General features: G+C 40.7%; 2 long non-coding RNA genes across 2 annotated transcripts; one reads left to right on the plus strand and one right to left on the minus strand.

Annotated features, from left to right (window-relative positions):
* Nucleotides 1-7,406: 7,406 nt before the first annotated feature.
* LOC119888181 lies at nucleotides 7,407-11,176 on the minus strand. Its single transcript, XR_005441860.1, has 2 exons — nucleotides 10,830-11,176; nucleotides 7,407-8,586 (listed from the first exon to the last, which is right to left on the minus strand). It is a non-coding gene; the product is annotated as an uncharacterized LOC119888181 (long non-coding RNA).
* Nucleotides 11,177-33,533: 22,357 nt separating this feature from the next.
* Nucleotides 33,534-34,773, plus strand: LOC119889189. The gene is made up of 2 exons (XR_005442026.1): nucleotides 33,534-33,857; nucleotides 34,238-34,773. It is a non-coding gene; the product is annotated as an uncharacterized LOC119889189 (long non-coding RNA).
* The last annotated feature ends 37,316 nt before the right edge of the window (nucleotides 34,774-72,089 follow it).

Below are 72,089 nucleotides of genomic sequence, written 5' to 3' on the forward strand. Positions count from 1 at the left end.
TGGAGTACATTTCCATATGAAAAGATGGGTACAGAGAAGGAGCAGGAGGAGGTACAGAGTACTGTGCCCTTCATCTGTGTTACCATGGGGATCAATTGTACTGCCCCCTCCAGGACTCTAATTGGCTGAAGAGGGTTCCATTTGGCTACTCACTGGTTCTATCCGTTACATGTTCACTGTCCTATTCACATAACAAACAGATCTTGGATGCATTGCGGAAAAAAAACTTTGAGCACTACTTCATTATTTTTGTCCTCTAATGATACACTGCACCGTATCTCCACCCATGTCTTTGAGAGCACTGCACTGTCCACACTGACAATGAACTTGTTACCAAGGATGTTATATATCAACTGAACTACAAAACTTTCCCCAAACAACTGTGCACACAGAAAGAACACACTGCAAAAAGTCAATCAAGAAATTTTATGAGGCACAGGTCAGCTGCACAAAAGGCACTGAGATAAAATGTTTGATGATAAAATCATTCCTTTCTTCCCCTCTTTTTATTGACACCCCCCACGCACAGACATTGCTTTTCAAATTATATTCACAAAAGGTTATTTCACCAAATCCGCTCACATAGCCCTTTCCGTTATCAAGATGAACTGCTGATGTGCCTCATTGCAGAAGACAAATGTGCAAAGTCAGACAGCACTCTGCCCGTCTCTAAAAGAATGCCCTCATACAGACGAATGTGCTTATCTCTGATGTATTCTCACCAAGTTCAGTGCTGACAAAGAAGAGCAACTTTAAACTGGAGTTTTGCTTGACACCTGTCAAAACATTACGAAGAAACAGTGCAAATGTTGACATCACCCTGTTGTAAAACCTTTTATCATGTTTACACCAGAGGTAAGGGAAATGGCTTTATTTAATTTTACTCTGATTTTGAGTGTTTTCTCTGTATTGTCTCTATGCAATCAACCAGTGGCTGGTGTTTGTCACTTCTCTCTGTAATATGACATTCTCCATGGTAAAAACACACACTGACACAATATCGGATCAACCCACTTTCCTACAGTGTGGATGATTCACTGATTATTAGTGGATCTAGTTACCTTTCTTCTTATATTCTTGGCACCCCTTTTCCTTCTCTTCATCTCTTATTTGATCATTTATGTGTTTTTTTTCATATAGGGATGACTGATTGATCCATACTTTGTAGGATCGTTTGTCACTTCTCAGTCCATTATCTCATCAAAGCGATTCCTTCTCATTGCATTTGAGATTGCTTCATTGTAGAAAACAGGGTCATATGACCAAGACATGTGCCGCTGTAGGACAGAACTGTTATGTGAGAAGATGTGAGAAGAACCCCATAGAAAGTCAGCAACTCATCCATGTTCAGATTGGTTTCCACTGAATACGTATTTTACATAACTAAGAATAAGTATTCAATTAGCTGACGCTTTTATCCAAAACTACTTTCAATTGCTATGTATGTGAGAGATCACACACTTCTGGAGCAGCTAGGGGTTAAGTGTCTTGCTCAGGGACACATTGGTGGATGTGTCACAGTGGAAATCTCTCACACCAAAGGCATATGTCTTTGCCGCTGCTCCATCGCTACCCCTCAATTGATATCTCAAACCAATTGGTTCTCATGAACATCTGCCTCATCCTCCAGATAGTTTACCTCTAGACTGCCATTCAATAGTCTACGTATCTGAGCTATCACTATCACAATAACTTTCAATTGCCACTTTTTCAAAGGTAGGAATGACAGTGATGCTGCTCACAGCACTTCAGGGGTCATGTATGTCTAGGAGGTCCAACACGTCTAATAGTTTCAAAATGTGTGAAAATAAACAATTGATAACTAGGATAACAACCAAAACCTGTGTTTTCAATTGAGACACTGTGTTATACTACTGGTCACAACTGTGACCGTTAAAAAATTTACACCTCTTATGAGCCAAATATATATGCAGGAGTATAATTCTAAAAATATATCAGAAGTAGAAGAAATGATGTACAAAATATGATAATTCTATCTGTTAATTAAGGTGTTTTACTTTCTTCTTTTTGTAGTAGTCTGAGGAAGGCATCTTCTCCCAGATGTGCAAGCAGGAAGTAAAATAATCTGGTCATGTGACCTTTCACACTAGTCACATGATATTGATCAATTTTAATCAAGACAATCTATTTTTGATTTAAAAGTTGAATTTCTTGCCCAAACCCAACAATACAACTTTTAGAGCTTCAGAAATAAAATAAAGAGATTAGGGATTACGCACATGGTAAAGAGAAGAACCTGCTCTTCGATCATGTCATGACAGCCTTTATCCCAATCAGGGGTTATTTTGTTTAGTAAAAACCTCGGACCAAAAACACAAACAAGATGTACAGCATTCATGTAAAATCCATCAGGTTAAAACCTCTTAACATTCCTGTAAATTTCATGCAAAATGCCTATCCAAGTTATATCCAAAGTAAATTGAATGTAGTTCTTGAACCACTTGGAGTGGGCTTTATGCCTGGTTTTGGGCTTCTCTGAAAGATAACACTCTGGAGCGTGTAACCCAAAAGTCAGAATGATTGTAAGTGCTACTGGAATTGATTAATATAAGTTTAAATACACTAAAACTAATATATTTTTCATTTCCGCTTGAAAATGCTTGCTAACAAATGCATGCAGACAACTACAGCTGGGACTTTAGGGCCACAGCTTAAAGCCTTACCTAGTCATAGTTTAAGTCTCATACCAATACCATGAAAAATGACTATTTGACACAGGTTTTGTATGTCTTAGTGTATTTTTTCTAAAACAGCACCGCCCCTTGGCGGCAGGTGGCTGCTGCTGCATCACGTCGTATCAGCTGGTGGCTCGATGCAGATGTGTTTTTTGCTGGTAGATCATGAACTTCCTACTGAAAGCTGGATATCATAATTTTCTGAATTTTATTGGCTACACGAAGTGCAAGTCATTGGCACAATTGCTTGCAATTGGCTCGGCCTACTCACGAAATAATAGGGGCTGGCCCTTCCTTACAGCGTGGACTCTCGTTGGCTGTTGAAGGCTGTGAAAGGAACATGTGAGCTACTATTGGGTCGGATTTGGTGTCACTTGAAAGGTTAGAGTTCAGCGGCTAATTTGAATATAAGCTATCGTAGTTGTTTGATTCAAAACGACGTTAACATTCAAATCAGTTAACATAGCAGCTGTGTGCACATACTGAAAGCTGCCGCCAGGACCTTACGGCCCGTGGGTGGACCTTACGGCCCGTGGGTGGGCCGTTGGAATGTTAAGAGGTTACAACCCTCCCAATTACCAATAGAACTGCACTCTGAAGCTCCATCAAGCTAAGGTTCAAACACGCATCACTGTTTTCACGGCTTCATGAGAAGGCTTGAAAAAAGTAAATCAATTTGTTGAATGGGCCTGCCATGGGTCCCATTTCCCTTCCCAATCGATGGGGATTCCCTAAAAATGAATAATGCGGGCAAAGTATTTGACAGTCGCTGCAACAGAACATCTAAAACAAAAACGAAGAGGAAAAATGAAGAAAATGTCTCCTATGCTCAGAACAATTTTGTGAGCGCACCCCAGAAAAATAACCCCCACCCCTCCTACACTGCCAGTCTCTCTCTTTTTGCGGCACGGTAGAACTTTAAAGTTGTGGATTCAGAAGCTTGACACGTACGACAGGTGCAGGTTTGAAATGTTTTCAGAAAATACACATTACACACAGAATACTTTGAATATAGTCTAGCATAAACTGATCACTCATATGCTAAAAATGATGTTCCAGACAGAGGAGTCTCCTCCGGCACTGAAGCAGTCTGATCTGCCTATCTAACTACCAGACACTGTGACCTGAATACAGCGACAGGAAAACTGTCAGCACTGTCTTCTTTTCTGGGCTCATTTGCTAGTTGGAACAGATGCATAGGCCCTAAAGGAAAAACAATGAGATAACGTGATAGGTTCAGTTAGACACAATCTGACAAATACAATTGACCTTGTGTGATGGCTCTGTTCAGAGCAGGTTTCCTGCTTAGTCAAAAAGCTGTGTCATGGTGGGCGGGGAAATTAAGCACAAAACTCCAATGGGATCCTAGGAAAACACTGCTATGTGTTCTAAGCACAACATAATGATTCAAAATTTAAAATTCAAAAGTCATGTGTAAATCTTGATAAGGATTAATTAAAAGTTAATGAATCAGCATAAGTTTAAAAAACGTGTGCTTTTTCAGCAGATAACAACAGCAAGTGACAGGTTGGGTTGATGGGTGGAGTGTTTCCTATTGTAATGCATGAAAGCCCCAGCCAGGATACAAGAAATAAGCAAAAAAAGCATCAACTGAGTAAGAATAATGAATTCCTAGCAACACATCAGAATGATACATGACTTTACATAGGAGCACAGAAAATAGTACTGATATACTTTATACTATGTAAATAAGTAAACTCCATAACAACCACTCCCATTTTGTACACAAGCCCAGAAATAATATACCCAATATTAAATGGGTACTTCTGTTATACCCCTTTGAAAACAGCCATGATACTGGTATTTTCTGAAAGCTAACTCTTTGGGATTTAGAGAGTAAAAGTGAGTCCACATTACACTGAATCAAATACATAGGCCCAGACGTTGTAAAAATGTATGTATTTTTATTCTTTTACTGTTCTATTTTGTATTTTATTTAAAATAAGCAGTGTTTTACGAAAATAGAATTAAGCTGATTGAGTAGGGATTCAACTGCGTGCCATCCCAAATAACCCCAGTATTTATAGTTAAAGAGGTGGTATTGTGCTCATTTTCAGGTTCAAAATCTTATTTAGGGTTTGTACCAGAACAGGTTTACATGGTTTAATTTTCAAAAAACACCATGTTTTTGTCATACTGCACATTGCTGCAGCTTCTCTTTTCACCCTGTGTTGAAGGCTTTGTTTTAGCTATGAAGTGATACATCTTGTCTCTAAATGATCTTTGTTGGGAGTTGCACATGCGCAGTTCCTAGTTAAGGACTACTAGCCAATCAGAAGCAGAGAAGGGCGGGTCAGTGAGAAGCCGGTAAACAGGGCTTCGGTTCAGCTGTATATGTTCTCATTACCAGCTTAACAACATGGACTGGAGCAAGAGTTTTAGAGTGGTGAGTTATTAATCTGTCACAAAAGTATCTTTCATCCATAAAGTTTTAACTGAGCTCTCTCTACACACAGTAATAACTTTATGTCCATTGGCTGCCTGGAGTGTCGCTAGTGTTTGGAAGGTGTGTGCTGCAGCTCAGTGTTTTTCCACCGGTGTTTTTGAGGGCGTGTCGGACTAGCCACTTGGCGAGCGTTATATGACGTTCGTTTTGCTTTCATCCGTGTGTCACAGGGATGAAAGGGAAACGGCTGGACTACAAACGAGCTGTTCTCAGGCAGTTCAGAGCAGAGTTTTCTGTGGGAGATGGGAACTCCCTTTGGGCTGGACTTTGGGTTTTTTCACTTTGTAAACCTACAAAAAAGATTAAAAAGACACAAAAAAAGATATATGACTCCATAACGGAGAGGGGAAAAAGCTAAAAAGCATAATACCGTCTCTTTAAAAGATATCTAAAAATGATTCCATAGACACTAGTTTACATGCACTATATGTTTTAAGTAATTCATTGTGATCTACTATATATGTTTTAATGATTCAGAGCGATTCATGAACACAACCGTGAATGATGTCACAGTGTACTGACACACCCTGGAGTACACTTCTTCATCACTGCAGCAAGGTGACAAGTTTAACCACTGGTCGGCAAACAAAAGATGTTCAGCTGGTGTTAAGTTGCTAGTTAAATGTGTAATATAGTCAGTTGGAGTGTATCTCTGTTTTAGGATGTGTTCACTCATAGCATTTCCACCACATTTTATGTGTGTGCCGCTAAATGCTTTTTTGGCAAACATTTAAATTTACCGAGAGGAAAGCTGGGTTTCATTTTCCCCACATTCCCAACATGGAGACAGTGCCAGTTGAGAAATTTGTTGTTATAATAATTAAACATGGTTAAATAACCTAACATGCCCACAACACGGCAACAGGTAAACTAAAATTAGCAGCCTGTTGTTATGGAAACAAGATGTGTGTTTCACTTTTTTTTACCCCTAACTCCAGGCAGTGCTTTTCTGTACAAAGCATGCTACATATGTATCAAAGCATTACTCATTAAGAATCCATAAAATGTATATTCTTCTCGAGTGCTGAGAGATTAGGGATCTAGTGTATATGTGGATATTGTGTAGAAGAAATGCTCAATAGAACTGAATACAACTGACAAAATTTTTGTTTTATAACAAAAACAAAATCAGTTATTTGATATGAAGAAAACACTCTTAGCTGTTATAGAAGTAGGACTCATAGTCCTCAGGTGTGTGAATCGGACACTTAACACAGTTCCATCTGTTCTATGCCTGATCCTGACCTCAAAAAACATGCATGTTAAGTGCCGAATGTTGCAAATGTGACTTGACTTGACACGGGTTTATTTTCCTACCTAGCCTCTGCAATCCTTTTTTCAGTGCTTTACTTCTACTGAGCTTCAATAAAAGGCATCTTCAAAGTGCACTTACGAAAATTCTTCTTCATAAAATCAGCTATGGGCAATAATTCACACAAATTCACTTCGAATGCTCTCAGCCAATGGAGTAATGAAAGGTATTTTGCAAACAATTGGTCCCTTTCCTCCTACTGTGCACTGAAGTGGAAAGGAGCAGTGACTGAGTGAGCTATGTGACATTGTGCTAGCATCAGCAGGCTCTCGTGGAACTGGGCTCCGTGGCACATAGGAGTTAGCCAGGATTAATGAAGATGCCAAAGTCACTCCTCGGCGCCTGGCTCTAATGGCACGACACACAACGCAAATGCAGTCGACACAAGATGCCATATGGCATCATTGCCACTGACACACCGGGAACTTTTGGGCTGACACCCTGGCACAGACAAGAGAAAATACACCCATTACACATTTACTCGCACATACTTTTGTGCACACAGGTGCAGTATTGTTAAAATCACATCTGAGTGCATTCCCAGCTAATTTAGACCAGCCCTTTAGCAGGCAATCCCCGGTGCCCAAGCATGAGTGATATACAGATCCACCCACAAAGGCCCTGGCTCTATCTATCTCCCATGTCATCGGCATTCTAAATCTCTCAGTCATGCCTGCATCCATAATGGCCCAATTACTGCCGATGGGGATCCCACTCCCTATCTGACAATTACATCTGTTAGAGTTTGAGAGCGTTAATGCCTAAAAAATATCAATTAAGGTGATTGATCAGGATGTTAATATCCTATTAAACAGCAGTCTGGGGCTGCTGAGCATTTGTGTTGATTGGGCCGAAATGAGAGAGACTCTCCAGGATGAAGTGACTGTAGTTTAGTGGGCCAGTTAGATTGCAGATCTAATGAACACAGAGATGGCCCAGAGTTGCATTTTATTGCCAGATAAACCTGGACAAGAACAACTTTGGGTAATTGCTACTGAAAGGCAGTTCATGGAGCTATAAAAAGCAAATCGGATAGACAACTTTCTAGATGGCTGAGCCAGAAATAGACAGGTATTGATGTCCTTTTACAAAGAGCAGGGGACAAAGGCTTTGAAAAAAATTACACATTAAACATTGTATTAACTACAGTATTTGTCAGAATCTGTAAGGATCCTTCACCGAAACGGACTTGAATCAACATTTATTTTTCATTAAACTCACTGGCAGTCATAGTTGAGGTACAGTATGGTGTGCTGACTCTCATTTACATATACATTTACTGAGTAAACTTTGACCCTGTCTTTTTCATTGGAGTGCTAAATTTGTTTCAACAATGTCTTATCTCGAGGTGATGGTATTTTCTTTTTCTAGGCATTTGCCATTTTAGCTCAATGTTTGACGAGCCGAAGAGACAGGTGTAGTCTGATATTTAAGTTACAAGCGGTGCAAGCGGGACATTTTATTTCTCCATTCAGCCCAATTCAGCATATGAAGAGGATATCTTCTGTTTAAGCTCTCAGAGATGATTGGACATATTTTCAATTGCAACACCGCTTCTGTCTACCCGACTGATTGTTTGAAAACATAAAGGATCTCCTTGCATTGTTAAAGCACACGGTGAAGCCTTGAATAGGGGGCAATTAAATTCTAAAGTGTAATTTCATACATTTGCAGTGTGTTACAAAATGTTTCCTCTTTTTATCGTCTTGTCGATGATCACCAGAGTGCTGCACTCATCCCTCCCTCTGTCCTCCCTCCACCCTCCTCCACAGCTTCCATTTTTGAAAGGCTTCTAGCCGTTCCATTCTTCCCCTGGCACGGCATCACACACTCATTTCATTTCTCATTTACAGACTGATAATCAGAATGTCATTACAGTGTCCACACTGGGCCGCTGGAGGGGTAATTGAGCAGCATAAAAGGCATTTGAAAGAGGGATGAATAATATAAGTGGAGAGGGGGGTGAGTGGGGAGCTGGACCCAGGCCTGCTCTCTCAGGTGTCTGGCTGCTATCGGGTGGCATCCGCCTTGGCATTATAGTTAACCATGTCTGCGTCAACCTCATTTTTCACCTCTAGCACATTAGAGGCTGAGCAGGCATCAACACTCATCTGGAAGAAAAGGAGAAAATCAATAGGAGTTTTAGAAGGTCAAAGTCAAGCTTCAACAATCACTTTACATCATGTGAGCCCCACAGATTTAGATGCTAAAATGGTGGGTGATTTTGTCCTTGATTTGGGTGTTTTATTGACTCAGGGCGAGTCCTCCCAGTTGAATCTGCACACAGAGCATGTCCACCCAGGTAGAGGTTAAGACCATGTCTCAATGGTATGGTACAAATACTTTATTTCTCATGAAGACTTTGCCTGAGCTATACTGGTTGATTAATTAAAGACTTGATGACTTTGAACAGTTGTTTTCCACGTTATGTCGTAAACAATACATTTTATCACAGCCTTTATAATACCAAAATTGAGCATGACTCCGTGAGTTGCCACACAGTTGCATCTGTATTACAATATAATCATATTTGTTTTGTTGCTTACCCCTCCCTGCTCCCATCCGCCCTGACTATAGTGTGGCAGCTTGGCATAGTGCCAGCCCCGTTTGGCCGTGGTGGTACATTTCCATCTCATTCATCACATAAAGACAGATAATCAGAAAGTCATTACAGTGGCTTGACACCAGTGCTTGCCCCAGGAAGACAGAGTAATTGAGCACCACAGAAGGGAAGAGAGCAGACTGAGCCAAGGCCACGCGGTAATGAATGTGAGATGTCGACATAAGAGGAGGGGAAGAGGATCGGGATGCACAGAGACATGGACTGTGGAGGCAGGGAGACTGACACATGTGGGCAGGTGGACAAAGAAAACACTGTGGAAAAAAAGTCAGAGAGGTAGACCGACAAACACTGGCATGACTTTCAGGTAATTGGATCAATACACACACTGTCAGGAAGAAGAAACCACAAAAAAGTTACATTTGACTGGTCTTCTGACTGGTCCCAGGATGCTTTGGTAACTCTATGTCAGTGTGCTTACGAGAAAAGCTACAATTTTGTGTTTAAATCAGTTTCTATCTAAATAATGACACAGATGTGGGGAAATCAGACTGTTTATTAGGGATCCAAGCAGTGAAGCTGCTGGAGCCCTATTGTTTTTGTTTTCTTTCTTTCTTTCTCTCTCTTTCTCTCTTTCTTTCTTTCTTCTTTTTCTCCACTAAAAGTGTTTGGGCCAGGGGCATTGCCAGACATAAAGTGTATGAAATTTGTTAGTATTTGCTTTACCAGCTTCCCTTGCTTAGCCCATTATTATTGGCACTGCCATGTTAGAAAGGGCTTTGACCGGATCATAAGCACACATACCTACCACCACCAGAGCCGGTCCTGACCTCCCTGGAACCTAAGAAAAATTCTGCTATGGTGCCCTCCTACCTGACTCATGAGCCATGTGAACAATTTGCCATTGCTGCACAGTCACACCTGACACAGCAGTACTCTCACTGCAATCCTCCCTCCTTTAACAGTCTGTCTCTGTAATAAGTCTGAATGGAAACCTATTCTAGAAAAATCCAGTGCTGGTTTGAATGGACCTCTGCTCACTCACTCAGTCCTCATAAAGTCTCTTAAGACTGGGGCCAATTTACTGTTCCATTACTGGCTGAGGCTACCTGTATTTCATCTGGGTCTGTGGGACCTGCTAAAGAGGTCTGTACTGGGTCTGTGCTCGTACTGGCTGATGATCCAGCATCTACTGACAACAAGCATAGCCCCTGTAATTTATTGATAACAATACTTGCTAGATATTAATGTTATCAGCTCAATCAGGGCCACTCCTTTAATACATTTTCAATTGTGAAATTCTATATGACTTGACTGAATATGTGATGTTTATTATTTACTGAGAGATGTGCATCTACATGCCATGTCTGCCCAGCTAATCAACATTTTAATAATCGATAGTCAATGTGAATCCACAGCTTTCCATCTTGCATTAGTACAGAGTTGCATATAAACTTGACTGAGAGACAGATAATTACTGTCTTGTTTTAAAATGATGAGTTGCTATGAGGAGTGCCGTCAAACCTGTGTCTTGTGTGGACTGGTCCCACTTATGTTGCTGCTGGAATGCGCAAATTAAATTTCTTGCACGTGCAACGCGGTTACATTTTCCGAGGTGAAGTTTATAAACACTGTCGCCGGTCGGCGGTTATCAAACGTAATAAAAAGTATTTCAGAGCAAGATGCACTTCCCAGCTGAGTTAGCAGGACAGACAGACAGATTCACTGCAGCTAACACATTAACTTACTCTGTTCTGCTGACATCAGATTTGAGAGGAGAGAACACAAGTTTACCTGACTGCTGTTCCCGAAAATTCTTGAGCCCAGAAGGATAGTCCCTCGTCATCCTCACATCAATGTTGTAGATGCTCGCTTTCACTTTTGACTTGTTTTTTTGTACGACGTATCACAACAGTAGCAACGGGCGTTTCATGTTGCGTAACTGGACGTTGCGTTTTTATTATTGCTAACTTGACCGTATGTTGCAGATGTTTAATGCTAACTTGACTGCGGATCCCTACACATCCAAAAAACGATGCCAAGGTGTCTGGACCTTGTTACTGGGGCACAGAGCATGAATACTAGAGCACGTGCCCCAGTAAAAAGTGTCTGGTGACGCCCATGGTTTGGACAGCAAAAATTGCTGCACGAAAAATTCACCAAAATTGGCAGGTGGGTTGCAAATTCCACCAACTACAAAAAAAATGGCACTCATAGACCTCATGGTGGCGCTATAACAACCAACTGTTTGTTTTTGCAATAACTACTTTGTGCAAACCTCTTTAGAGATAAAATCCAACTTCTTTCAGTATTTCAGTTTCTGGTTTAATCTGCATCTTTGTTTCATTGGTCTTCTGCTCAAAAAATGTCAAATTATGCAACTTTTCTCTAAAACCTACTTTTGTGAACTCATCCCAGTGAACTCATTTTTTCAGCACATCCACTGATATGTGACAGACGTTTGCCTCACTGCAACCTATGCTCAACTCAGAAGTCGGTCACTCTATATTTTTCCAGAATATGCTAATTCAATTAACATCTACAGTATATCGCCACTAGTCTTTTTTCAAATGCTACCAAAATCAACAAAATCTTTCTCTAGATGGCCGACATCAAGGGTTTCAAACGGTTTTTAGATCTGTCAAACGGTGAGTCTGCAGTGATATTCAGTATCTCGCCATAACTTACAGTACAGTATTCACAACATTTTCTTTTTTACTCAGTGTTGGATCAAATGCAATCAAAATAATTGACAACACACCCAAAACCAGCAGAATGATGGGTGAGTTTTTTCAGAATTTTCTCACCAACATCTTGACAGTTGTAAGCGTTTTAAGTTTAAACTGACAAAAATATCCGGGTCTGGCACATGTGATGTCACTACCTCAACTTGTGAGGAAGTGTGTAGAAAGAGCCTCTCTCCAGTAGCTCAGTCAGTAAGTCAGCTACTCTGCAGAAGTTCCAGCATTCAAATCCCCAGGTGACTGAGTCAGACTTGCTGACAATGGGGGTGTTCAGATCATACTGAGTATAAGGTCTCCGTTTTATTTGGATCCCGTGACACTTTCTTCTTATTTTTCTCTGCTACAAAGTGTTTGTGCCGCTTAAACTTTAAAACTTGGAAACACAAAATGTCGCAGGTGGGTTGAACATATCACCCAGTAGTCAGGTACATATAATGACTGTCTGTATAATGTCTCAAGGTTATACTGTAAAATTCAAGTTTGCATTTCTGTCCAAATTCTTTCACCACTTTAATCTCTCAAGTCGTCTGCACCTGTTCTTCTCTGAAAATTTAAAATGTTGCATTTTTCACAACTTGCTTGGATCCCAATCATTGCTGCTTGCGGCTACATTTTTAAAAAGCATTAATCCATTAAAAGAGTTGATATAAAAAGTTTCTGTCGGCAAACAGTGCCAAACTAGTATCACCACCGACAGAACATCTTACGCAAACATTTGTTCATCAAAAACAGCATTGTGTTTTGTAATTCATTTGATACATATTATCGAAGCCAAAACAACCTAGTAGCCAAAATCTTTTTATTTTAGAGTTTTAAAGAAACACCAAATTAAATTAAGATTATTATTAAAATTAAGAGCATCACAGCATATTAGAATCCACAATCTTTAGGCATAATAACATTCAGAACAGTCGGTGCAACATTGCTAACCCTCACATCACTCCACTATAGTGCATATAAAATTACATTTAACTTCACAGGAAAGCATTAACCACAGCACATAAGAGACCCAAAGAGCCATTATGCACAAATGACCAACACTGACCAACACTGATGGATATATATAGATACTGTAAAGCCTATCAATATAATTAGCCGAGCAATTACCACATTACACAAATGCAACATGACTTATAGTGGCATTGCATTCTAGTCCTTTTATATCATTAAAACCAAAACATGATGTGTTTTCCTGTTTTTCAAAATAGCTGGATATGTATCCCCTATTAAAATCCATTAAAGCTGCATTATAAATGGTCATATTGTCTCAGCTTTGCAAGGTACATAGAAATAAGACACTACCGAACACCTAATGGACACAGGTCTGAAAGGAAGATCTCTAATTTTTAAGCAGTGTTTTAGGGTGCCTATAAAGTTACAAAGGCTCTCAATTACAGTTCCTAGTCGTATAGCTCCTGACACCAAATCAGTAAGTGATTTACGCCTGCAACACCAGGTGACTGCAATGAATATGCTTGTAGAATGGAAAACCAGTAAAAGTGTAATCCCCAAGGACCAGGACTGAGAACAGCTGCTCTGTCAGACCCCGTTTGTTCTGTCAGACTTTAGGTGGTGGCTGGTTTATTGCTGCCTGTAGGTGCCAGGACAGCTCTTAGCTGAGGATAATCTCATTTTCTGGGTTGGTGAGTTTCCAAGATCGTTTAAAAGTTACTTGTTTTTGAAATTACCCAGCCTCCTCCTGGAGTGGGAGATTATAATACAACCTATTTCTCACAATTGTAGCTTATTTGGGCTGTAGGCAGAAAGAATTTTGACTCCACACATCAATAACTCAGCTAGAAAATGACTGTCTGTTGTCCAGAACTTTCTTTATGTGTTTTGAGGAAAGACTTCCTGATGGTAATGGAAAGAAAAACTCCAGCCCCCAAACAGGAGCTTTCAGTGATTATTTCACCCCAGTGACTGAGGCACAAAAGACCTGATACACCAACAAGGGCCCATTGAAGCTTCTGATCCAGGTTGCCATGCAGGGCAACAGGGTTATCAGCCAGATTAATGTTTTTACCTGGGGTTCTTTCTCAAATGCCTGAGTCACAAAGTATCTCCATTCCATCTAAAGCACGTCTCCAATTGGAAAACAAGGCCTGATCACACTGGGGAGTTCTGTAAGGATAGCTTGTCATTGTTTTGGGAAGGATATTTAATATTAATAGTATTATAGTAAATGTCTTTAGTTTTTGTTTCAGAGGGTCTACTAAGCCTAGTATTTTGTGGCGAGATGAAACTCCAACCCCTCCTCCCCCGAAACAGAAGCTAACCCCAGTCCAGGAAGCTGACACACATTTGGCAACGTATTGGATAAATTCAGCAATTATGCTGACATGTTTTTTTTTCTGAACTGCAACGATAAAGCATTTTGAATTCACTACTGCTCTTATTCGCTCCTCTGACTGACTGGTGTTGTACTAGCTGTGGTTGTTGTCTGCCATGCCAAAATGAGGGACAAATCATGATTTCTCAGAAACTGAAACTGATATAATACAGATGGTATGCCGGTAAGGTGGCAACACAGAGGCATGAGAAATGGAGGTCCAAATAATCGCGCTGTCAAGAGGCGATGCAGAGTTCTGCAATGCGACTATATAGTGTGCAGCATGGATTCTGCTCAGCTGCTTTGATGCACTTCTGTCACTCTAGATTTGATGTCTATGCAAAAGACACTTTGAAATCCTAATTGAGCAGCCAGTGTCCAGACCAAGGCACATCTGTAAAATTCAGATTGGAATCGCATTTCAAACCACCTCCAGATGTTGCTTGGATCCAATGTGCAAAAATCACATTTCATGTCATTCAATCTGGATACAGTCTGGATATGCCAAAAAATGGATTTGGGCTGGCAGTCCGAACAAGGCATTTTAGCTTCAATTAGGCTATAAGATACTGAGAATCAAGATTAGACCACTGGTGATTTTATAGTGACAACATTTTCTTTTTTTCTCTTTACAATTTCAGTAGATGTTGATGTTGGTAAATCATGCATAACCTCTTGTAACAATTGGTACTAACATTTAATAAAGAAATGGTCTACAATACATGGTTCTTGACTGACAGCTGTGATAACCACTAAGTAACTCATAAACATAAATGAAAGATGGAATGAGAAAGGTTGGCCTTTTGAACAAACATGACGTTTACAAACTGACTTTACACTGTGTGATTTACTGTGACAAAGTGTAGCTTAGTTTTAGCAGTGACGGTGGTGAAACATGTTTTCTGTAGCTGTACAAAGTTGCTGACACCTTCCAGTACTGCTTGCAAACCCTTACTGGACTGGACTGAAAACTGTATATATGGGCTTCTGATTAACATGTGTTGAGACTACTGAGCCTGTCTATTGGAAACCTGACTCGCATGCTGGTGATACAGGATACAGCTAGAGAGCAGAGCTAATGTTGAGATGCCCCATAAAGGTTTATGTGTATTGTGCTGAGCCAGTACTACTAAGCCTGTCTACTGGAAACTCAGATCAACGTCTGTAATGGTGATAATGGATAAAGCAGATCCAGCTTGTAGCAGGATTTCCCATTTTATTTAATGATTCGAGATACATGGGGGATCCTTGAATTCCCAGCATTACCAAGGGTCAACAAAATAAAAGACCCGTGATCGAGAACTTCAAGGGTTTGCGGAGAAACTATATGAATGCCAAAGGCAATTTCCCAAACAACCATTAAGCATGGCATATTAAGGTAATGGGTTATCCCCACTGCTGTTTTCAGAAAGTCAGACCCTCTTAAACCACAGATGTGAAGACAACTGCATTTCTTTCTATGCGGCTAACTGGGGGGGCAGATGGTATTGAAGAAATGGAAGACAATTAGTGGTGGAAGAGTCAAACTATCAGAGGACCACATAGAACAGCTGTAAGCATGTGGGGTTTCCACAGTATTATCAGGAGCCATGATAACTCAAGAGAGATATTAATGTCCATGTATTTTGACAGGTTATCCAGCTCAATCTGAAACTGCTAAAGCCTTCAATATAAAAAAAATTCTGTTTATATTACATTTTGCAGTGAGCTTGGCGGACACGTTCCACACATACGCAGTAGATCGGTTGGTGCCTGGCAGCGCTAGTCGGCCTGTCCACGACAGGTCCACGTGGTCACAAGAAACGGGAGGCACACGGATATCTGCACAGACCCTAGGCGTACCCCCTCTGATGACGATTTTTTCGTCACGCGGACCCTAGTGGACCTTTGTGTACTCGCGGACACAGAAAGTATAATCCTTGACTAAGAGAGGTCATAGAAGCTGCTGAGATCACGAAACTCATGATGAATTGAGGACTAATGTCAAGCATACTAAAACCATTAGTTTAACAAAAGAGAACAGCTGGAAAAAAGGGGCCCAGGGCAATGAGAGTGTGTCAACCATGGTCCTCAATGAAACAAAAGTACAACTGCAAAATATCTGTGAAGAGTAAGCTGTTCACAGCAGCAGATGCATGCGTCAATGAAGAGTAAGTAAGCAGTGCGATTGGAAGATGGTTCCTACGCAAAATGTACCACTGTCAGGCAAAAGAGGTGACAACATCAGATAATACAACCAGTGGCTGGAAAAGGCTGAATGACAAATAACACTGGGGTAAACTGTAAGATCTGCAGAGCAATGAAGATGTCTCCCAGACAGTTTGGGAAAAAGTTTGGCAGGATGCCATATGCAGGTAGGAAAGGCATACACTGAGCTGCAAAGCCAAGATATAAACTCTGCCCTTTCAAGTACAAAAGAAGGACACCAGAAAGGATACTTCCAACTATGCTGCATGATTCCATGATCAAGGCCATAGACAACAAAAGGGGCATTGTTGTAATGCACTGGGAACAGGAAGCAGCAGTGGTGATAATCTGGACTACTGAGGGCTATGACACCCAAAGCTCAGTGAGTGGCTCCAACCAGTTCAAAAAACACCATCCGCGATCTCTGTCTACAAAAGTGCAGCTATAGGAGCTGTTATAGTCAAATTTCCATTACACCCACATCAAAGCCTAGTTGTTATCGCACCCACTTAAGCTATATTTTTTCCTTTTCTCAGTTCATTAACACTGGTTGCGGTGTGAGTATGTGTGAGACCTTTCATAAGCAGAGGTATGTAGGTGAGCTAAAAAGTTGACAAAAAAAGTTGGTAGGGCTTCTTTATCAAAATATTTTCTCTAAATTGCTCACACACATTCCATCAAATAGAAAAGCCAGTCAATTTTCTTTCCTGCATCTTCACCTACCCGGCAGAGCACACCACTTTTCGCTTTCGCGTGGCATTTTGGCGATTTGTCAGCGGAGCCCATCTCCCCTTTGTCATGTGTTTTCAGTTCGTCTTTCAATCACAACTAAGGATTTAAGCACAGAACGGACACATACGGAAACAGGAAACAAAACAAACAAAGAAAAAGAAACAGTGCATGCATATACACAAAACAAATACAACACTAGCAGATTGGACTACAAGTGGTGATTTTCCACCAGGGGTGGCAGTTAACAGTTGGATCAGTCAAACAAAACACAGTGAAAGCAACAAAAACAACCTCAAATGACATTTCGATGGAATATAAAAGAGATATTTGCCAAATGTGTGAGTGAGTGTGTGTATGCACATACGTATGTGTTAAAATAATACAACACAAACAGAGGAGAGTCAGATCCATTACAGACACAAATAATACTCATAGATATAAGAAAAACGATCTGTGCGGTGATCAGAAGACTCTTCGAGAGTGTTAGAGAGTCTTCTAATCAACACATAGACCCTGACTGGCTCATTGCAATTCACAGCTGAGACCCAGTATTGACATAACAACAAGTTTTGAGCAACCTTCCATGCTTATTCACACATTCTGCTTGCAAGTATTTAAGAGAAGGTGTGCGTTTCTGTGTAATAATGTGGCCATATATTAAGCACTTTAAGCATATGTACAGAAATACATTCTGGTTGCCATGTATTTTTGAAGCTGATTCTTCACAACCACTGAAAATTAAAATGGTTGTGTTTTCTCCAAATGCTCCCCGTTGGTTTCATGGCGAAGAAGAGAAATGTTCGGCAGACCCCCTCCTGTTTTAGCTACAGCCCCTTCACTCTATGCACTCTTTTCTAGCATTTCCAGGGAAATCACAGAACACAGACAGCTGTCTGACTCTCACTCATGTATGGTATGTGTGAGTGTTTTTGTGTTCTGGTGTGTGCGTGTACAATTTTGTGACAATGTTTGACGCTGTCTCCTGCACTGCGTGTGAGTGTGTGTGTTTGTGAGGAAGAGTATGTGTGTCTGTCAGCATGGAACAAACAAAGTTCTATGAAGTTCAGCTCAACAAAGACTCTCTCTCAACAAACCTGTTTGACACCACTTTCAAGTTCTGCCTGTCGCTTTGCCATACTTCTACTGTTGCAAAAAATACAGCAGAATCAAGAAAGTAGGAAGCAATGGCTTTATGAACGCAATATAATAAAGCATGGTGTCTTTCTTGTTAGAGAAAAAACAGGTTGTAAAATAATGTAATAGATCATTTGTCAGCACAGTCTTAGCAAATTGTGCATTTACACAGACAACTGTAATACAAACTCTAAATATGCCTACTGTAACACCAGCACAATTAACATTTCTTTAAAAACAATTCTGTTCATGTTTATGACAGATTACAATTGGTTACTATGGTTGCGTCTGTCTCAAGATCACTTTCACTCAGGATCTAGATAGTTTCCACTTGTGTGTCATAGCAAGCCCGCTCACCCAGTGTGATTGTGCTACACAGTATATTTGTTTCTCAATACATCAGTACGTCCTGCTGCATAGTCCACAACCTGACATGTGGAAATCAAAATTTTAGAATTCTTGCTTTGGATTCATTATTGGTTCCTATTGGTTCACCTGCGTGTCAAAATAAAGACCGCAAATCATACAGTATAACGAGACTCATAGCAACTTCACAAATCTAAAGGTGTTGCACCACAATCATCCCAAAAAATGTATCAATAACCTGCCAAATTAGCCTTGATGGCTGCATTCAAACAACTGTCTGTCAAACAGTCATTAATGGACATTTGCCATTCTAAACCTTCCCTCTCTGTGCTTTGGCAAAAACAATGACCACCTGGATTCATTTTGCACAAAAGTGGCTGCAGTACCTGGGAAAATCATCTTTTGAGTAAATGGCCTGCAGCTGCCACCATTTTCCCTTTCCAATAACCTGTAGTAAGTCAAAGACAAAAAACACACTGACAGCACAGTTTATCCCTTTTTTGAAGAGCATTTTAACTTAGTTATTGGGATGAGTTCCTCTTTCACAAGAAACATCTTGTGACTTTCACCATGCCTTCAGACAGTTTATACAATGAGGCAATGACTGTTGCTTACAACACACAGTCCTGGGCTACATCGCATCAATTCCAAATCTCTTCACAACTATAATGGTAAACTAACTATTAAAACACTTTCAACACAGCTGAAAGAAGAGAACTGCAGGAGATGTTAGCAAAAGAACCTGCAGTGCATATCGGGTAGCCCAACAAATGTTCTGCGCTACTAAGTCCCTACTGAGCACTCGTGAAAATTTCAGGGTAAGAACAACCAGGATGGAACAAAAAAATGGTGTCCCTGAGTAAGACACAAGGGGTATGCAAACTCTGACATAGATAGAAACTACTACTTTGGATAAAAGCGTCAGCTGGATGACTAATTATTATTTTGTAACATGCACATGACCCCCAACGTCCAGCTTGCATCCAGGTAATGGCTACAGTAAAGTGAGTATTTTTACCCAATCAGAAGCAGTTGCTGGGCAGAAGAGAATCAGGGCCTTTTCATGTGTGTATTTTTTGCTGAGTTGTGGCAAAGGGAAGAGAGGAAGACAATAAACAGAATCAAGTGGAAAATGGGAAAACAAGTCAGGAAAGGAGCAAAAACAAATAGCACCTATATTCGAAGTGTCACATTGTCTCTGACTCACTATTACTACAAAATGGTAACCTGAAATTTACTGACTGAACAACCATTTCATTCCATCTCATTGACCATCATTTATTCTGACTTTGCCTTCCTTCTGTCACTAGTGACTGAAGGAAACTGCTCTGACATCATTTTGAGCTGACACCTCTTTTAAGATAAAATCAGCAACAGAAAAACAAGATAGATTCAGTAGCTGTTCCTAACATTTCACTGCTCATTCAGTGCTATTTTGTTCTATGTGCAACACATCCTCTGCCTGGGCTGCCAGGAGTAATATCTTGTCTAGCTTTTCCATCATCTCCTTGTCCATAATATGTAGAGGGATAGGTTTCCAACTCCCTGATAAAGTACCGCTCCAGGGATGAAGAGCATATCAGAGGTAAGTCCAGGAAGCTGGAGTTTGTGGCAAAGTAGCCTGCAGACTTCATGACCACTGAAATGCCGTATCAGGCCTACAAGGATGGCTCCATGATTCTACCCAACAGCATCTTGTCACCCTTATAGTCTGAGAGGTGGAGGGGCAGAGGAGAACGGGTGCAGACAGCCATTGCCTCACTCCGACTCACTGCCTTCATGCAGCTGAGCTATTGCTGCCGTCTCATAGTGGACAGGTCTTGGCAGTCAGGAAAGCCCAGCAGGTCCTGAATGCTGGCAGCAAGACAGTAAGCAATGAGAAATGTGAAGCAACCAAGCCTGGATAGAAAAAGTCAGAATCTTTACTGTAGTTTACTAGTTCTTATTGTGTGTTGCTGAATAAAAGTTGACAGGGTTGGTACAATCAAACTGTCTGTGGACATACAGTACATTCAATAAGTGGTCAAGTCTCTGGAGCTGTATTACAGTGTAAAGGCTGAGGGTCCTCATTACAGAAATGTCCTAAAAAGCCATACCAGATGAACAAGTCAACGTTCCCATCCTAACCTGGGTCAAGATAGGATGCAATAAGATAAGATATGATTCCTAAAATTCCTGCGACCCTGTATGCAGGATAAGTGGTTGACGATGGATGGATGGATGGATGGATGGATGATTCCTAAAATTGAGAAAGTGTTGTCTTACAACCTCTAAAAGTGTTTTTACCCCCCTAAAAGCTGTTTATGCCTGTTGCAAAAAGAGGTTATGCCTGGCCACACTTGAAAGTAAGGGAGAAGGTCTGCCATCATACAGAGAGAAAAGATGCAATAAACAAATGGGGATAATGGTGCACATGTGGACAGTTTCTCCTCAAAGGCATTCAAGGAGTTGCACTTAGTTTTACACACAAATAGTGATGGAAGTAGTTCTGTGAAGCCTTAATAAGACAGCTTGAGAGAGTAGTTGAAATCCTGTGTGCTTACTCACTGCACACCTGGCCAATTTGTGCATGAAGTGGGCATGTTTGTCAAATTTGTCAGTTTTGGAAATTGACAGAAATTATAATTTGCTGGAAATGGGTTTCAAATGCTTTTTGACCATCTGACAAGCACTTTGTTTGGAGCATACTGAGGGCTAAAAAAGCCTGTAAAAAAAAAGAAAATCGAATGTAGGCATTATTTTCCTCCTTACTGCTAATATGTTGTGTTTTCTGACAAAAGTGTAGTCCACGTCTGTTGTCCCAGGTCTTTACATTCTTCCAAACACAATTATTCCTCTTTATTTTCACCTCTGCATCAGTGTGTGAAAGTTCTAACCTGCATGTGTTCTAATATTTTATATGGACGGTTAGCCTTTAGCCTCGATACTGATATCCAGGCCTACAGTCAGTTTTATTGTTTACATTTGTATGTTACAATGTTTTCATCTGCTTTAGATCTCACAGGCAATTGCTGATACACTTGCAGTTTATGTAAGAAAAGAGAGTTAGATAAAAGAGAGAGAAATACAGGCAGAAAGAGAAAGTATGTATAAGACAAAGAGAATGAGATCAAGAGATAGAGGGAGAGAGAGAGGTGTAATGGCAATGCTGTCTCTCTCAGCTCTGGGGCCGGGTCATGTCAGTCTGATCTCATTATCCAGCACTTAGTCCTAGAACAAACAGCCAGTGGCCTCCTTCCTTCCCTCCATCGCTCCATCTCTTTCTCCCTCCATCCCTTCCTAACGACTAGCACTGCTCATGTCCTAACAACTCGCTTGGCTCACTTACTGTCTAATGACTGCCACTCCTTATAGCCTGTGCTTCAAATCCCATTTATCTCCACTATCGGAGGCTCACATTCAGACCATTGTGTTTCTAATGCCCTGGGAGCGCAGAGAGAGAGAGAGAGAGTGAGGGTGGGAAGGTTGGGTGAATAAGTGGGAGGGCTGGAGTAGGAAGTTATCGGCATAGGAAAGAACTTCCTTCTGACATAAGTCACAGTGGTAATGCAGCTTTCAGGTGTTTCCATCAATCTCAACCTCAAAATAGTCATGTGCTCGTTTCCTCCCTTTCCTTTCTCACTTCATTTTATGCCAGTTCTCATGTGGCAGGACTTTGATGCCATCCACTTTCATCCTCTTCTTTCCCTCTGTCCCCCTTCCCTCTCTGTCTTTGTCCTGAGTGTTAATGTGTTAGATGGAGGTCTTTCACCCGGCAAGCACCATTACAGTAATTTCCTCTGTAATATGAATGACGGCAATCCATTATTTATCTCAGACTTGCTCATTACTCCCCAGCCCATTGCATACCCTCCCAGACAAGGCTCTCACAGCCACTCCAGACATTACTTTATTAAGAGGGCGAGGCTGCAGTGGGCTGACATGAACAATGCTGTAATCAGGTGTGGTGCATGCAATGGTTAAGATCATCATCAGAGAAGAGAGCAGGCTGTAGCCTTCCTGTTGGCAAGGAAAGGTCAGGATAAAGCAGTTCAACTATACAGAGAATGTCCTAACATTTTCTGTAACTTCATGGAGCATTTATCTTGAGCATTTTCTGCAGTTATTGTTCTTTTTGTGACTTGAGAATCATCCTCAAAAGACTTCAGACTTGACTCGGACTCGAGATGTGGGACTCACAATGTTTACTTTTAGCAAACGTGTGATGAGCTTGCTGTTATTCCCCTCACTGCGTTATCTATAACCTACCTACATAACACGTACTACGTATCAGCTGCACACGGCCACACCTGAGTGAGGACAACAAAACACCGGCAGCTGCTGTGTCGTTCATCATAAACTTTGGCTTTAAAAATTCATACAATAACACCCAACCAAAATAAGTGCTGAATGCAAACCTGAGGTTAGTAAACATGATGAGCTCAGCACTGGCCATTTAATGCTAGCTTGCTTCTTGCTTTACGACTCCATTATCAAAATATGAATGAGCAATTGTTTACTTGCCAAACTTGTGGTAGTCGATTAACGTAATCATTTACGTCCCGCTAGCTGCCATCAGGTTATTTATTAACGTTGGCTGCAAAAAAATCTACAGGTTTATTGTTGATCATGTAACTTTACAGTTTTCTTTAGTTATAATGTTACACTGGTTTGAGAGTCTGGAGGATGTGTTGACTACAGTAGTTTATAAGCTGTGATTAGTTGTAGACGCATTGTACATTAGGCTACATGGTTGTGCTCTGTAAGTGAAAAACAGGTTACAGGTTTAATGTTGATCATGTAACATTAAAGTTTTATTTACTTAATGTCACACTGGTTTGAGAGCCTGGGGTATGTGTTGACTTACAGTAGCTAATAAGCTGTCATTAATTGCATTGTACATTACATGGTTGTGCTCTGTAAGTTAAAACAGGTTACCCTTATAGCTATGCAGGGTTCTAAGCAGCATAGTTTGAACGCAGCAGATGATACATCATTCATTATAATCACAAGTGACTTGAGACTTGACTTGGACTTTAGCTCAAAGACTTGTGAGCATCTCTGTCTTTGGGCCTACATGGAACCCTCCTTGCAAGCTTTTGTAGCCTTCCCTGCAGAGATTTAGACTCGAGTTGCACTTAAGTCACACACACAGTCAGACTTGACTTTAGACTCGTCATCAAAAGACTACAGACTTGAGATGGTCTCGAGATGCGGGACTTGTGGACAATGTTTATTTTTAGGAAACGTGTGATGCGCTTGCTGTTCCCCTCCCTGCATTACCTATAACCTGCCCACGAAACACATACTACGTATCAGCTGCACACGTGAGAGAGGACAACAAAAACCGACAGCTTCTGTGCCATTCATCATAAACTTTGACTTAATACAACAAGACCCAACCAGTAGAAGCGCTGAATGCAAAATAGGTTAGTAACCTGATAGGTGAGTAAATGTTTAGCTCAGCATTGGCCATCTAACATTACCTTGCTTCTTGCTTTAGCTACGACCTACGGGATGTTAAGTCCGACTGTCTTTCCCTAGATGTTATGGAAAGATGAATTAGCGTTTGTTTGCTTGCCAAAGTAGTAGATTAACATAATCATTTACGTCCCGCTGGATGCCATCAGGTTAATTTTTATCGTTGACTGCAAACAGGTTACAGGTTCATTGTTGATCATGTAAAGTCACAGTTTATGTATCAATGTAACGTTACACTGGTTTGAGAGTGTGGGGGGTGTGTTCACTCAAAGTAGTTTATATGCTGCGTTTAGTTGTAGACACATTGCACTTTACATTTTGCTCTGTATGGAACGCAGCAGGTAATACAACACTCATTATAACCACTAGAGGCTTGACTTGGACTCTAGCTCAGAGACTTGTGAGCATCTCTGTTTCACTGTTCAGACTCTCACTTATCCGTTTGGGCCCACTCCACCTCACCTGCAATTATTCCCTGGCCACTATTAGGTACACCTTCCTAGCACCGGGTTGGACCCCCTTTTGCCTTTAGAACTGCCTTAATTCTTCATGGCATACTTTCAACAAGGTGTTGGAAACATTCTTCAGAGACTTTGGTCCATTCACTCAGAGAAATCGAAGTACAGGAATGGACCTAAAAAGGTACAAATGCTTTGTCGCGCCAGCTGTACCCTAGTAGGGTACAAGGACTGTACCTTTTAAGTTGGTACATTTTTGTACCTTCTTGTCTGTACCTCTAAAAGAATATTTCTGCAGCCCTAGTGACAAAAATGTACCATTACAATTATTTATTTAGCTGACACTTTTATCCAAAGCGACTTACAATTGCTATATATATCTGGGGCTGCATGCCTCTGGAGCAACTAGGGGAAAGTGTCTTGCTCAGGGACACATTGGTGGATGTGTCACAGTGGGGATTGAACACGGGTCTCTCACGCCAACGGCATGTGTCTTATCCACTGGGCCATTGCCAGCCCTTAATGCCCTGGGGGCGGGGGATCACTGATTTTCTGCATCATTTGCCTGTACCTTAAGCTCGTTAAAGGTACAGTTATGTACCCTTTGCTGTCTGCAATGATTCTTTACCTTTAAAAATAAACAAAGGTCCACGGTTAACACCTTAAGGACCATTTCCGTACCTTACAGGGTACTTTTTTGACAAATGTACCTTTAGGTAACAGAAATGATACCCCTATTTCTCTGTGTGTATTGACATGACAGCATCCCGCATTTGCTGCAGATTGTCGGCTGCACATCCCAAAGGTGCTCTATTGTATGCGATCTGGTGACTGTGGAGGCCTTTGGAGTACAGTGAACTCATTGTCATGTTCAAGAAACCAGTTTGAGATGATTTTAGCGACATGGCGCATTATCCTGCTGGAAGTAGCCAGTAGGATGGACATGGTCAGCAACATTACTCAGGTAGGCTGTCACGTTTAAACGATGCTCAATTGATACTAATGGGCCCAAAGTGTGCCAAGACAATATCCCCCACACCATTACACCACTGCACCACCACCACCAGCCTGAACCGTTGATAACTTGATGGATCCATGTTTCATGTAGTTTACGCCAAATCCCCCCCCCCAGCAAAAATTACATTTGTCCTTTACTACTTTGACCAAACAAGGATATAATGATTCCATAAGAAATATTCATTTTGACTTGAATGCATCTTTAAATTTTCATCTGTACTGTAGCTGTGATATGCTACTTTCCAAGTTAGTTTTCCCCTCTGTAAACAAGAAGGCCAGCTGACTCATAATATAGAAAATAAGCATGAGAATAAGGAAAATGCAGCATCAGTATTATACTTAAGAGGATCTTCAGAACATATATAAATGAACTTCAAATCAGGATAGTGTAGAGGCAGTTTCATTAATCTCAGACTTCACCTGAGGTCTGTGGAACAGTGCTTAATAAAGCCTCACACATACAGAATGTTCTTTGCTATAACTGGTCATGATTGTAGGATATTAATGTCTTCTGAAACTAATGAATCTATAGCACACACATGACCCCTTTTGGCACTGAGCTGCATTACAATGATAACTCCCCATGAAGCAGACTGTGTTCTCCACCTCCTTTCACTTATTTCCACCCTGATACCATGCACATATTATCCCCCGTATCTCTCCCCTCCCTCTCTGTCTCCTGTTCTCTCATTCTCACAAGGCTGCATTCACACCTCCTCCTCCATCTCAAACCTCCCCTTTTTTCCCCGCTGCCTGTGACATCAAGTGCAGTAGGAGCCGAGAGGGATTCAGCGAGTAAGGCTCCGTCTCTGCTGTCAGACAGGCCTCAGTCACAGTCTCTACCCCTGTCTGGTGCGGAGGTATATACACATGGCAAATTAATCCCTATGCCCTGTCTGCCGCACATAGTGCTCATGTCAAAAGTAGTACGCTGTGTAGAGACTTGGGTGACATTTTCGAAAGGCACACTGTGGGAAGCCATTACATTCAGAAACAACATATAGCGGAGAAGCAATGGAGAGCGGCAGGTCCGGCGAAAGATTTAGAGAAAAAGGAGCAGGAAAGAGGATTGAACAGCCAGGCTAATGAAGGGTCAATGAAAGGACACAAATAAAGCAGCTAATGAGACAGATACATCAACTTGCTGTGACCTTTTCCTCTATATCTAATCATGCATTCCTTATTATAGTCTTTTATTCACTGTTTACAATTAATAATAGTCACTACTGTCTCTTAGGCCCCCATGCAGTGCAACACAGATTATAGCCTCAAATCAAGACCATTTGTTTTACGAACTCACATTTTTTTCACTTACTCTCTTATCTATTGATTGCATTCATCCCTTTTTCAACAGTCATCGTGCACATGAACAAGGATCAGTTTTGTTTGTGCTTAAGAAATACATGTCTTTTTTAAATCTGGTGTAACCCATTTAAGAGGTAAAGAAATGTGCTGAAGGTGAGGCTGGTGACTCATTCAGGTCAGACAAATGTAAATTTAAAAAAAGTTTTTTTGGAAGTACCTGACCTAAGGGTTAACGCAGGTCCAGCATCAAATCTCACAGCAGCTCAGTAGTCAATACTGGCCAGGGAGCAGGGCTACAAGCCAGTACTTCTTGCTGTTGCCATGCTGGTGAGATCAGGAAAAGCAAATGCCCTTTTCATTTGCCAGGTGGCAGAAAACACTTTATTTTACATACACATCTGACAAATGCCTCCGCTATTTGAGTGAACCTCTAAATGTGTCTTTGAAAGGCGGTTTAACATTACCTTTCAAGCAAAGCACACAAACACGAAAGATTATCGTTTTGACTATGTGTTTCTGCAAAGGACGAGTTGAATCCACAGCCTTTCTCCTTGCTGATGTGTGAAGCCTCCACCAGATGCACCACCACAGCTGGATCTCTGCTATCAGGTGCTTCAAATTGACCGTACTTTATTTAATTGCTTGGTTACTTTGTTATCTTCATCCAAATGTAGTTTCTGAAATCATTTTACAAGCTAACTAAATCAAGCTGCCATATGCCTTGGTGTGTTTTCGCCAGCCTAGAATGAATAGAGCTCTTAAACAACAACTGCTGCTCTCCCCCTTGAGAACCAGAGCCGAGGCTGGGAACATGCTGCTGTTTTTACAGCATAATGCTTTCCCATCAAAGATGGAGGAGCTCAACCAAATGACTCATGGCATTTTTATACAGAAGCACAATTATTTGTGTTTATCTCAGTGGCAGAGAAGACAAAAATATGGTATGATGCGATATGCATAGAAAGAACATGTTTCTTTCAAGGTTCTCAAAGAAAACAAGTCCCTGGAGAACCATCTGAAAGGTCCATACTGGAGAATGAAATTAAATGCTGGATTGTTTGATCTTTGAAACAAGGTCTGTTCTTTCTGAAGAGATGTCTCAGCACCAATCACTGACTGCACTGCTCTGAATCCCAGACAAGCAAAAGCTCAAAAGTAGGCACTGGTATTTTATGACTGAAAAAATAATTTATTTAGTAACATTAGACCTGTCTCATTCAATCCTGTGATTATGATGTACTGCGTTTGAGAGAGAGAATGTGTGGTGCTTTATCAAACCGTTGCTTGCCGTACTAAGAGGTTGCTGTAGGGCAAGGCTATTTGGTACAGATGTTTTCAAAGCAAAAATATTAAGGCATCTTTATTTGGCGTCTATATTTTTTATTTACTTTCTCCCTTACATCTCACCTGGGAATTACTCTTACAAGACAACCCTGCCAACAAAAGAAATGCTGTCTGTGTATCCTATGAAGCTGAAGAAATAGCAAATCCTATTAATGCTTCCGAATGTGTTGGGTGAGATCTGCGGAGGGCTGGATACAATGCTGACATATCCGAGTGTATTTATGTCACAGGCGCTGCTCTGTTTTGTTTTGTGTGGAAAGTGCAGATCCGTGTAGGTTGAGAAAACAACAGCACTTGGTTTAGGGGAAGGGAGGAAAGTGGCAGGACTACAGGGATCAGAGATCAAACCAATCGCCCGCAGTGAGAGGAGAAAGAAGAGGAGGTGGAGGAGAGTCTGATAGAGAAAGTTTCAGGAAAGTGCTCTAGCCTACGGGACTCTCAGGTGTGAGGGAGGAACGGATGACTGTCTATTCTCCAATCTCATTCCTGTCGAGATCCCTCTCTCCATCCATGCTATTTAGGTTGTGCATGAGGCGTGTGTGTGTGTGTGTGTGTGTGTGATGGTATCTTCCAGCTTGCCTGGAGACATGGCACTGTGTTTCATAGCTAGATCAGCAGTAACAACCACTTCCACTACCAGAGCTGTCACATGCCGACGCTAACAAAGCTACAGCTCCCACTGCTAACACAGGTCACATTTAACAAGGATAACAGCATGGATTGTACCCATACTGTGGTAAATGCTTGTTTCACATCAAAACTCTATATCTAAGTTCACATACTGTGTGCACACTAATCACACACGCACACACTTTTTAAAAGCAATGTCACAACATGTTTAATATTTAGGGAACAAAGCATTAAAACAAAGAAAAACAAAGAAACAGAAGTTATTAAATAAATTAGGTGTGGATAAAAATCAATAGCAATGATAGCGGAAAGACAATATATTTAATTTGTATTGATTTTACCCTAAGAGTAAAATAATGATAGTTGCACTCAGTTGGTTTCCACCCGCCAACCCCCCCCCCCCCCCCCAGGCAAATCCTTAACCGGTTGAAAATTAAATGGGGAATTGACAGCCATTATGTGGAAAGAAGTGGACTAAGCCAGCTTAAGGTCTCTCTGAAAATCTTCATTATTTTGTAAAGAAACAATTAGCCATGCAGTTAGTTAAAAGGAAAGGTGGGAAGCAATAGAAAACTCCTTTATACTTTGATGAATTTCAAACAACTAAACACAAATACTGCTGCACACTTAATAGACCCAGTACTTTTATTCTTTCCTTGCCATTATTTGCAATGTAAGCAGCATAAAAAAGACACAATAAAATGGAAAGGAAGATAGAATACAAGGAGAACCGAGAGATATAAAGGACACAGGTAGATACATAGTGTATATAGATAGATAGACAGAGAGATAGAGAGAAAGAGAAGAACATGCGGGCTCGTCCCGAGGGAGGTGCTGGCCTTAATTATGCCAGTGTGGCTCATCAGTCTCCAGGCTGGCCTATAGCCTCCACGTCCTTCCTCCTCGTGGACTGGAAATTATACATTGCAGCAGTGTTTGTCCATAGAATTAGTCTGAGAGATTAACAGCTAAACACCCACAGATCACCCCAGGAGCCCACAGGGACTCTGCTGCCTAGGGAGCCCTGCCCAGACAAAGAGAAAGATAGATGTAGGGAGAAAAAGTAAGAGAATGAAAAAGGAGGTAATGGGCTTTCAGTTTCTCGTTCTCAAAGGCGCAGAGAGAGCTTTACCTGCTTGGTTATTTCTGTCTGAAAATCTCGAAGCCCCAGAGGCAGCAAGGAGGCTAAAGTTTTGGAAATAAAGAGAAAGAGAAAAATAAAGAAATGTGAGACAAGAAGACAGTGAGTATAATGGGGATAGATGGGGTAATGTAAAAGCTTGCAGAGAAGGGAGGAAACCAGAAGCAAGCAAGTCATGCAGGGACTTTGCTAATTGGAACAACAGCAGCAGTACTCTATTCCTGAGTGACTAATTCAACATCAGCAAGTATTGTTAGTGACATCCTGTACTCAGCGTAGTGCTTTCCAACTACAAATGTTAAGAATGGAGACAAAAACCCAGGAGAGGAAGCATTTTATTACTTTATAATGGCTCAATAAAATGTGCACTCAACGGAAAAGCAAAATGTAGATTTTAAAAATGAAAAAGTGAAAAAAAACTACATGTATGAATTTTAAGAGGCAAATCCAGTCCACCAGTATTCAGACATGTGTTTTGTATTGTTTTTTAATTGCACAGCTTGAATTTGAAAATGAAAAACTCCAAAGCATCAATCAAGACTGCTTGATTGTGTATTTAAAAGAAAAAGGAAGAAATTGACTTTGCATATGCAACAGCATCTAAGGTGCTTTAACAGAACTTTGTAGGTGTATTTGACTGTAAAAGCTAAAAAAAAAACACAAGTAAAGTCAGTGTCTTCAGGTTTTGTTCCTTAGTAAAATTAAAGAGCTTTTTAGGGCTTATATCAGGTTGTAGAAAACAGAGAAACAAATGTATTGTTGACATGCAATGTTTTTTGCTATTGTTTTAATTGCAAAGCAAGTTCAGCTGCAATTTCCAATATGACAAAGTAAATACAATGATTTATTATAATGCGTATTAGTATAGTCAAGTGCAGTGCAAAAACCTAAGTCAGCGGTGCAATAAGCATGTATTAATGGGAAATGTGACTAAATCATGAATCGTTGGCTGCAAAATGTAAGGATGCAGGTTTGCAAATACATTCTACATGAAGGTGAGGTATAACAAGGAATGAATCTGTGCAAAATGAGGAAAAAAAATCTTACCAATAAGTTATTTGTGAAACATAATAATGAATGTCACAAGTTGTCATAAATGTTGAACACCACAAAGACACTAAAATGCACTGTCACTTGATCAAACGGCCCTTACGCATGTGTCAGCTTTCATATCACTCGTAGACAATATCGCTGAAAGGGAGCACTTACAACATGTAGCGTCTTCTTGGCTTGAAAAGAGTGTGTTGTGCAGCTGTTGTGCAGACTCCAGAGTGACCGTAGAATAAATTAAATGCTGTTTAATGTTTATTCTCATTCTATGGTTTAACCACTCCAGTGAGCTCCGAGCATAAACACCAAGTTCCCTCAGATCTATTCATTGCCTTCCTGTTTTGATCACGGCACTATGACAGACAAACACAAAGTGATTGCAATGAGAGACGATGTTATTCTGAGGATGGGCTTCTCTCTCCACTTAACTCCTGTGACAAATATATTATATGGCATTATCTCTGGGTACAGGGCCAACTACCTGATCTCTTGACAAAGGCCAGCTTTTCAGGAGACAATGGTGTCGGGCAGGAGGAGCTCTGTTGTAATTAAGTATTAATGAAGGTGGCGAGGAGGGGGATGCCTGATGTCTGATCTGTTAGCAGTGGCGGGCCCTCTGTGGTGCAGGCAGCTAGTGTCTCTGTGTTTTAGAGGATTTGGTTATCTATTATGTATGAAGGATTAGTCTCCTTCTGCTCCTTCTACCGGTGGGATATCAGCTCCTCGATAGCCTTGACGGCCAGGCTCCACACTTGTTTGCAGATTTAGAGCCCAAACTGCTACACACCCCTGCCCTCAGAGTCCCGTTTAACCTTGAAGACAGAGAGCCAGAAGTCCTGCTAACGATCTAATCCTGGTGGGAAACACCACTCGTGGTCTCTGATACATAACTGGTGGCTCAGGTGGTCTGGGACAGCACAGGGTTAAGCAGTTAATGCCAAAATGGAAGACACACACACACAGGTACTGTACAACACACAAACATACTGTATTTTCACAGACACACAACCGCCACACACAGTGGTTTCTGCATATATATATATACAATAGGGCCGCAGGGTTCAGCTGCTCACCGACAGCTTAGAATTGGCTTGTTTCATATGCATATAAATATTAATAAAAGATCCTCGAAGGGCCACAGTCCGGCTATGCTCCTGTAATCTCTTACAATTGAAAGCCAAGGCTCATGAGATGAGAAGGGGAGCAGGCAGAGAAAAAGGGAGAGGGGGAGAGAGACAGGAAAAGAGAAAGAAACAGGGAGTATGAAAGGCCTTTGTGATTTATCATTCTGAAAATGTCTGATGTGGAGAAGGTCTGTAATCCATCAAGATCTCTTTTCTTATTAAATTCTTCAGGATACACTTTCCACTCCCTAAATGTGGCTCACTGTCCCTTTTGATTTGATGCATAAATTGATAAAAGACCAAGAATTAAGTGAAACACCCATGCCTTGGGAGATAAAGTAAGGTTTATGAAATTACACTCATGCTACATGTACACTAAGGAACTAACGCCATGCCTCTGATGATATACAGTACAGATGAGTAAAAACCATATGGCCGTCTTACTTGGCTGACTTGAGACAGCTTTTTTCTTTTTTTCAAACTTCTCACTCTTCAAGTTAAAACACTGAATATTACATGGTTTATGAGCTTTTGATATGTATTTCCCATGTGTGCAAATCTAGGAAACTAAAGACAAAATGGTGCATTTTCATTAAAAACATTATTCATAGAGCACTTTCTGAAGAAGACTTGATCAAGACACAATGCACAAAATGGTGTGTACTCTTCATTCTATTTGAAATTATGTGTTAGCTGCAATCTCAATATGAGTTTGTCCTGGATCTGTGCTCTTCAGTTGAGCTCTGTGATGGCTTAATACAAATAGGTTGACTTGTTTGAATTCTGTTTGAAATTTCCTAATAGAAATGAGTCAATTATGTGATAAAAAATACGTTAACATCCTTCCAACACTGTAGCCATTGCCAATAAAATAATTATAAGTAGACTTTTGTGCAGCAGTTAGTTGAAAGCCCTCTTGTGTGGGATTTAAAAATATCTGATTTTGGCGACTCCTAGTGGAGGGATCAAAAAAGATTCCGTGACAGACACACTAACAGATCAGAGCTTCTTTGCCCTTGTCACACTAGTCCAGTGATTCTACTGTAGTGACAAGGACATGATCCCTCACCGGCTTCCCACCACCACCGAAAGATGGTGAAAAAATGCAATTATAGGTTGTGAGGTCAGATTTTCCACCCTTTTTCTGATGCTTTTATTATCACTACCAACGTGCCTGACATACATTATCATTGTGAAACCCCACTCAAATCATCCAATATGGTGTTTTAGAATGAAAAATGAAAAACAGCAGATCAATTGCATATTGAAGCGTGGCAATAGCTGGTTTTTGTTTACCAGTGTTTTGAATTCATATTGAGAAACATGTTAGGTTAGGTGTCAAGGTTTTGGGATTGAGTTCTGTTATTTCCTGTTTTATTTTGAAAGTATTCCTTCCTGTCTATGTGTGTCTGGTTGATTGTCTGGTCTGCCCTAATGTGTTCCACCTGTGTTTAATCATCCTGCTTCCTTGTGTGTCCTATGTCTTTGTGTTTTTCCTTGTCTTTTCTCAGTTTTTCGTGGTCTCTTGTTGAGCTTCCCTGCCTGTCTCCTGTGCCTATGATTTTGGATTTTGGATTTTCTGCTTTTTGTTTTGACTGGATTTTTGCATGTACCCTTTTAGATTTGTTTTCTTATGTGGACTAGTTTTGTCCTGAGCTTGTCTGACTTCAGCATAAGCCTTTTGTATTTTTGATTGCACTCATTAAAATCTTTGAATTGTATCTTCTTGGTCTACTATCCTGCGTTTGGGTCCATATCCTTTTTTTCCTGTGTCTGCACTCGGCCATTGTCACACTAGGTAAGGTGAACATGCTTTTATTAATGGAACAGATGATTATAATAGTATTTTCCTATTGTGTCATGACATTTTCACTTTCAAATAAGTGGTCTCAATAGTTATTTATCACTACCATTATCACTTGTAGAAACCTATTTGTGGTAAAATACTATTTAAGCTATCATTATGGAGAAAGAGAAATATAAAGACACAAACTCAGAATAAAGGAGACAAAGAAGGCACTAGCCACTACCAGTGACTTTCTAATGAGGCAGTAGTTGCCATGGTGACAAGGCTTTATGAGGCTCTACCAAAGACAAGGCCTTGCCCTGTACCAGTATTGTGTGTGTGTGTGTCCTTAGTATACAAGTCTCACTAGTACTGCCTCACTATGTCCTCAGGCAGGCTCGGAGGCTGAGTCAGAGTGAAGAAACCCGACTGTGATAACATGTTACCAGCAGCCCTGAGCCCAGAACTGTGCCCTTTCTCCATGCACAGTGCTGCCACCTTCCCTGGCTATCTTGCTGTGCCCCCCCAGAGATGACACTCCATGGGGGGCTACATGTCCAATTACAGGCCTAACCCTGACCTTTTGTCTGAGGCTATCCTCCCACCCTTGGCTTCCTGACTAGCTTGATTTGACCAACCAAGCAGACCACAAGCCGTAGCCTCTGTCTCTGTGTGTTGTCCCTATTTGCCACAGTACTGAGTGGAAAATCAGGCAGAGGACCTCTGCCTAATGCTTCCTGATAGCTGTTAATTCAATAAGTGAGCAACCTTGCCTTTATTTGCCCTTGTGGTGAGAGTAAATGGAGTTCTGAGTAGGGAAGAGAGAGACACAGTGCCAGAGAAGGTATTTTGGAAATAGTATTTCTTAAAGGGGTGATATGTAGGTTTTCAATGAAATCATTTTTTGATAAATCACCTTTTTACTCCCTTTTTGTCTATGGGCTGTAACCTCACTTAGAAAAAAGCCACACAAAATGATCCCAGGACAAAACAAACTCCAACACAAACTCCAGTAAGGATAAAAACCAAAGGAGAATCAAATCAATATCGGGTGAAAACACAATAAATATTAATTTAGCTGACACTTATCCAAAGCAACTTAAAATTGTATATGTATAAAGTATATGAGCAACTAGCGTTTAAGTGTTTTAATCAGGGACACATTGGTGAATGTATCACAGTGGGGAACTGAACTCAGGTCTCTCACACCAAAGGCTTAACCACTGCTCCATCACCACCAAACACAGTCAACATTGCTTGAGTCAGGGAGAGACTTCTGCTTTGTTTTGACCGACACAGAGTTTGCTTTCATCCTATAGACGGGTTTCTGTGCAATGTCGCATTTTAGAAATGAATCCACTTTACTGGAACAATAACTAACTAACTAACTAACTAACACTGCAGTGTTTTCAGTATTGAATAGGCTATGGATATAATCTATTTAAAAGTAATAAAAAACGCATATTTATAACAGCAGCAATGAGTATGATTTTTACAGTACATAACATTTCTTAATGTCACTGGCTGAAATAGAAAAAACAAAGCAAGTCTTTCCAGACTTTTCAAACTAGTCGCGTATTCATAACAGCAGCAATGAGTATGATTTTTATGAAGCATAACGTTTTTTAATGCCACTGTCTGAGGAAAAAAAAAATTAAGCAAGCGTCTCGACTTTTGAATTAACGTTACTGTTTTGCACATGCATTTATAAGAGAAGTATTCAGTGCTTTTATAAAACACAAATCGTTGATTAACGCCACTCTGTCCAGCCGAGTGGATGCTTCACTGGCAGTAACGTTAGCAGCCGGAGTTTCTTTCTACAGGCTAAGTATCACACAAGCAGATGCTTCAATACAAAATTGTTCACGGTTAAAAGCTTTTTGCTGCTGTCACAACGTTTACGGAAGACCATGTTCTTTGCATCTCTGAGTGTGACACAGCTAAGTTAGCCTAATGACAGTACTTACAGCTGTGGAAAGAATGCCTCTCTCCCTCGTTATTCCTTTAGCTTTTTGGCTAGCAGCTGAATTGAACAACATTACGTCCAGTTTCGCTGACCTCCAGTGTGGTTGTGCATGTTATATTAATATGCGAAATGAAACACAAACAGATCCATCTCTGAAATGGCAGTTTATTATTAAGTCAACAAGAATTTACAAACAATGCGTAATCTACGTTGATTACAGCAATTGATTACGGTCTTCTGACCGGCTACTAGCGCTTTTGCCCCGTAGCTGCGTGCGCATCCAGTAGTGTTTGTATACATGAAACCCTTCTATAGGACAAGTAAACTAACATTACCGCAAAGCATATGAAATATATTGTGATGTTGTGCTTTTGTTGGATCAAGTTAGATAACGTTAGCTTGCTGGCTAACGCAGAGCAGTTGCTAACGTTTTCCGGTGTAAAATAGAATATTTGAATGGCTTGCTAAATTGCTTCAACAGCTAACGCGATCCATATTACTATCCTGTGTACCACTGGTATTATGTCAGAGTGTTGATTTTAGCCTGCAAGAATTGATCTAAGGGTACAAAGCAAATGTGGAGCAGTTTGTTTATAATAGCCTATAGTTATACAAGTCAGGGGCAGCCAGCTAACGTTACATTAGCATGGGTCCACCATTGTTTGCTTCATAACGCTCAATATATATAATGCAACATAACTCAGTCAAGCTCACTAACCGTTTTGTTATCATCCCAGTGAAAGAGACACAAATAACTGTCTGAAAAGCAGACCGGCGAGCTAACGTCACGTCAGCTGAATGCAGGCAATGTGAGCATGGATGAGTTCATACTTAAGCTGATGAAAATATTACTGTAACGTTGCAGTGGTAGTTTACCTGAGTTTCCAGCATTTTGTGTGAAGCTGTCTCCCGGTGAGACTGTCTATAGCTGCTTATTTTCTTGGAGTATTGTGCCAATATGTTAGCTCGCTGCTCTGTCTGAAGGTAACATTACGGAGCCGGAATGGGGTGTCGGATTTGATCCACCTCTGAGCCAGGAACGTTGGTATGTCTGTGTTAAAAGCGTCAGCCGGCTTGACGGTATTTCCGCATTTATTGCCGTATTTCTGTATGAAAGCGGTTGTGTTTCGGATTGCTGTCTCATGAGTTCACACCTGGTTGCAATCTTAAAACCGCACCGCTATTGGCCGCTTAAAACTACAGTTTTTTTTTTGCTTGTCCACAATATGGAAAACTGTCATTAGCTTCATCAGTGCATGGTTGACACATAGACCCATGGCTAGGTTTTGGAGGGCCCAACAGAGAAAGGTAGTTTAAGTATTACCAGAACGGAAATGCATGTGCGTTGAGGGTGTGTGACGCTACTTCAAGCTCGTTTTAAAAAAAAGATTGATTGGGTTGATTTTAAAATCTTAAAGGAAACAATATAAATGGAGGAAAAAGACACACTTTTGGTGTTTAAACCAAACCTCTGAATCACACCAAATGCCATCATAGGATTTCTTTAATAGTTGCAACATGCACTCATTTATCTAAATCCACGACTGCTACAAACAGCTGGTGAGTAACTGGTAAAGTATGTTTCTGAACAAGGAATATTGTAATTAAATACAAAGGGGCAAGGTGCACAATATTGTTTGGAAACTCTCCTCCCCAAATCCTACAGAAAACTTGGGGGCGTCTGCCCTTTGATATTTCACTGGTGTCTCCGTCTAGCTGTGTGACAGGCTTTTTAGTCAGATGGCTGCTGCTGGCGCTGTTTTGAGAGCAGGAAGATCGGCATGTCATACAAGAGGGTTCACAAACAAGTCATCTCTGAAATTCTGCAGACAAGCACTCATCAATTAGCCTGGTCTTAGATGATAACGTAGCTGTTTTTACTAGCTGTTACATCACACTCCATTTGATTTACAAGACGCAGTTACACTGTCTCTGTGAAAACAGTATAATGAAAGCAACAAGGATTCATCCTGCCAGCGTGCCATTATTTTATGTATTGTATTTATGTAAATAAGATCTTTAACTCAGATTTATATAAACATGTTATGCTACATCCATGAGAAATAATTGACAGCCATCGCTCTGCACTCGCTTCCCTTGTCTTTAAGGGAACATGCCACTTTGAAGAGCTCTTAAACAATACAGGAACATGCAATTCTAACTTGCAGCCTCAGAGCAGGCTGTGAGTTTAAACCCAATGGGAAATGGGAGGTTCTGAGATCTACTTATATGAGACTTGATGGTTCTAAGATCAAATTCCTCCGAGCTAGACGCTTGTGAAGGGAATACTGAGATGGGCTCTGAGGCATCTCTTCCCCCTCCACAAGACCAGTGGAGTGTGGGATTCTCCTGTTCCTCCACACAAACAGATCCATCTGACATGACAGACCTTAACCCCTGAGGGCCCACTTAACTCACAGCCACATTAATTGAATCTGGCCCTTGTGAAAGCACTAGAGAAACCCTACACCATGCAATCCAGTATAGAATGGGCGGATTTGGAGCAAAAGAGAATGCATGTCATGGGGTGAGATTTGATGTGTTTTGAAGCCGATGAAGCGGAGGACTGCGATGTGTGTTCCTCAGATCATTAGGTTGAATCAGTTGAGATTCATCTGAAAATGCGTCTTTATGGGGCAATTCTCACAGCTAGCTGGTTACATCTCATTGTCTCTCTGTTTCTGCTGTCTGCCTCTTCTCACGTCTCTCACAGGCTGCTGCAGGTAATGGAGAGGTATTCTGAGCAGATTTCTTGCATCCGTGTTCCTTCGGGGATCTCCATGGAGATAAACTTGACCGCTTGGTATGTAATCATCCTCCTCCACTTCGCAGGTGAGGGAGGTAAGGGCAAGGATCTTGGAGAACATGGCGAGACCATGTAAGCATGCACACGTGCGTGCGCACACACACACACTCACACACACACACACACAAAAAGACACAGACTAAGCAAACACACTACCCTCTGCAAACACATTCCTTCCTTTCACCTCAATATAACCCCTGTGTTTACTCCCAAGAACAACATTTTCACTCTGTCTCACTCAGTCTGAAGGATTAATTCACTGGATAGAGGCTGATAATACAGACCCACAGAAATCTGGGGCTCCTCCTTTTACAAATGTCAGATAAAGTCATCATCATCATTTTATTACACAAAGCCGATTACTCCTCCAGCCAGGCGCGTGTAGGGATAAAAGTGAGGATCGGGTGGAGAGCCCTGACACAAATTGGATTTCCGCTCTCCTATATCCTTAAATATAGATTTATTATCCATTAACACACCAGTATCCCCAGCTAGTTGCAACGTCGGGATTTACTGTAATGAATAGAAATCATGCAGTATATAAAAAGGTATTATTTGCTTTCTAGTGCTTTATTGAATTTGGAGTAGGAGAGAAAAACGTACCGTAAATGATCGAAAAGGTGCAGGAAAAGTATGTTGTGTACGTGTAATTGTGTCATAATCTACTGTAGTGATCTATTATGGTATCAAAATCCAGATGTTGCATGAGTTTGAACATTTTTGAGTTTGAGTTTGAACAGTACAAGAATTATTATTAAGTTTGAATAATTGACAGATACATAAGTACAATCTTTGGCTAACACAGTTTTTTTTAACACTTTTATTTTTAATAAACTGTGTCATGCTCTGAATGAGTCATAGGTACTTTGCAGTGTGTGTGTATGTGTGTAGGGGTGTATGGGTTTATATGTAAATATACATTTTTCTGCTGTGTGCGACTCAACATGCTCATACATTTGTGTGTGTGTATGTGTGTGTATGCATGTCACAGTGCCTGCATGTGTGTCTATTCCCATATCTCCGTGAGAGTGCGCATGTATTGAGGGTCAGAGTTTGTTTCTCTCCCTGGCTGGTTGCTGTTGGCAGGATTAGCGACAGGACAAGATGTTTAGTAAAAGCCCTGAGTTAGCTACGCCAAACATTGCATAATGCTCCATTTAGCACAGCACAAATTTCAGGATTTACTCTCAGACCTCTGACCTATCTGTAGGCCCCTTCTGGATGGATGAACCTAAAATGCGTTTTAGCAGATGGATAATGTTTGTGGTGATTTTCCTTGGTTTAGTGGCTGAAATATGTTTTTGCTTTGCCTCTGAGCTGTTGTTTCTGTTTGTATCACAGATAACAGATGAACCAGAGGCTGCTTGTTCAAGCTTATACATTTCAACGACCGCTATGTGGAGTAGGTTTCCGCAGTATGTTTGCTTTACTCAGCACTACGCAGACACACAAGAGCTGTGGCATAAAAGCACAGTGTACTAAGTGTACTATGTATGTCTACAACATTTGACTCCTACCACTGAGAAAAATATAGCACATGTCATTATTTACTAAACATGAACCACAGACGTATGAGGAATGAGACTTTGAGGGAGACTCTTCACTCTCAATCACCTGGCAGTGGAAACGAATGTTTTCTCCCTGTCTCTGCAGTGCTGTGCAAAGTGAAAGACAGGAAAAAGTCTAGTTGAGCAATAATTCAAAAGTGTATCCATAGGCTATCTGAGGACTGTGCAAACACTAGAGCCTATGAGGCTCAGTAGAGTCAACACTGAAGTATGTTGGAGGAAAAAGGTGATTTTATGTATTTCCTGGCAAAGGGTCGAAGTCTAGTTCTCACATAAAGAGGCTTTTCGATTGTGAAAATGTGTTATGCTGTAGAAACGGTGTGCGGTTTTGTGAACGTGTAAAGCATACTGTGCTGGTGGCCCTTCCATATCCCATCATGATTTTCTTTTACTGTACGTCGTTGTGCCTTGTCCTCTCCTCACTGACTGTACTCTCATCTCTCTCCCCATCCCTGCCTTTCTGCGTCTCTGTCTTTCTTAGAACCACATTTCTGTTTATCACTCCTGCTTCTCGCTCTGCCAAATGCTCCTCTCTACACTTTATTCGATCCCTGGGTACCTGGCTTTCTCTCCTCCACCGCTGTCTCTCTCTCTCTCTCCATTTCTCTGCCTCCCTCCGTCCCTCCCTGAGATGACTCTAAGTCATCTTCACATAGAACTACTCTCATCTCCTCTCTCTCCATTCTAACCATCTCTTTATTGACTTCTACTTGTCCTCCCATCCATCCTTTCCATCTCTCCAGGCTTTTAGAGTGAATGATACAGATAGATGCTCTCTGCACCCTTTCTCAAAGCTCTCACACACAATCAACAACTCCTGCACTCAGCAGTCTCTCATCTCCCTCTCTCTATCCTCTCTCATGCGCACACACACACACACACACACACACACACACTCAAACACTGCACGGGTCTTTTTACACCAGGTCCATTTTGGATCGGAGAAGTGCAGGTTGATACAATGGGGGCAACAAAACACTTCACTTGTTTTCATGAGCACTGCCTATAGGGGACAAATCATCACCTCTATTCCACAAAAAAATATATATCAGGGCGTTTTACACTCAAGTATAAGTTGCTACTATAGGCAGAGAAACACATGTTTACTGGCTGGTTCTGGTAATGCTGATGAATCTTAATTATGTTATGCAGTGATGGAATAAGTATTCAGATATTATACTTAAAGTAGCCAAACGCTTCATCACAAGTAAAAGCCATCATCTGTAAATTTTACTTCAAATGTTACTCATTATGTAGCAGAATGTCAGTGTTCTAATCTTACTATTTTATTGGATTATTTTCATTAATGTATCATTGTGTAAGCAGCATTTTAATATTGTGGCTTGGTCACTTGATTAAAATCATTTTATACACTGTTGGCAAGGATTACCAACTGAACAGCTGTAAAGATCCCTGGTTAACTTTGTGGTAATAAATTTGGTGGCGCCCTGCGATGGACTGGCGACCTGTCCAGGGTGTACCCTGCCTTTCGCCCAATGTAAGCTGGGATTGGTTCCAGCTCCCCGCGACCCTGTACGCAGGATAAGCGGTTGATGATGGATGGATGGATGGAACTTTGGTGGCACATTTGTTGTTTGCTTGTTTTTTGGTAATTTATTTGGTTTGGGCTATTCTAATGCACTATACTTTAAATACAAATATGAAATATGATAAAAATAAAGATGATAAATTAAAAATTTAAAAAAAAATGGCTAATAGCTCACTTCTGTCGCCTGGCTGGATGACCACTGATCTTATGGTTCTTTCATACAGCAATGTTTGAACAACACTTCCGTTATCAAAAGTACATATCACACAGTTTTATTTCTACAAAAAACAACAACATGAATACCTGTTTATATAACGCAATTAATTAAATCGCCACACCTCATTCTGTGAAGCCTATAGTGTTCAGTTTTTGCTGGGACTGCATCAAAGAGCCAAATATTAAAGCCAATTTCCAGGCCCAATTGTGTAGTGTTGTGTTTGACTGCATTATACTTTACATGTGCTTATTGTGTCCACAGTGTCCAAATTAGCTGAAGTGAAGAAATGATGTCATGGTATTGTTGCATTATCCATACATTCCATACATGTACTGTACCCCTCCAAATGCTTTCTATAACACAAATTCTGTTTCACAATTATGGTCATTTCTCTTATGAGATTATTACACTACTCGCGACGCTGTATGCAGGATAAGCGGTTGACGATGGATGGATGGACACTATTACACCCTGTTCTTGCACTTCAACTGTCACTTCAGATTGGGTCATAATGTCAGGGAGCAGCATACCTTTACTAGTTTCACCTGGACACCTCTTTGTTAACAACATTATACCAAATGATTATAGTGTGATTGTCTTTGTATTGATCGTCGTTGGGATTCTAAAGCAAGAGGTGAAATGACATTATCCTGATTAAGAGACGTCCGCCTTGGATTCCTGTTTCCCAGACAGCTGAGCCTGCAGGTTATCATTCAGCAAAAACACTAGATTATAACAAGTACTGTAAAAAATGGCTATACCCCCCATCTCTCTCTTTGTCTTTGTACACGTACACACATTTGCACACGTGCACACACACCCTGTTTTACACCATAAGCTCCTGCAGTACACACCAGGCTGCAATGATGAACGAGCCCTCTGTCTTTTACAGTGTGATAAAGCCCCCTGTCTGGGCTTAGATAGGAAGGTTATTGTTGGAACACCGTAACCTTTTATTTTGTCTGCTATAAAAAGAAATCAATTAAGAGCTAGAATCCTGCCTTGCTTTTAGCACAACTAATCACATTTTGCTCGCCCACACTTCAGGATTTTTTCCTTCTAATTCCATCTTTCATGTCTTTCCCATTCTGTCCTGCTCTCTCTCCCTTTCTGTTTGTTTGTGACAGCACGGGCAGTCAGAGCTCCCATTTAACCCTACGCCTGCAGCTTTAATAGCTTTAATCACTGCCTTCACCATAGCAACCTGTTCGGACAACCAGTCAAATCCCACCAGTGTTGTATTCTGTATATCAAGGCCTACCTCCAAATGCCACCCAGCAGATTTCAATAAAAGGAGAGCTGCAAAGATTGATGTAAACACTGAATTAAGGAGTTGAGCAAGAATAACCTGAGAAGATATTAAACCGATGACACATCTCCAAAGACATTAATCAGTTTCAGAAAAATCCTCCACAATAACATAACTTTCTCACCACTTCATATGTCGCACCTGCAAAAGATGACAATAATCCACAGCAAAGCCTTTGGGAGGATAACAGAAGAGCAAACTCCAATTAAAAGCTTGCAGGCTGCAGATCATGTACACTAGACTGATTCCCAGTGCTCTTGATCAGTTGTACAGTATTTTAGGACACATAAAGTAAGCTGCCCTAAATGGATATTGTAAAAAAAACTGAGCTTTTTTGCTTTCTTATCGAGAGTCAAACGAGAAGATCGATACCACTCTCAAGTCTAGACAGTAAATATGAAGCTACCACTAGCAGCTGGTTAGCTTAGCTTAGCACAAGTTTTGGAAATGGGGAACACAGCTAGCCTGTCCGAGAATTAGAGTCTAGCTTATAGGGCTGACCCCGAATAGTCAAACATTCGATGCTTCGATGTGCGGAGCCTGATTCGACTGTCAATCTCACAGTCGAAGCTTCGCAGCGAAACAAGGATCATGCCATTTTGGCAATATGGGGGTCCTCAACGTCTGATTTTACATAGAACTACCAGTTTTCTCCCAATAAGTTCATATACAGCCTATTACAATATACATTTAAATTTTTAATGCTGTAAATAAATATGTAAAAAGAATAAAACTTTCAATAAATGTTTTTAAAAGTGCGTAAATAAATCCTAAATTGCGACCCTAACCCTAGGTTGTCAGTGTGTGTGTGTGTGTGTGTGAGATGGCAGAAGAGACACTTGCTGAAGAGACTGTGCCCCGGTTTCACTGGTGTTGTGCCGAGTTGTTGGCACCTCTTGGGACTTTCGGATAATTTATCACCGTTGACCACAAAAAGAATATTATATAGTTTTTAAATAGCCGACTACTTGAAATAGACCTGTGAGTAACCGCGACGTGCATGCAGTTGTCGGCAGCACTGCATGCACACAAAACTCACACAGGGTCTTCAAAAAGCCTTAGTTTAGCTGGAAATTTAGAGTGTACATTGAATTAATAGAGACTGCAGCTCTGCAGCAGCTTCTCAAGATTAAAGCGGCGCTACTATGTGTAACCCCCCCCCGCTCGCAATTGCCGCTCACAAAAACACATGATTCGACTATCAGTCGACTATAGGCAGGACTTGAGGATTCTGATTCGACTATGTAAATCCTTAGTCGGGGACAGCCCTACTAGCGTATAACCCCCTGCAACAAAGCAACATGTGCTTTTTACATGTCAGTTTTTGTATCGATTAAACCAGTGGTTCTCAAAATGTTTTACATCAAGGACCACTAAACTTACACAAATTAGGCCACGGACCCACATTTGATAAAATATTGTCTCAATCTGAGACCCCATTCTAATAGAATTTTATTACAGAAAGTGTATGAAACCTGTGACCCAGGTAGTCAAACATTCTGTCATTGTATTACTTATGCATGGAATTAAACAAAAATAAACTATTCCACTTTTTGAACACCCTCAAGGACCCCTGGGGCTCCCCGGACCCCACTTTGAGAACCACTGGATTATACAAAGTAGATATAACATGTTAGTGAGCTTTAGAAGGGCTAGTAGGTGGATTTTGTGCTACTTGTTTCCCCCCGTTTTCAGTCTCTATTTTCCAAAATGTTTAACATTCCTTTAAAATTATATTTGTAAAGAAATTTTCATTTCTTAAGCTTAAACAGAATCTTTGTTATCCGTAAACACAAAATTTTATAACATGGTTCAGAATATATTTTCTGTATGCTATGTGTAGATTCTTATGAGTCTCATTCAGAATTATTGCAGGAATATAATTGTGACTCTGGTGCAGTGGTGGCCTTAAACATCAGGGGGGCCATTTCAAGAGCTAATGTTTAGTTAATAGTTATTAACAACAAATTAACAGTTTGAGAACATTTACTACAGCAGATAGCAAACCTGAACATCAACATGCTGTATGTCAAAGCAGCCAAAGCAACTACAGTCAGCAACAGGAAGTAATGAAGAAGAAGTAAAGGAGATGAACGGGGAGAGACAGCACATGGACAATAGAGAAACATGTGACCCACGGCTAGTTCATCATAGTTTATAATAATGCAGTGTGGTGAGAACGTTTCATTGTTAACAGCGACTCCCGTCTGCCGTGTAGTTCATACACTTCACTGAAATAAAAAAAATATGGTAAAAAAATAATTAGGCCTGGTTTATTTTAAAAGTGCGAGAATTACACAATTCTTGCATGTCAGAAGGAGCCCTTTGGAGCGGGAAACCCGGTTCAATTGAAACGGGTGAAACCTAGCTAAGGCCGCTGCTGCGCCAGTGTTGTTGTAATTAGCAAGTACCTGTATGACTCCTGTCCTGTACTTTTTCCCTCAACTTTCTTGCCTGCAATTGTGCACCTCATGTCATATGTACATGCACTCTGTAAACTCTCTCCTGTTCCATTCTCTTATTCTTTCCTTCTCTCTGTGTTTGCACAGCCTTGGAGTCCATATGCTGTCTTTGGGTTTGATAAGAAAAAAAACAAACTAGTTCAAACAAGTTTTCTCTATTTTTTGGCGAATAGGTAACTAAAATCTGGTCTATATTGTCTCCTCATCACACTCCACATTCTTTTTTCTCCACCATGACAAAGAAATTCACTTCTGAATGAGTGGAGCTGACATTGTTCCTGACTCTAACCCCTGCTCTGCAGAGCACAGCATTTCTGTTTATCATTCATTTTTGTTTCATCCCTGAAAAATTCTCCTCTCACCTGTATCTTAATTCTCCATTCCTTCCCTGTGTGCCTGGCCTATTCGCTTCTTACTTTCCCTACCTCACCATCTCTGTCACAACATTCCTCTGCCCATGTCTCCCAGAGGGTAGGAGGAAAGAGAAGTTTTAATTAGGTGAACACATCTTAGCTCCAGGGGAACCAGAGATTGCACACTGACACACGGCCACTACTTAGGCACCCTGACCCAGCCGAGGAGTGTGGCGATTAGGGGCGGAGAGCCTCATCTCACCCATTCCCTTGAGGCCCTGGCACTGTGGCCTCGGCATGGTTCCCAGATCTCTCCATCTTGTTTGTGTCAGTGTTACTGTACAGTTTCCCATCAGCAGCAGTAATGGTTGTCTAATAGGGCACTCCAGTCCTGCCTGTGGACGGTAATGAGGACGGCTGCCAGCGTGGTACAATCGCCCTTGCTTTCCACTGCCTGCCTTTGGTACATTCATCAGGGAGGGAACGATCACCCTCCATGCACACCCCTACAGCACCCCCCTTTTTTGCTCTCAGTTTCTATCTTACACAAAAACTGTCCCAGACTAATTCCATCAGTCACCCTGAGATTGTATTACAGAGTCAAAGACTTAGTGGGAGTTTGGCCTTGGGGTAAGAGTGTTTGCTCTACCGTAGATACCCTATAGCGATAGGCAAGGGGGAACAATTACATTCTAACCTGCAGCACTATAGAAGAGTACTTATATTTCCCCCTTTCATCTTTTCCTCTCTCGTCTTTTTCTTGCTCTTGCTCTTTCTCTATCTGTCTTAATTAGCATCACAGTATGGCTGTATTTATCGTTCTTGGAGAAGATCAGGGCCCTGCCTAGGAGAGCTAGTGTGATGAAGTTAAAACCTCACAAACACACACACACAAGCTCCTTCACAGATCCTGTCAGGTCCTGTACGTGACACGACTCTGTACATACACACAAAGATCCTAAGGGTATTGGATCTAATGAGGACACTAGTCTAGAGCAGGGTTACCATAACAAGTTTAGCTCAGTGTGTGCATTTGGCTCCATACAGCTTCGACACTGTCCTTATCAAGTGAAAAGGCCCTTTGAAGCAGTAAAGGCACCATTAGCTGGCCTGAAATCTGCTGGTGAGGAAAAAGATGGCAAAAAAAAGCAAAAGATGGACGAGGCGATCAAGATCAAGAGAAGTATAAGCAGCGCTTTCATCTCAGGTATCTTCTACATTCTGTTCACGTTAAAGTCTATTGGTGGAGGCCTTTATGCACATACCAGCTTGCTGGCTCAATTATGAAATCCAAACATCAAAACTGTGGGGTTTTCTTTCCTTGACAGCTGACTAAAATGATACAAAGCAATCTACTGTTCCTGATTGGAAAGGCACTGGCTTCTGCTTTGCATGGAAAGATATGTTCTTTTCAGTTAGTTCCCACTTTTATGACTTTGTTTTTCAGTATGATTTCTCTAAATGGAGACAAACATGGAGATACAAACTAACCAAAAATATACATTTCTAATGGATGATATACAATTCTACCACCTACAGTCCCTGACATCTCAAGAGCCGAAGCTAAAGCCCTTTTGTCACTTTACACTATGTAAACTCTCCCCTCTGCTTCATCATTCTTTAATTGGAGCTGTTAATTGCTTCTTTAATAGCTTCTTCTGGACCTAGAACTGGCACTCTGGGAGACAGAGGCCAAGGATGGCTTATGTCACCCCACTTGGAAGACACAGAGCTGGACAGGGGAACGTAACCCCATTGACCTGGCAGCTGGAGGCTGAACAACATCATCAACCTTAAGGGTCACCTCACTGGCAGCAAGCAGAATGTATGCATTAAGTAAAACAAATGATTATTTCCTCCATAGTCTGCAGAGTACTTAACAGTCATTAGTGTGAAGATTAACTTAAATATCCCTCTGGAATGTGATCATTACTGCAGGATTTTTATAGCGAGGCTAAATGAAATGTAGGCTTATACTCTACATCCTGACCTTTAGGTGAAACCAAGATGGCCCTTGCCTCCAGGCAAAACTCTGAAACCTTCTCTCTTTACCCAGAGTAATACACTTTCGGTGCATCCTCTATTAGCATTTTTGGGGTATTTGCTCAAGTCATGACACCTCTATAACTGAAGAATAAATGCAGAGTTTCAGCGTTAGCTCATTAAACTACTGCCTGGAATGGTTGAGCAACATGAAGTAATTTCATCTCACCTAATGATTAAAATGCAGCGCACAAATTTTGGCCAGAAATGTCAAAGTGCTTGTTGCATTCCGCTGTGTCATATCTGACCTTTTCCCTCCATCACTGTCACCGCCACTCATGTCTCGGTATCAAGCAGGCCTTGTACACCTGGAGAACCAACTGACTGAACAGCAAGACGGCGTGTTGACAAACCATGGGGAAACAACCTTTTGAGTGAAGATCAAACTGCCATTTTCTGTTGTCGACGCTGATTTATCAACGCCCTGTTAGTGGAAACTGACAAGTGCAAGACATGCTATTACCTATAAATTGTTGATGCTGATTTGAGATACAAACAAAGGTGAGTTGTTGAAGGAAAACTCCAGAAAAGAGCATAGGCTATAAGTACAAATTCAAGTATATGCAGCCATACACAGCTGTCAAAGTTTGTTCTAAATACATTTTAATGTACAACTTTTTTTCTCTCTATAGAACAACTAAAAGAATCTGCGACTGGAAAAAAAAAGATGACTGTTTCAACAATTCAGTGGGCCACGAAGTAGAGAATACAATCAGAGACTCCAACTCTGGGTACTGCATGCGTCAGCTTTGATTTCATTTGATCATAGAAAGCAATCAATAGCCCATCACATTGTCTCCCTATTAATCTCAGATCAAAATCAATTCAGTTTGTATTCCCATACAAACTCAGGTAACATGATTCTCCACACAATAGTAGGCAAACACTAACTGCACAATTACCCATTCAGCACTGGGCACTCACTCACAGATATAAACGAGCTGTCAGAAAGCCACAAGAAAACTAATTGGATTGAGAAAAAAATGAACAAGCATTTTGTCGTTTGGTCAATACTAACAGCATGGATTGGGAGTTTTACATAAAATGTACTTAGCCTTTGACAATAGCCAGTTGACACAGGTAAATATGATCTCTGTTGTTTTGTGTCTTGGCTCGGTTTAAGTAAGCATATTTTCAAGTGCAGACCTGAAGAAAAAACATCAAAAGGAAAGAGGTTCTATGGGGTCACTCGATTGAAATGGGTAGAAAGCAGATATGATCATTACAATCTTAACACATGAATTACACATACATACGCACATACACTCAGGATTCTTAAGGACAAAGTCAAGCACCTCTCAAAGTCAAAGCATGCCTTACTACAAAAGGACCAAAGCCTAGAAAAGGTAAAGCAAATACCAATCTGACCCGATGACACTTATGGAAGACAGAGAGAGAGGTGGATGGAGACATTTAATATCTGGCTAAAACATATATGAACATAACATAAGCACAACCTGCTGAATAAATCTGCGTCAGCAGTAGTTTTTAAATATCCATTTTTTTCTTATGAAGAAAATCCTTATTGTTGCCATTGTCCAAAGATCCTTTGGGGTTAAATCTCAAACTGCTGCACATTCTACTGCAGTCTCTTTTCTGTATGTTACATCACAATGGAGCCATGCAGTTATTTTGCTACACACAACATATATGAGGTCCTGACTCACAAAATTTATGTGGAATTCAGAGTTTCAAATCTCAAAAGACTTGACCAGAATTTAAGTTTAAAACATTTTTTAAAATTAACTAACATGATCAACAGAATGTGATGAAGTAAAAGACGTCTATGTAGTGTGTTGCAGAGATCTACTTAGTTTGCATGCTAACCCGCCGGCCCTGTCCCATCCTGTCTTGTTATACCACTTGTGCCTAGAGACATTAGTCAGCTGCTCTCTCTCCTTCTCCATCGTGCTACCTCTACTTTTTTTGTCTTCTGCCCACTTGATCTTCTGACTAGGCAGACTCTGTGTGAGATTGTCATTGTCCTGGGACAGGAACCGCCCCAAGGTCATGTTAACCAATTGGGCTGTTCAGACAGAGAGTTGATGTAGCTGTGAGCAATTCTGCCGAGTCTTTCAAGAAAACACACTGATAATCTACTATAAGTTCTATGATCTGATTCTAATAAATAATGAAATATGCATCCCATACTTGCCAGTCCTTTTGATTTCTCTGTCCCTCCCTCCGCTGTTCCCCACACATGAAATATCAAATCTGTCCATCCACTATAATTAATACAAGTAGTATCACTGCTGTTAGGAGCAGAGACACACAGGCAGAAGAGAAGCCCCTCCCTGTAGATCATCACAGAAGGCGATGGCCCTCTAACTTTATTGTTGCAGAAGAAGCAACGCCCCACTAACCCAGGAACACATAAAAAGTTTAATTTATGGCTTAGGTTATTATGAAGATAAACTCTACATGTGATTAGAAAATCAGAGAAGCAGAATCTCTTAGAGAGTAGGCTGGCAGAGGAGAGAAGAATGTGAAATGCTGCCTCCTATTGTGTGGTCAAGAATTTCCCATTGTATCTTTAAGAAGGGTGACCATACGTCCTCTATTTCCCAGACATGTTCTCTTTTTGGGACCCATTTCTAAATCGCCTAAATGTCCAGGATTTGGCTTTTGCTTCTACTGTCGGCATTCATTGTGTGTGTTTTTGCATTGCTTTGAGCTTTCTTTTTACGTCCCACCTTCTCGCATGCCACCATTGGTCACCATGTAGACCTACGTATATGTCCTTCAAGCAAACATTGGTTGAATTGCATCTCAATCATTACCCTCAGCACCACAACAACAGCCAAGAGACAGAGCAGCAGCTTGCATGTAAACAGTGGTACATGGCGCCCAAACAGCTTAAAAAAAGCCCAAACCAAGTGCTTGAAGTGTTACTCATAAGGGGGATCTGTGTGTCTGTTAAATAAACGTAGTAGCAATCTAGAAGCCCACATGTAGGCCCTGTTAATGTTCAATAACATAGTTGCATGGCCAAAATCCCTCCACCCCCACCACCCCAATCACATTGGATGCCACCAATTACTTGGATCCCAACCCGACTGTATGTATTCAGTCGCTCTATAGAATTATAAAAAGCTGATCAGGTGTAACTATTATGGATTTGGCGGCTGAAGCAGCTTGCTGTGCTTTGATTCATTCATCTGATTCATTTGACGTCAAACCCCTTTGGCTGACAGATGCAAACAAGGGCTGGAAGGTTAAATCAAAACAACTTCACTCCTGTGGAGCTGTTCCCAGTGCCTTAGCAATTTTTCAGACTTTCAAACAAAGACTCTTATTCATACAGTACGTCATTGTCAACTAGTCAGAGTTAAATTTGATGTCAGTAAAAAAAGTTTTCCGAGTTGAAAGCCTATTCACTGTATGCAAGAGCAACTTATGTATTTGCCACCTGGGTCCAACCTGGCTTTAACTAATATACACACTTTATATTACCTTTATATGCAGTGAATAGTACATGGACATAAACACAAAAACTAATCTACATGTGCACACACACACACTCACACACTCACACAGATAGTAGCAGGTGCTCTCTGTTGGATGTGGATGAAGACAGATGAGCGGTGATCATTCTCATTAGAGCATTGATGAGCTCCTGTGAAGACATACACCTGGACCAGTGCACACCTGGGGAGACAAAAAGAAAGTGTGTGTTTGCGTATTTTGTGTGTGTGTGTGTGTGTGTGCCTAAGTGAGAAAATGAGAAAGACAGAGAATAAAATATCAGAGAGGCAAAGAGGCAGAAATGAAAGAGAGTGAGGGAGAGACAGGATTACTGGGATCCTCCCGGCACATAGACACATACTGTAGAAGATAAAAAAAATCTCTATCAAATGGCATTTATGGAAGAAACCGCTGTAGTGATGCACCAGTCAGTCCAATTCATTTTTCTTACCATTACAAGATATATTTCTTATCAGTACCACTAGATATACCTTCATCCCACTACCGGCAGACTGCCTCTCCACGGGAATACAAATACACACATGCACACACTTTCGCTTTTATCTCTGATGAACTGTCTGAATAACTCTGACTGCACAAATGTATTGCAAACCCTATTTAGTGTATGTCATTGAAGCTGCCGTCTGCAGTATAATGGTCACAGTAAGTGTGCGTGGATGTTTGTTTTTCAGAGATACACTGTAGGAGGAAATTGTGTTTAGTGACAACATCTGAGGCAATCCTGAGCCTTACGTTGAAACATAATATCACAAGTCAGCCATGGCATTAAATATATTATAACACTGCATAACTTGTGTATGAACTTGTGGACCCACATGCTTTCTCTCTCTCTGCTGGCAGTAACATCCACCACGCACATTGTTAAAGTAGCACATTCAGTAGATGTGGTATGCAGGGGGCAGATTCCCAGATTCCCAGATTCCCCTCACACGTTACATCGTATTTACGTATATGTGTGTGTGCAAGATAGATAAGAGAGGGCGGGACAAGGTCAGATAGGGAAACCTAAATCGCTTGTTGATTGACGGACGCTGTCATCCAATTCCATTAGCTTTGTTCCTACACACCTTGCCAGTTGCTAATTTAATCTCGGCTCTGATAGAATGTAATTTGGTTAAAAAGGGCCCCTTATTAATATTTCCAGTATCATTTTCAGCCACTGATGGGCAAAGGAACTGTCATTACAGGGAGAAATTACACAGGCAAGATGGCGCGTAAATGGGGAGACAATGGATGGGACTGGACAGAGATGAATGGGGGCATGGATGCAATAGCTGACATTGTTAGCTTCAATCAGTGTAGAAAAACACCCCCCCCACACACAAGTACTGTACTTAATTACAATTTTTATGTTCTTTAGTATTTCCATGTAATGCTACTGTACACTTTTTCTCAACCACATCTCAGAGGGAAATGTTATAATATAACATATTAGAAATATCAGAAATATTTTTTACTCCACTACGTGTATTTGACTGATTACTTTTCAGTAACTTTTCAGCATTTCTCACACTTGCTTGCAATCCTTTACAAAAGAAGCAATGTCTGGTTGGTGCACGCTGTCATGTTTCAGATGTGTATGAGTTGATAGTAGTTCCACCGACTCCTCACAGGGTTTCATTTAAATAACTGAGGTCCAAAGAGGTAAAAGTGTTCTCTCCTGACCCCCCAGATTTATATTGTGATCCTTTGGAGGAGGCCCAACTCAAAGTTTGCGAACCACTGGAATGCACTACTGTAAATAAAGTAGTAAAATGCTGCTTATGCATTGATGTATTAGGATTGCCATTATTGTAATGGATGATAATATACTGTTATCAGGGTTGGGAGGATTACTTTAAAAATGTAATCCAGTACACTTACTAATTACTTGTTAAAAATGTAATCAGTATCATAATCCAAGTAACACAATATAAAAGTAATGTAAGTAATGCAAATAAAGACAAGAGAGTATCAAAGATGTCTGCTTAGTGTATTTTTAGAGAAACATACAATTATGAAATATCCCATTCCCATGAAATCAAATTGATGTTTAAATGTTTTTATATCATATGCCTTGCACTGGGCCTATACATCGTATGGCAGGATGTGGCCCATCAATGACAAAAATGGTGTTTTGTCATTTTAGAGTGTGTCCTTTCCTGGAAAACGATTTTAAAATGTTGATGATGTAGTGGATCAGCCAGTGTTGTTTTAATTATTTTATGCCAAGAAGAGATTCCAAAAATCTCTGTCCCTCCCTGAGGAAAGGCGGGGGTTGAGATATTTCCCCCTCAACAGACAGCCTGACCCAAGTGAAAGGTTTGCTTTCCCTAAGTGCTGTTTTGGGCAGTTAGATCGTAAAACGAAGGTTACCATATGGTAACCCTAGTTAAGCACAGGCGGAGCCCTCTACTGGACTCTATGGGTACTACCTCCTCCAATCACACGCACGCACTTGCCCACTGAAATTTTATCATGCACGTAGCCGACCAATAGTACGTCGCTACTGATACGTGTGTGATGTATAAACAGCAGTGTCCCTACTGCCTCAGCATCTGACCACCTCTTCAGCAGAGGGCGTCAGAGCGGAAGGGCTCTTCGGTAGAGGGCTCTGACTGTGCTTATAGAGCTAGAGTTACCATATCGTAACCTTTGTTCTATCTCACACAGGCTCCGCCCCCTACTGGACTCTATGGGTACAGTGGGTGGAGCCCCGGCTACCACATCACCTAGTGACAGAATGGTGGGACACCCCTGAGAAGGTCACTGGACCGACAAGGGCTTGGCCTGACCATTAACAGCTGCACTGCCCTGACTTCTCACTGAAACGTCAGGCACTGCCAGTATATGTTCCCCCTCTACACCCAGTAGTCACCAGATCCTCACTTTTCAGATCCTAGGTCGCACTTGCGAGCTGGAGACTGCCCGCCGCTTGGATGGTCTGTGTGACCTCAGCGGATAGACCAGCCTGAGTCTGCCTCTCCACAATTTTAGGAGCAAAACCTGGAGAGGCTGGTCCAACACCAGCATTGTGCATTTGAAGCCTCACCCTTGTGACAGAGCCCCCCAGACCCTAGGTACAAGCCAGGGCTCTGTCACTGTAGGCTGCGCCTCACCTAACTGGAGGGATGAGATGGGGTGGTGGGTAACGCAAACAGCAGCCCTTCTGGCAATGGGACAGGACAGCCCACCCCAAGGGTGGGCTGTCCTGTGGGTGAATTGAGAACCACAGCGGGCAGTGGGTGTTGGCAAACAGATCCACCTCCGCTCTCCCGAAGCGAGCTCAGATCTGCTGAACCATATTGTTGTGCAGTCTCCACCTGCTATGTCGGGGGCCAGCCCTCGACATGAGGTCAGTCACCGCCGTTCTCCAAGCCTGGGACGTGAAGGGCTTTCAGAGACAGCAGGTGTTCTGATGCCCACGTCTATAGGTTCCAGCGCCAACAGAGCCGTGGACTGGACTTTGCCCTGTCTGTTGATGTACGCGCTGGAGGAAACGCACCACCACACTAGAAACACAACCTGGAGTGGACTGTGGATGTGTGGTGTGTGGCCCCCTCGGCTATCCTCGGGGAGCCACAACACTCACTGCACTCCCCTGGCAGGTCCCTCCCCATCCAATAAAAGGCTCATCTATGAAGACTGACATGGATGAAGACACCCTGCCGAGCAGCACCCGCGCTGTCAGACAGTGAGAGACCCCCAGAATCGCAGGTCCTCCTGCACTAGAGTTGAAAGGGAGGGGTCACCATGCATCACCTTTGCCTCTTGAGGTCCAGATGCAGGCTGGCGAACCAATATTTGAGCCGTTGCATATGGAGCAGGCCCAGAGGGACCACCTGATGGACTACTGTCCTGAGGCCCAACAGCAGCATCACTGACATCGCTGTCGCAGCTGTCCCCTACTGCAGCCTGTGGACCACCAAGCGACGCACACAGATACGCTCTTGGAGTGTTGCAGTTGAGCACAATCCCCAGATACTCCGCTTGCTACAGCGGCTGGGGGGAGCTTTCTTCCCAGTTGATCGCAACCCCAAGCTGTTGAGGTGCAAAATCAACTGGGATGTGTGGAGATCACTCAAGGCTTCAATCTCTCCATGACCATGAGGTTGTGAGTAGAAAGGAACCTTCATGCCCATGCATCTGCTGAGTGTGTGGGGGGTTAGCGAGTAGTTGACGGGGAGCCTAATGTATTTGTAGGCTACCCCCTAAGAGGAGAAGCCTAGAAATTCCCTGTTACTGTGTCACCTCGACATGAAATAGGTGTCTTTCAGGTCGATGGCAGTGAATCAGTTGCCGGGCTGCACTGGCTCCAGCATTTTCTTGATCATCAGCATATGGAAACGCCCTCTTGTCCATTATGCTGGTTTACGTGGCGTAGATCCAGAATCAGAAGCCTCTCGTCTTTTTGGGGACCAAAAAGTACATGGTGCAAGACCTCTGTGCATGTCATGTCAGCCTCGCCTGCTGCAACAGGCGTTACAAGCTGCTCGTGGAGGAAACGAAACCAACCGAAGCAGCGAGCGATCTCTTTCATCCCTGACTTTGTCGGTCTCTCTCCGGCTATAGTGGGTTAGCCTAGCTGCCTGTGACCGCTTGGCGACAGAGACAGGGCAGCGTGTCTGTTTATGTAACACAGGCAGGTCCAGGCAGGACATGGGTCATGGGTCACCTTGCCCGGATGCAAAGATAATTTTCTTGAAGTGGCGACTCCATCTGTGGAGGTGGTGAATTCAGTGAGCAGTTCACCGTTTGCTGAAGAAAAAAGGATGCTGAGGCAGTAGGTACACTGCTATTTATACGTCACGCACGTATCGGTAGGGACGTCCTATTGGTCGGCTTAACGATAAAATTTCAGTGGGCAAGTGCGTGCGTGTGATTGGAGGAGGTATTACCCATCGAGTCCAGTAGAGGGCTGAGCCTGTGTGAGATAGAACTTACCACCTCTGGTGAAGCTGAGATAAGACTTGATGCCCTGACTGTTAAAATGACAATATCAACACTAACCAGAAACTAACTTTCTCCTGAACAGCCTATCAGAACTCTTTTGGAAGGAGGGCAGGAAACCCTAAACTGCCCCTCCACACACGTAACCATGGCAACTGTCCTTCCCTCTTTGTTTAATTACCTCACATCAAAGGATATTCTCATCTTCACACCCAGATGTGAATTGGTAAGAAGCTCCTCAGCAAATGATTGTTTTAAAGAAATAATCAAATCTTCAGTCTCATCTCATGGAACTAACGAGTCCCCCAAGAGGACTGATGGGGGTTTTTTCAACATATGGTCAGGTTTGGTTATTAGCTGAATATCAAAGATATTCTAGAAATATTAATAAAATTATTAATAGTCAAAATTATTAATTATAATTAATAAATACGGGGCACCACCCTGGAATCAGGGACCAATAACCAAATATGAGCCAAGTATGATCAGTCTAAAATGGGGTTTGTCTACCTATAGATGGCAAACAGAGAAGGGTGAATCCGTACACTGGCCGTGGCAAGCAACTCTTACTACAACATTATACACAAATAATCACAGGCAACGACTTCTTAAAATTATAATAGGACTTATTCAACTCAAGCATAGATCAATGATCAATAACTTTAGCAAGTAAATCACTATTAACTATTCTAAACTATTCAAAAATGAAATAAATTCAATAAACAAATCATACAAAAACATACAACAATCCAGCAAGCATGTGTGTGTGAGAGTGTGTGGGCCTGTGAGAGACAAAGGAGGGGGAGAGACTAAGAGAGGGGGGTGGATCCGACCACGTGGGTGGTGCCAGATCCGGTTGTGCCAGCTGATTTTGGAATCAAGATGGCGGTTCAAACCATGTGATTTCAAGATCAAGATGGCGGAAAATCACTCTCCCCTGAACTAATAAAAAAAGGGGACGCACTCTGATGCTAGCCTACTGTGGGTCACAGGTCTGGTTAGCTTCAGAGATCACGTGGTGTGTGCATGTGGGGTTAGCAGAAGGGAGGAGAGAAAGGCACAGAGCAAAGCTATATACATACAATATACCACAAACTATCTTACAGCCACCAGCAGTGAATGATTCATTCAGCAGTGGTTGCTGGCTTTGGATTAGATAGAATGTGCAATTGTATCTGTTCTCAGACAACAGAAGCAAACACCAAAAATCCTAATTACTGTTGAAAACACACAGCTACAACTTTATCAATGAGAGGGACGGAAGTGAACTTGCATTCAGCAACCGTGTTCCCTGGCTTGATTAAAATACTGATACATTTTCACACAGTAATAGGAACAAAGCAGTCACGGCCCAGCGGGTGGTACCAGACACAACAACGTGCGTAGCACTGAAAAATAACCAGCAATTAAACAAGACACGGCGGTCTTTAAATATCCCTTGGAGTTTCTTAACAGAAATTCACCACATGAAGCTTGTACAAGTAAGTTACAATAACAAAGTTAAGAACTATTTGCTGCCCAGACATACTAAAGCCTCTTACATGTCGCTTTGATAGCGAGTAGATGCATCAGTCCTTTTGGGAAATCCGGCGGAGTTTCTCTCGGTTCTGATGATGCCAGTAGGTTCAACGGCACAGCTGATTCTTTGGCGGCAGCAACAGTAATCAGTGAAGTCGACGTTGGTTGAGAAGCTATAACAGGGAGGTGATCTTCTCTCAGTTATGCGCAGAGTTTATCCATCTTCTTCTGCAGGCATGAAACGTTATCTTGTGTATAACAGTTTCTTTAGGGATCCAAAATTGTGTTGGTAACACAAAGAAAAATAATAGAAGTAAAAAGAAAGAAGAAAACAGAGTTGCTCGTCCGTCGAGTGAAGTCTGTATTCAGGAACAAAGAAAGAAAATACCTCCTGTGGCTGCTGGTGCAATTGCAGAAAGGCAAAGTTTGTTTACCTCTTTACAGTCCTGTGACAGACTGGGAATGGCGATGAGGTGTTCATTTTATACCTCCGTTGACAAAATGGCTGTACTTCCTGGGATTACTCCACCCCCTCAAAGCTTTAGCCAATACAAACCTTTGGTTTGGTTTTAAAAGTTAAGAGTTCACATGTAGGTGTGAATTAACTGACCAGGGCCATCTGGGCTTCAGTGACCTGAAGGCCAATTTTTATTGTCATGGATGTGAGGCTCGACAGGACAAACTAAGTATTACATGCCATCGTTTTGAAATTCCTCTCCTGCTGTTTAATGTACACTGCTCAAAAAATAAAGGGAACACTAAAATAACACATCCTAGATCTGAATGAATGAAATAATCTCAGTAAATACTAATTTCTTTACATAGTTGAATGTGTTGACAACAGAATCACACAAAAATTATCAATGGAAATCATATGTATCAACCCATGGAGGTCTGGATTTGGAGTCGCACTCAAAATCAAAGTGGAAAACCACACTGCAGGCCGATCCAACTTTGATGTAATGTCCTTAAAACAAGTCAAAATGAGGCTCAGTAGTGTGTGTGGCCTCCACGTGCCTGTATGACCTCCCTACAACGCCTGGGCATGCTCCTGATTGATGAGTTGGCAGATAGTCTCCTGAGGGATCTCCTCCCAGACCTGGAATAAAGCATCCGCCAACTCCTGGACAGTCTGTGGTGCAACGTGGCGTTGGTAGATGGAGCAAGACATGATGTCCCAGATGTGCTCAATTGGATTCAGGTCTGGGGAACGGGCGGGCCAGTCCATAGCATCAATGCCTTCCTCTTGCAGGAACTGCCACATAAGGTCTAGCATTGTCTTGCATTAGGAGGAACCCAGGGCCAACCGCACCAGCATATGGTCTCACAAGGGGTCTGAGGATCTCATCTTGGTACCTAATGGCTACCTCTGGCGAGCACATGGAGGGCTGTGCGGCCTCCCAAAGAAATGCAACCCCACACCATTACTGACCCACCGCCAAACTGGTCATGCTGGAGGATGTTGCAGGCAGCAGAACGTTCTCCACGGCGTCTCCAGACTCTGTCACGTCTGTCACATGTGCTCAGTGTGAACCTGCTTTCATCTGTGAAGAGCACAGGGCACCAATTGGCGAATTTGCCACTAGAGTGAAAGCACCGCCAGCATTTAAAAGTGACCAAAACATCAGCCAGGAAGCATAGGAACTGAGAAGTGGTCTGTGGTCACCACCTTCAGAACCACTCCTTTATTGGGGGTGTCTTGCTAATTGCCTATAATTTCCACCTGTTGTCTATTCCATTTGCACAACAGCATGTGAAATTGATTGTCAATCAATGAGTGATTGACTTGGAGTTACATTGTGTTGTAAGTGTTCCCTTTATTTTTCTGAGCAGTGTATTACTCTATTTATTACTATTTATTTAATTAAGAATGTTTAACAGCCAATATTATCCAGGAAGCTAGTTAAGTTTTTTAATCTGACGTGGTCTCTACAAAATGTTAAATCTTTTAATTTTTAACTACTGACAATTGTTTTACCAAGAACGGTATAACTGTTTGACATCTAAGGTTCCATTGTGTAGAGGTATTTGATTAAAATATACGGATGTAGTCTTTAGGACCATATTAAAAGTTAATACACCGAAGTCTCGGCGGAGACCAGAAGCCAAGCACCCTTGGTCCCCTTACAAACAAAACAGCGGAGCTCTTTGTTGCTCGTTCTCTTCTCTTGTACTTCGGCTCTTCAGCAGCTCTCGGCACGCGCTCAGCTTGCTCCCGTTTCCTTGCAACCTAAGAGTCAGGCACGGCACCGTACCATGATTTCTAAAACTCTCTATGTCTTCCAGCAAACTTTCGTTGAATTTATCTTTTTCTTTTGTTAGTAAAGTCATCTTATTTTCTTTTTGTTGAAGTCATCAGACCATTAAATCACGCAATTTTAATTCAAGTTCTTTTTAAGCTTTATTTTGTCGAGTTAACTCACTCCTCCCCACGACAACAGTCGAGTCGGGAGGCCAGCCACGTGGTTAGCCCGAGCTAATGTTAGCAGCCTATCCCTGCAAGTTTTCTTTAATAAGCCGACCAAGGGGGACCCCCAGGACAACCTGCTAGTAAAAAAACTGGTCCTGGCGTACCAAGACACCAAGGCCCAAGCGCTGACTAGTCGTGGGGCCGCCGACCAGCAACCCAGCTGAGAGAAACAACAAGCAGTAAGAAACTAACGGCATTTGTGGTTGAGTTGATGTCCAGTAGTCTTTTAATCCATTAGCTTTAATCCTTAAAATGGGAACGGACGTACCCGGTACCGGGGACATAATCGATTTTCGCTGTTCTAGCTGTTTTCCATCCAAAAACTGAGGCGCTTTGTGCCCACAGAGACCGTTTGGTAGGCCGCCATCTTGGTGAGGTTGGCTGCGGTCTTAAGTTTCGTTTGTGTCACAAGGTATGAGAGCCGAAGAAGAGTGTAATTTGGCGGAGGCGATCTTTATCGGTCTCTGCTGGCGACCCGTAGGAGCTACAGGACGTGCAGGATATGTCTGAAATCGTCTCATTGAGACGAACAAAATGAGCCCTGTAGGATGTTCTGTTCTCAAGCTGTGGGCCTGTAAAGCATGGGAGTGCTTTTGGTCATATATATTGACTGTTTTTATCAATATTTCAATGTTTTGGAAGCTTTATGTTATTTGGAACGTGGTTGTATGGAGAGAAATAATGTTTTGAAGATAACTACCAATAAAAGTGAACATATAAACAGAAAATATGGCCAAAACATGGACATTCGCCTGGTATATTTTTGAAAGATTGTGTAATAACTGTTGTATATCAGTTTCTTTTCATCAAATTTACAGTTACAGTTGTATTCTAGGTGTATTATAAGATATTCAGGTGCATTATAGTCTTCCTTAGGATGGTTTTGATGGTTTATTGCATCAAAATAAAGCTTTTTTACCAGGCAAGGATGAAAATATTAAATTTTTTCTGTATTTCATATCCATGTAGTCTGTAATGGTAAAATAAATATGTTAATCTACAATGGATTTATATTCCTTAGCTTCTGACCTTTCAAAGGAGACCAGAATTATGCATCTAGGCCTAATGGTTGAGGAGATATTACTGATTTATTTTGGATATGTTATTTTAGGCGTTTTTCCTAGAAATAGGTGCTAGGTAGGAGGTGGTTTAATCATTCCAGCTAAAACTCCTTGCCAAATTTAACTGAGTTAGTATCATAACTTGCGTTTATTAGTTGCCCTTATGAATCAAATCCTTCCCACAATAGAACTCATTACACTCATTGTTTACATTCTGTTTGTTTAGTCATAGTGTATGTCTTTGATGTATATTTAACTGCATTTATATTCACTTTAGTTAGCTAATAAATTTCTCCTAAATCACAGGAACTGTGTGTGTGTATTGTTTAACTCCAGGTCACTGTAACGGAGGATTTACGTCCTTCGATATGAGATTGACTGACTGATTTTATAGAAATGATTAAGCAATTACTACTAACTGATCACTAGGAATAATTGTGTAATTATTAAACCCATAATGTTACCTAGAGAGTCCGGAGACCCTGGGCGAACTGAATTTCCGGTGGTGCCCTAACGAGGATTTATTAATTAATATTTCTGAAATATTATTATTCATAATTTGTATTAAAATCATCATACCTAGATATGCTACAATGAATCATCCTGCACTGTATTAATTTAGTGTCCAATGAAAAGTGTTCTTTATTTTTATGATGCTGTTGCAAAATAGTGTTTCTGAGACTGGACACCACTGACTACTGTGCAAAAGCACAACTTTATTCACTGATTTTGCTGAAACTGGATCATATTTGACGGAAAATATCATCTGGTTTTCTCTCTGATGTTCCCAGCTGCTCTGCCTGCTCTGCCTCAACTCATTTACGGAGTTCCCTGATGGACAATTTCAGGTGGTACTTTGTACAAATGTAGAACGACTTCCGTATAATTTCACTTTAAACATAAGCGAAACATTGTTACTTTCGACCCAGCAGTTGGGTCGAAAGTAACACACAGGAGGGTTGAAAGTAACACAACTAGATTTTTTGTGTTTCCCTTGTTCTTATTAAATATACGTGACTATGACCTTGTAAATATGTAACTGCAAATGTATTTTGTCCTTTATCTTTGCAAAAAATGTATAAATTTCATTTTCATTATTTATTATGTATTTACAGTGGCACACTCTGCCTGTCAGGCTTGCCATGTTTTGCACTTTGAGTTTGGTCAGTTATTTTGGTCTGTTGGGTATTGGGGTTCTGTCTTGTCTATCGTCTAGTGTTCAGTAACCTGTGTCATGTCAGTCTCTCTGTTTTCCACCGCTCTCTCTCTGTCTGCCTGTGTCTCGTTAGTCCCATTAGTATCACCTGCGTACCTCCTCCCAGCTTGTTAACCCTGTGTGTATATATCCTTGCTTGTTTCCCTCAGTCTTTGTCCGGTTATTGTCATTGTCAAGTGTTTTGATTTTGAAGATCACAAACTTTATGATGTAGAAAATGATATAGACCCAGAGACCCATTTCTGCCATAATTTTCAACAGGACTGTGAGTATTACTCTGATGAAAGTTTCAATGTGGGGATGGTTTTTTTTTTCACTGATTCACTTCAACAGCAGGAGCATGTAAAGTAATTTTTTTAAAATTAAAAGTTACTTGCAAACCTTCAAGGAGAAATTTAGTGTGGTAGCGATTTCCGAAACTTGGATCAGTGAAGAAAAAGAACTGTTGGATGGTTTAGATGGATATCAAATGTTTGCCCAGAATAGGTACAATAAAAGGGGGAGGTGGTGTTGCATTGTTTGTAAGGTCTGGTTTAAAATGTAAAGTTATTGTTAACATGACATTTTCTATTGATAATTTGATGGAATGGTTATCTGTTGAAATTGAGGGCAATAGATCTAAAAATATGTTAATTAGTTGTGTTTATCGGACCCCAGGTTCCTGTATAGATAAGTTTAGTAAGACAATATCAGAGATGCTCGAGAAGCATAATGAAAAGTTTACCTTTGTTTGTGGAGATTTCAACATTGATTTATTAAAATCTAATGAGCATACTAAAACATCAGAATTTGTTAATACTATGTTTAGTTTAGGTTTCTATCCATTAATATTAAAACCAACTCGAATAACTAAAGATAGTGCCTCATTGATGGATAATATGTTCATAAACAAATCTAATGTGAAAACAAAAAGTGGACTTTTAGTAACAGATATTACTGATCATTTACCTGTGTATACTGTGTTGGATATGTTGAATGAGTTACATTTAAGAATGGGAAAACAAAATTTAAATTTAGTTAGATTAAAATTACCTGGAGCTATGGAAGCTATGAAAATAGAATTATTAAATTATAACTGGCAAAATGTTTATGTTAAAGATGTTAATGATTCATATAATGCATTCTTGGAAATATTTACATGAATTTATGATAATCATTGTCCTTTGAAAAAATGTAAACAGAAACAAAAAAATAGGTTTTCATCTTGGGTGACAAAGAGTTTAGAAAAGTCAAAAGAAGAACAAGCTATATATGGATTTTATTAAGTGTCCAACCAAGGAAAAAGAGGAACAGTATAAAAAATATAAAAATAGACTAACATCATTACTAAGAATGCAAAAAAAGGATTACTATGACCAGCTATTGCAAAAATACAGACATGATATAAAGGGTACTTGGAGGATTATCAATAACGTAATGAAAAATCATAAAGACAGAGACTTCCCATTGTGTATCAAACATAATAACACAACAATAGAAAATAAAGAGGCTATTGTTGATACCTTTAACCAGTATTTTGTTAATATTGGTCCAAATTTGGCTAATGAGCTACCAAAGTTTAATAAGGAATATATCAGCCTTATATTTAAGTTTACAGTTTATAAAAGTGGAGATAAGCAAATACTATCTAACTATAGACCTATATCACTGTTACCCCAGTTTTCAAAAATACTTGAAAAATTGTTTATAAACAGGTTGGACTCCTTTCTTAATAAATACGATGTACTAAGTGAGCACCAATATGGATTTAGCAACAACTGCTCCACATCCTTAGCTGTGATGGAGCTCGTTGAACATGTTGCAGCTGCAGTTGACCAAAAACTCAACACAGTGGGTGTGTTTATTGATTTGCGTAAAGCATTTGACACTATTGACCATGCTTTATTGCTGGAAAAATGTGAACAATATGGTTTGCGAGGGGTCACACATCAGTGGTTAAAGAGTTATTTAAGTAATAGATTTCAGTATGTACAAATTAACAATACACAGTCACAATTAGAAACAGTAATATGCGGTCTTCCTCAAGGTTCAGTTTTGGGACCAAAATTATTTATTCTCTATTTAAACGACATCTTTATAGTATCAACAATGTTGAAATTTATAATGTTTGTTCATGACACAAATATTTTCTGTTCTGTAAAAAATATGGATGAATTATTGCAATTGGTAGAAAAAGAATTAACTGTGTTAAAGAAGTGGTTTGACTATAATAAGTTATCTTTAAATGAAAATAAAACTAAATTTATGATATTTTCTGGTAATAGGACTCACAGTAATGCAAATTTACAGTGAAATGGAGTTGAAATTGAAAGAGTCTATGAAACCAAATTCTTAGGTGTGATCCTAGATAATAAATTTAGTTGGAAACCACATATTGAATACATTAGAAGCAAGGTAGCAAAATCAGTCAGAATATTGTATAAAACAAAAGATCTAATAAATAAAAAAGGCTTGAGTATTATATATTCCTCCTTAGTTATGCCTGTCATACTGTTCAGAAATATGAGGAAATGCAAATAAAACAAACATAGATGTGTTAATTAAGTTACAAAAAAGAGCTATTAGACTTATTAATAAAGTAGGATATCGCGAACCAACCAACAAACTCTTTATTCAAAGTAATACCTTAAAATTCACAGATATTGTATATATAAAAATACTGGAAATAATTTACAGAGCATTTAACAAAAGTCTTCCATCTGGTATTCAATTATATCAATAAATTATTTAAGTTAAGAGAGGGTAGATATAACCTAAGAGGCCTGTTTATGTTTGAATGTGGAAAAGAAAGAACTAATGTAAAATCTAGATGTGTTTCAGTTATGGGTGTGAAATTATGGAATTCACTAAAAGTAAGAAATTTACCAAATAAAATCATTCATTCATTCATTCATTCATTGTGGGGAGCGGCAATGAGCAGTGAACACAACATGAACAGGACCGAACACAGCCTCATTAGTTGACTCAGCCCCGGGGTGACATGAGCCAAACCGGCAAGAAAATCACCTTCGTACTTTGTTCCCAGTAGTCAAACTGGCTTCCATCGTTATCGGAGTCTGCGCTCGGTCCTGGGTCCGGCTGCCGTGTCCACTCACTGGGAGCTGGAATCAGTCCTCACAGAGTCTGCATGACGTGGTGGTGGTGTAACCACATTCAACTACTGGCTAAATGCCTATCAATATCTGCGACAAATCCCTCCTTAGATTGGGGTTTTACAGGAAACACATAAATAGCAAATAGCAATTTGCTTTCCATTTCGTGGAAACTTTGTGTTTAAAGTAATCTCTATGTGTAATCCTCGTTTTTACAAAATGTGCCTGTAATCTGATTATGTCTTTTTTTTTTCTGGATTGTAACGGAATACAGTTACTTTATTTGTATCCTGATTATGTAATGCTGTTACATGTAATCCGTTACTTCCCAGCCCTGACTGTAATTGACTTTTACGTGCATTTTACTGCTTATACTTCTGTAGTGGTATTATTAACTTTTACTTGTACCAGAGTATTTTCACAGTGTTTTATTGGTACTTTCACTTAAGTAGAATATCTGAATACTTCCTCCACCACTGATACAATGCAGGGACACAGCAAATTCCGGTTCCCTTATATTAAGGTGCCATGTATAGACTGGAGGGTGTCTGACAACCATTTAGTTGTCAGCAAACATAAGCGCCATAACAACAGAGCATAATCCAAAAGGTTTCCCAAGAGAGAAAAATATCACCCCCCTCCTCTTTCCTCATTGTATAGGCCGAGCTATTACTGTCTTCATCTCTGGAAGCTCTCTCCTTCTCTCTTTGTCTCTCCGTCTGAGCTGCTTAGTTCAGACAGAAAGGCGGAAACAACCATTTAATGGCTGACATGTCACACGTCCATGGATCACATACATACATACATAATACACCACTACTGTGTGCCATGCTGTAGCTATCAGGGCTAGCTACAAAATCTATCAATGCACTGAGTAAGGGGAGTAATATCTGGCTATAGCTACACTTGTAGTGCATGCCTGTCCCTCGCCATTTTTTGTATTAATTCTTCAACCTTCAATTCTTTTTTTCTGCTCCAGTACTGACTTTGATTTGCCCACCGGAGAGAAGAATGAATTTTTAGCAGGTAATCACTAATTTCTGGCAGATTCAATTTAGAAAGTAGTCTTCTCAAGTCTGGTATATAGCTTTGGAATTGCTTTTGCTTTAATTTCCTGCTGTAGTACTTGTATCCACTCATGCGCCCCACATCTCTGCCCCCTGCTTCCTTCCTAACCTCAGGCTATATTCCAAACCTTCCTCTCTGCTCAGCTCCCTATGCGACCTCCTTCTTCTGCTCCCCACCCTCACCTCCATGCCTACACCTCTACTCCCTTTCCACCTCCACTCCCTTTCCACCTCCCCTTTTTCTTTATCCTTCCTTCTGCTTCCCTCTCTTCCTCACTGCCCCAGGCCACCCCTCTTCTCCAGTCTCATCCAGCCTTTCGGGATAAAGAGAATACAGAGGATCAGTTATGCTCAGTGACCTTTGGAGGTGGCCTTCAATCTAAAGGTATGGCAGGGGAGGCAGAGCTTAGAGAGATTTACTGGGGTTGCCTACGGGAGAGAGAAGAGATTTCTCCCCCTGCCAATTCTCTGGAGGCAAAGAGAGGTGAGGCAGAGAAGAGAAGAAAAAAGACGAGAAGAGAAGACAAGAGAAATTAAGTGTCTTTTCTGAAATAGAGACAGACTGAGCGCTTGGGCAGATGAGAGTAGATAAGAAGAAAAGAATGGGGAGGAGAGAAGAGAAGAAGTGCCTGCTGGTCACAGTGGGGCATCTGGTCATTTGTAGCACAACTGGAGGCTCTGACCACTGAGAGGATGGGACAGATTCATAGATACAGTATAGGATTAGATAGATACATGGGGAGAGAGCGCATGTCATGAAAGTAATGACACTACAAAATGCCGCGGAGAACTGAAAACAAATAGATCCATCTTTGTTCGTATTTGTAGCTTTAACAATGCTATACCTACATCCTGTTAACTACAGCAGATCTTTGTTCAAAAAGAATGAGAAGAGACAGGCTTACCTTGGGACAGTTGAAGGTTGAAGCTGAAGAAATCATACTGTGTGATGTATGTGTGTATGTGTGTGTGTGTGTGTGTGTGTGTGTGTGTGTACAAAACTGTCCCATGAGGGGTCCCCTTGCAGGTGGCTTTTAATTTTGGTCCAATTTGCATATATCCAATCAGGTAGAGTAATTGGGAGTGTGTGAGATAGCGTGGGGAGACTGCACACAGACACACAGACACATTGAGGGCGTTAGTCTGTCCCGGGATGCAACAAAAATGTGGTGCAGACGAGCTGATGACACTGATAATTGTGACACTGAGTGATGGCTCTAATCAGCAAAAGTATCTTCCTAATCAATTGACCTTCCCCCACCTCCTCCTGTTTCCATCTCCCAGGCTTCAAAACAACTCCTTGTCCCCCCATGAAAGGCGTCCATATTGGAGATGAGCATGAATAGCCTGAATTACAATCATTGACCTTGACAGGCAGCGGTAGACAAAGCACAGCGATAACCAACAGAACCACACGGGGAGAAACTAATTCTCAGCATGAAGCTAGATGAATAAGTGATGCCTGTCAGCTGATTTCAACCGGGATTTGTCTTAAGATGCAAACTTGCAGTCTTTGTGGATACTTATTTAATGGGACAAAATCTATATTTATTCTGAATATTTTTACACAAATCTACACATGATTTAACATCTCTGCAATTTTACTTTTGGTTTAAAAGTTTTACAGTACAGTGTTAACACATTTTTGTGTGACCATCTTGCATACCAGCAAGTCAATTACATAACGTCACTGTCCAAGTAAAACATACGTCTCCACATTTATTGTCACAAAGCTGACATTTTGGAGATACATGTTTGTGTTAAAATGACTGCATCAGGCACACACATGCAACCTTTTCAGCTTAAAAGAACACTACAGAGATAGCATTGTATTTTAACAAACTAACATATCAGACAACACTGTTGTAAAACATGTTAACACATGAACATCAATTTTCTGTGTCCTATTTTGAATTACTCAGATAAATAAATAATACTAATTAATACTGATCTTAAAATAAAATATAAATGCTAAATGGTGAGATGTATTTATTTTTATTTTTCTGTTCAAAAATTAATTTTGAAAGAGAGGAGGAATGCACACCAGTGCTGGAGAAGTGCCAACCACGATGAAAGTACAGGTGTGGAGTAAAATAGTCACACTCTCGTAGCCACAATCCGAGAAAATGTTTTAATAATTCACCACCGTTTCAACATGACAGACTTCTTCAGGGTATTAAGGTCAAAACAGGGTTTTGTGGAAATGTAGTTAAATGATTAAAATATGTACGAGTTTGCAACTATTTTTCTTCACACACAAATTTGTATTTGAACATTTTAAGGACACAACACACACACACACACACACACACACACACACACACACACACACACACACACACACACACAACACCATAATGCAAGAGTCTCTTTTCATGTTTTTGTCTATTTTTTTTTTTTTAGTTTCTTAAGTTTTGCATCTAATTTTGAGGATGAGGAATTTTGGCCTATTTAATAGTTTTTTTTAAATTTGGTCCTTTCAGTGTGTTTTGCTTGTTTCTTCCATCTTGACGTTTGAAAACATTGTATGAACACAAATTTAATGTAAACTTTGTACCGTAAAAAAAATGGGAATAACCAAAACTAGCAGCACCTTTGACTCGTCCTTAAAGCACTCCAGTGTGCCACTGCACCCGCTTTGGAAACATTTAGTCAGAAAGGATATATTGAGGGAAACATAATTTTTTATATTGTATTACATATTACAAAACTAGACAGTATATTTTTTTATTCTATTTATGGTCTTATCTCTTGGCAGTAAAACTTAAATTCTATTGTTTTGCTATTGTAATGCGTGCTAGTATGTACTATACATTATCTCGTCTGGTTGCTATTTATTTGCACCAGTATCACTGAGACACTTTTCTGTAAATCTATATTACTGGAGGAATTAATTAATTTTGATTTATGACATGGAAAGCTTTAGTCATAGCAGGAACTGGCATTACATTATAATAAAACAATAAAAAAAAATTGTCTTTACAAGTTACATTCTTGTCTCTCTTTCATCTTCGTATGCTACCACAGTGAACAACATAATTGTACGATATTTAGCAAAAGAATTCTGAACAAATGATGTTTCTAATGTATAGTGTATTTCTGACTGCATAAATGTTCATCTAAAAGGCAGGATCACATTTCCAGAAACATCTAAAAAGTGGATAAGTGAAACTTGGAAGGGAATACTTCTTCTATTCGTTCTAGCTCTGTGGTTCAACTGTGGAGTTTTTTTTGGGATGCATGATGAAAAATGCATATGGTTGGAATGACAACTAATTTCAGGGAGAGTGACAGAGTTTGTGGATTGTAACACTCTGGAGAAGCCTAATCAAAAGGAGAAGGGCCGGCTTGAGAAGAGAAAAACACTGAGAAAACCCATAATTACCAACAGCCAAGCAAATGGGCCATCTAGGCACACAACCACTTAATTGGTAGTTAGGTTTTTCTGTGGAATCGCACAAAAGCACCAGAGATAATTTCTTAATGGGGGCCTATTAAGTCTGAGGATCTGGCGTTTAGGGCTTACATGGAGGCAAATACAAATATACGCAGCACACACGCAAAAACCCACACTGACAGACACACACACACACACACACACATTCACAAAGCTCACCAAGACATGCTCTGGCTGTCCACTGTCTACTCACAGACACATCTCTCATCGCGGAAAGCAAGGTGCCTGTAGGTACAGTATCTCTGCTTCAGCCTTCCCATGCACCATTTCCTGCTTTGAAAAAAAGAGTGTGTTATTGCACGTGTAATCATTTCCTGATTCATTTAGCTTGATCAAGTGTTAACAGGTAAAGAGAGGTAAAGGAGAATTGTATGTCTTTGCCTCTTTCTGTGATGCTAACATGAGATTTCTGGGCCTTAACTGTAAAGTCATGTTACTTTTCCTACCACATCCTTCCCTTTAGAGGTTTTCAAGTAAAACTGACCATTGCAAATTACTTGACTCTCAGTAAATCCAGCATAATATGTGATTAACATGTGTTACCATGTTGCTAACTATTATTAATGCAATACTCTCTTAAATACATAGGCAATAAGGAGAAAGGTGCACCTTACAAACAGCTGTGCCTCCTTGATAAATACACAGCAGTGCAACAGTGTAAAAATACTCACCTGAAAGTCCTGCATTCAAATTCCTAGTAAAAATACACAAGTATTATAACCAAAATGTACCGTACAATATCAAAAGAAAACCAGTGTCCACTGTGACTCACCTCACCCCCACCCTCCATACCAAACATTAGCTACCCTCCAGGTCGTCATTTGGACATAAAGTTGTTACTGTGATGTAGAGACAGAGCTCAGTTAAAACATTACGTATGAAAGATCAATTTGTTACAAAATAATAACTCACCACTCTCTTGCTCCAGTCTAGGTTGTGAAGCTGGTTCGGGAACATGTACAGCTGAACCGAAGCCATAGTTATCGCCTGTCAGGACCCGCCCTACTCTGCTTCTGATTGGCTAGTAGTCCTTAAATAGGTACTGCGCATATGCAACTCCCAACGAAGATCAAATAGAAGTAGATGCTTCACTCCCTGTGTGTTGAACACATGTTCAACACACAGGGTTAAAAGAGGTGCTGCAGCAATGTGCAATATGACAAAAATATTGTGTATTTTGAAAATTTAACCATGTAAACATGTTCTGGTACAATCCCTAAATAAAATCATGAACCTGAAAATGAGCATCATATGTCATTTGTCTTGAATTACTCTCATATAGTTTTTTTTTTTTTAGCTTTTTAACTGCTATTCCTATTTTGGTTTTATATCCCTTTTACTGTACTTTATATTTATTTTCTTATTTTCTTAATTTCCCCTCCTGGTATCAATAAGGCATTATTTTAATTTAGTTTATCTTATCTTCCCAAACTAAGGATTCAGCCCCCTCCAAAGAGTTACAAGATGAAAATGGTGAGTTGTAACGTAGTATGGTGTATTATTTTTCAGGCTATTCTCAAATCTTTCCTTTTCATGAAATATTTGAAAATGTACCTATTTGTTTATTTGAATTAAACCATCTGAGAATTTTAGAAACATATAAGGAAAAAAGTAAAGTTTACCTTTTGTGGGAAAATTCTATGGAGTAGCAACACAACGTAGCATAAAATGTACT

The sequence above is a fragment of the Micropterus salmoides genome, unplaced genomic scaffold (assembly GCF_014851395.1).
Source record: "Micropterus salmoides isolate LMB-PRFRI ecotype aquatic unplaced genomic scaffold, ASM1485139v1 Ms_hic_scaffold_5, whole genome shotgun sequence".
Lineage (NCBI taxonomy): Eukaryota > Metazoa > Chordata > Actinopteri > Centrarchiformes > Centrarchidae > Micropterus > Micropterus salmoides.